This window comes from Leuresthes tenuis, unplaced genomic scaffold (assembly GCF_036924035.1).
Source record: "Leuresthes tenuis unplaced genomic scaffold, fLeuTen1.0.hap1 SCAF_20, whole genome shotgun sequence".
NCBI classification, from domain to species: Eukaryota; Metazoa; Chordata; class Actinopteri; order Atheriniformes; family Atherinopsidae; genus Leuresthes; species Leuresthes tenuis.
The window spans coordinates 2,384,703-2,445,650 of record NW_027325374.1 but is presented as its reverse complement, the minus strand read 5'-3'; the positions used below and the strand labels follow the sequence as shown (position 1 = coordinate 2,445,650).

Sequence of the window (60,948 nt, the reverse complement as noted above, 5' to 3'; positions counted from 1 at the left end):
TTTAGAAACTTATGTTCACGACCTCAGACACAGGGTCAGCTTCTTTTACAAGAGCCAGCCAGAGCGTAAACGCTTCAGTGGAGGGAAATGTTTGCTTTAAAACGGCGTGAATCTGTCAGAACGGTTAAGTGGTCAATCATTAGTGAAATAAACATGCCTAAAAGAAAAAAGAATATACAGTCTACTAACAGCCTGGGATGCAGAATGTTCCGTCTTTAAATGCACTGACCTCAGATCTACACTTTAAACTGATATAAAACTGACATTTTTCAGCTAATCTCCTGTTAAACTGACACATGTTCAGGGTAGTTACAGAATCAAACGGCTGGTTGATGTTGGACCGTTCACCTTATTTTAAATACATTTGAAACAGATTTAGTGACCCACTCTCCCCTTCTCTTCCTCATAGTCTGCCTGTTTTCAGGTCTGTAATTATTCAGAAGTCACATGTCACAGCCTGAGAGCTCTGACCACTCAACGAACTCATAAAAAAACACTAAAACGCAGTTTTACTCTCAAAATACCTTCATTTCGTGGACACCATGAAATCATAGGCAAAGTCTCCTCATGAGTCATTAGTTAAACTGGTTAAAGTTGTTAAAACAGGCCTCACCGGGCCTAACGTTCGCTGGCCGGTTAATACCATAACTGAGAACTCGTGTCGTATTTCCTGTCTCATATTGGCTCTAAAGATAGATGGAAGGATACTTTACTGCCATTCAGTATAAACCAAAGTGCACATATGAACAGGACAAATGTTTTTAGTGCCTAACATTAAGAAATGTTGCTTAAATGGCCAAAATTTCACTGATGTTTTTGGATAAAAAGGATACTGACCAGTGCTGTACTGATGGGGCATTCAAAGACAGATGGGAAATGGGAATTTACAACTTCAATCTGGGAAAACATTAAAGGAAGCCGATTAGAAGTAAGAGTTCTTTGACAAGCTATAAAACATTACTGAAAAATGTTGTTAGAGCATTATTATTATTTATTTCTTCAGTTAATTGAACTAATGTTGAGATTTGATGTTAATATCAAAGCAAAAAGCAGCATTTTATTTTGTTTACGGTGTTTTACTGCTGTTTTATGCTTTATTACTTAGTTTCAGTCTTAGTATTAGTTTTATTGGATCTGATAGTTATTTACTTTGTTATTTACTTTGGTCAACGTTGTTGCTTTAAATGTGTTTCTGAGGTACGGTGAATGCAACCTTGACTCTGTTCGGAGACACAGATACAGAAAGAGGAGGCTGGAAAACCTTGGAAAGAGATTTAAGTTTTCTCTGTAAATCTGAAAGACTCACTGAGTGTTTGAGTTGAATTCAACACCCACATAGATGCATAAAATTGTGACTTTTCCATATTACGTCCTCTTTAAAGTCTTAACGTTGTCACTGATGTTTCATCCAAAGTAACTGTTCAGGTAGAATATTTGTGTATTATTATTATCACTGAAGCAGGGACACAGACAGGCTTTTCAAGGGTTCCTGGTTCGAGCTTCGTTCTGTGTGGAGCGTGCACGTTGTCCCCGTGCACGTGTGGGTTCTCTCCGTTTACTGCAGCTTCCTCCCAACGTCCGAACCTAACATTGATGTTAGGTTCAGTGGCAGCTGGGACAGCCTCCAGCCCTCCTGGGATCCTGATCAGGATTAAGTGGGTATAGAAAATGGATGGATGATACTAAACTATTCTTAATTAATTCACTGCATGTGTATCCGTGACCTTCCTGTGGCAGTTTTAAACACGCCTCTGATACTAATAAATGCTGTGATCAGACTCAAAGAGTAAAGGCACGAGTTTCCCGGCGGTTTCCATCAGAGCGATAAGACAGAAATGCTGAAATGAATTGGAAATCATTGCTTTTTTATCATTAATCATCACAATGACAGGTTAGCTTTTAATGTTGGACATGTTGAGTCGATGCAGACGGCTTTATTTGTGCTTACATGAGGTCAAATAAGCTGATTAAATAATGTTTTCTTGTCTATTTTGCTGAGATTAATTTTTCTCTGCAGTGAAAAATAGAATCAACTCAATATTAGCCGAGTATTTTAGACACTTTTTACATTGATTCAACTTAAATTCATGAATTAATTCAACTTGTTTTATCCCAAAGTGCTCATGACTTACTTTAAATGAGTGATAATGATGAATAAACCGATCAAAATTAAGACCATATCCACAGTGCAGCTAAAACAGCTGTAAATATGTCATATTTGATGAGCAGAAAGTAAAATAACTGTGTGAATATGGCAAGGTATTAAATATCTGTAGCACCAGAGGTTCGTGTTAATGGTAAACGGTTTCATCTGATCATGATCTCAGTGTTCAAACTAATACAAATGAGCTAATCTTCTGTCAAATAGTTTTTCAATGACGAGGAACACAGCCCGATTCGGTTTGTCCACTGACATTTTATTGAAAAAGAGCAATATAATATCATATACAATAATAATTATAATAACATTAATACAAAAATCTGTACATTCTGTGGTTTTGCAGTACATTTGGAAGACTGATAACAAAATAACTGCAACAGGAAGGAGATATTTACACTTGTAGGATGCATGGAGCCACGTGGCGTCCCGTCTCTGCGTTTCTGTTTGTGATGCAGGATATAAACGCTTGGATTGACTTGTGCAGAACACCTTCACGTGCTGGGCTTACAGTACATTTGGCATCTCACATTCTCAACACAGAACGAAGACACAGGTAGTGTTGATAATGAAGTCGGCCGATCTGCAGTCTGCATGCAACACGAAGGGAAAGTGGCTTTAATTCGAGATCTGATATCGACTTCATGAGAAATCTTCAATCGTTGGAGAAGATTTCTCTGAAAACCCACTTAAACGTCTATATTTTAAAACCTTTAAAGCAGGTTTGTGTTTAGAAATCAACTGTTGACGCCCAACAGGATCATTGTTTTAGTTCAGCAAACTCTACAGAACTTAATTTATACATCTACACTTCCCCCATTTTTGACCATCCGGATTAAGGCTTGATGAAGTGGCTCAAGATGAGGATGATCCGCGTAGAAAAAGAAGGAAACTGTACACATGTTCTTCAAAAACAAACCTACTAAAACACCCTAAAAGGTCTACGTCTCTGTACCAAATCTACTTTTTAAGAAACAGAACTATGATAATACTCTTTGGCATCTTTTAAAAAACAAAACAAAAACAGAAGCAACATCATAGCAGCACTTTTAAGAACATTCAGATTCTCATATTACCCCGGGTCTTCTTTAAATTAATGACTTCTGTCAGTCTGGTGTCGTTAATACTGCTCTGACCTCCTAACAGGTATTCTTTCATGGGTCTGACCGGCTCGGAGCAGGCGCCCAGACCGATTTCTGTAAAGGATAAAGCTCAGAGGATCAGTGCTGTCATGTCCCAGGAAATGCTCCACAGGTTGTTGGACTTGTCTTTATTGCAAACAGAAACTGCATTCAGTGGCGTCAGCTTGCTCTGAGACCAGCTCATGAACAAATACTCTACTTTGTACCTTCTGTGTCGCAGACATCTGCTTTCGTTATTCTTTGGTTCTACATGAAAGCATCTCAGGGGTTTAACTTCCACTATTTTCTAGCAGCAGTAGAGATCTGAAACAAAAGCATCTTGTTCTTGCTGGACAGAGAAACTGAGACGTTTTAGTTTTCAAGTCATCGCAACAACCTTCTTCCTCTTTGGAGACACATGCTGAGCACACATTCATGGGGACTTCATGGAGAATTCATTCTACGATGAGCACGTGCTTCGTAGTGCTGTGTTTTGTCATACTGTGTGCAGTCAAAGTTCAGACAGACTCGCAGTACCGTTTAACTTGTCCTCAAGGCCCAGCTCGGCTCGTTGTGCATGTCGGAGCAGAGAGGTGATTGGAGGAAGTCTCTCGTGTGAGGTGTGATCGGTCATATCTCTGACTCTCGTCTCAGTGGCCGGGGCTCTAGCGGCACCATGGCTTGGCTGTGTTCAGTCTCTGAGATGTTGTCTGTCTGGGTGCCGTCGGGACCAACGCTGCCCCCGTTCCCCTCGTCCGTGTCCTCCTTGTTCTCCAGCGCCATCTCGTTTTCGTAGCAGAAGGAGTTGGAGTTGGAGAGGATGTATTTTTTCTCCGCCAGGTCTCTGGCGCTGCACAGCGGGGTGCTCGGCACCTCGTATGTCTTGTGGAAGCGGGAGTAGTCCACCTTGTAGTAGTTCTTCTCCTCAAAGAGCACCGGCTCAAACCGGTGACCCCAGAGGATCTCGCTGGCGACGTAGGAGCTGCGGCACTGCGTGGTCATCGCCGTCGCTTCCACCATTCCCTCCAGGATGACCACGATTTCAAACTCCGTGTTCTCCAGGTCCTGCTTGCTCATGTTATAGAAGGGGCTGTCCTCGTCGATCTCGTGCACGATGGTGATCGGAGAGACCAGGAAGATGCGGTCGACTCCGCTGTCGAAGCCCACGTCTATGTCCATCTGGTCCAGCGGGATGTACTCCCCCTCCGCCGTCGTTCTGGATTTGAGAAGCTGAGCTCGCACATGGGCCTCGACCAGGTGGCTCTTCCGTAAATTGCCCACACGCCACATCAGGCAGAGCTTGTTGTCCCTCATCGCCATCGTGGCGTTGTGGCTGAACACCAGAGTTTCATTTCTCTTCTTGGGCTTTGCCATTTTGGCCATGACCGCACCGATGATGAAGGCGTCAATAATGCAGCCAACGATGCTCTGGAAAACCACCATGAACACAGCGATGGGGCACTCTTCGGTCACGTATCTGTAGCCGTAACCGATGGTGGTTTGAGTCTCGATGGAGAACAGAAAGGCAGCGGTGAAGCTGCTCACGTTGGACACGCACTTCTGGGAGTTATTTTCCAAGTCCCCGTGAAAGATGGCCACCAGCCAGAAGACGCAGCCGAAGAACAGCCACGACAGGAGGAAGGCGAGGCAGAAGATGATGAACATCCACCTCCAGCGGATGTCCACACATGTAGTGAAGATGTCAGCCAGGTACCGCTGACTTTTCTCACTCACGTTGATGAACTGAACGTTGCAGTGACCGTCTTTCTTTACAAATCTGCTCTGAGGCTGGTGCCTCGTGTGCACCTTGCCCTTGCCGTTGCCGTAGCCGTTGGGCACTGCCATAGTGGCAAGCTTCATGCCGTCCTCCTCTGATGACACAATGCTGTAGCGGCTGGCTCGCACACTTCCCATCACCTCAGTCTGGGAGGGCTGTGCTGCTTCTGCTTTGGAAAACAGTCTGAGTTTCTGGAAAAAGCGTTGGAGAAACAGTTTTGAAACGCTTCGGGAACCAACTCAGGGAGGAAATGGTGACAAAATGAGGCGTCCCTTCAGCCTCAGTGGCCTCTAGATGCAGAGCAACGAGAGGAGGATGAATCGGTCACTCCTCTTTCATCTGGGGACTGGACCTCATCAACGTCATCTGCTAAAAGAAACAGAAACGGGAGAGGTCTGTTAGAGAAGCCGGCTTTATGTGAGCTCTGACAGTAGAAAAAGATAAGGCAGCTTATAATAACTAACAGGAATTATAAAGTCTGACGTGCAGCCTGAGAAAACCCAGTAAAAGCGTAATAACTCGGGTAGGAGACGCTCGTCTCTCTGTGCCAACAACATTTCATCCAGTTGTGACGAACATCAGTGATATTTAACCCTGATTTAACATTTCAGCCGTCACTGAAAGACGCTGCACAGTAATTGCATTTATGTCCAGATACTGGCCATTTCCAACGTGGACTTATTTTTCTTGGCTGCTCTGCACTGACCTGGTCATTTCTAGCTGGAGTGTGGGCTGCAGCGTTTCTATGGGATCTCATGGTCCACTGGTTCTGCACCACTGATGGATTATGTAAACAGTTTACACCGAGAAAGCTTAGACATGCAGATTGCTGCCATCCTCTGAATAACAGAAAAAATTTGATCATTTAAAACTAAATGCATCCACTCAGGATTTTAAGACGTGTTGCATTAATAATAATTTGGTTTTATTTCGCAGAGGCGGTGAGGGGTTTGGGACTTCTCTGCAGAAAAAGCTTCAACGCGACACTTTCGGGGTTTTGTGCACTTGCTTCGACGCTTTACAGAATCTTCAGGGCACAGCGGGAGCTTCATCTTTGGATGTGCACATAGGACGCATTAAGTTGTTGACTCTAAAAAAGATCCACAGGGGGTTTCGTCTCTCTGCTGCGCTTCTCCCAGCACGACTAAAACACCTCTCATTAGTTCTGGCTGTCCTAGCAACAAAGTCATAACCAGCCGGTCGCACTCTGACGGTGTTGTTATCTATCTGTGTTGGAGTGGATTTATTTCTGTGGTACAAAGGCTAAAGATGGGGAGGAAGCGGATAGTTAGAACCAGAAAGTTCTGCCGTATCACTTGCAGTTTGAACACAGATTATCAAACCACTGCTGATTCAGAATGAGGTTTCACACCCGGCTGATGCAACTTGCTTCAGTGCTTTCAAACACCACATTTTGCACGTGGATAAACTTCTAATGAATCATTTAAAAATGCGCTTTTGATCCTGATCGGAAAGCCGGCTGCACTTTTTAGCAATCTGTTGTCAAATATAACACCGATACAAGATGATTTCTCAGCTAATCAACAGGTTTCAGGCTTTTTTTTTTTAGTTCTCTGCATCCAAATCTGAACATTTGTTTTTAAAGTGCGCGAGTCTGTGAGATTTTCAGAATATGCAAAGAAGTGGGAAAAAAAAAAACTTAAAATTGCACAAAATAATCACGACTCGTGTCATTGTTATTCTAATCGTAAATAATTTGAAACAGCAGAGCATCTGACAGACCTAAGAGCTGCAAGAATGCAGCGCATGCCAGCGACAAATGTTAACAGGTGCGAGGGAAAGGGAGCTGATCCCTGCTGCAGTCATCCACACACACCCCTCACACCGATGCCTTTCAGTTGCCACTCTGCACATAGGAAATCAGGACTTAAACTAGAATAAGAAAACATGAAGCGAGCCGATGTGTGACCCGGGGAAAGGCAACTTTTGGCGGGCCATCTGACCGCAGCGGCGGTGCGTAAAAGCCAGGAAGCAGGGGGTCGTTTGGCAAAAGATAACAGCTGCGATCACATTCAAGTTCAAACAGAAGACATCTTTCTAAAATGCAGAGGTTAAAACTCATGATTCATCTACCTGTTGCTCATTTGTGGACCGGTTGGGATCAGCTGGGTGAAATATAATCCAGGCGCTTTATTTTGGCCTCCGCTATCCTAAAAGTGTCGTTTCCGCGCGCTTGTTATTTATTTTGGCATCTACAAGCCGAAACTTCCCTCGTGTCTCTGGAGGACCGGTCTTGATAATGTGCTCCGCAGTGAGTTCCCCCAAAGCGTTTTAAACTGCACGCACCGGCCGGCCCGCCCCCCGCTCCGCGCCGGGCCAATGGGAGGGAGCAGGGGAGCGCACACAGAAAGAGGCGCAATATTGTTGTGTTTTGTGTAATCTTGCGTTTGAACGATGTAACATGGATATAGGGGAGGGTAGTTTGACTCAAATTAGGTGACGACACGTTAAATTTAAATCTGATTAAAGAAAGAAGGAGAATTTAAACCTCGAAGAAATATCAGGAGGCACCAATCAAGGCTTCTCTCTTTTTAACTCTTAAACCTGGACAAAGTAATCCTTTTACATTTAACAAACACGTAGGAGAAATAAATAAAGTTTACATCATCTGGACGTTTTCAACCAAAGAAAACGCAAAACGGATAAAAATGTCTCTCCGTTTTCTCCGGAGAGCCGCAGGAATCAGCCGGTGCGTTAAATCAATAAGAACAGATTAAACCCGAGGCGACATCCCACCTGCAAACCGATCAGCCTGATTTGAATAGTATGTTGTTTTCACATTTTTTACATGTGGGCATGGAAAATGTGCTCCTTCGGAAACACTGACTCACTCAATAAAGTCCTACACGCCTGTATTGTGATATGACTGTCTTTCTCCACTGAGCTATCGTGTTGCTTCGGATGTTTAGACTATGCATCTGTTGCCCTGTAATTTTAGGTCAGGCTGTAACCATGTTGTCTTAAAGCCTCCGGCTAAATCATTCTTCCTGCTTACTAATTCATCATCAACATTAACCCCACAGCTTCATGGCTTTCTCAAAGGCTTTTGAACCGCTCGATTTTTGCCAGACGACCTTATTTTTAGCTCCAGTTATTTATAGCAGCACGTATATTTAGCCCAAACCACCTGTGTGCACGTTGTGTGTGTGAGCGTGTATTTGTTTTCCATGCCCAATTTCCGCCAATGCGTGCAGGGAGCCAGTGCTGCGTGTCGACCACAAGGTGGAGGGCTGGAGGCTGGAACTGGCCTCCCACACAGAGAGCCCTGCAGTGTGAGCAGGCAGCTGGCGCAGAGGAGGTGGGCTGCAGCCGCATGTCGGTGGCACGGCGGCCGTGTTGGTTTTAACATGCAGGAAGCAACATTTCACAACTTTTCGCACACATCTCCACGTTTCTAGGCTCATATTAGACGGTTGTACCTTCTCTGTTGTTATTATTCGTTATAACAGTTTACGATGACGTAAGCTGCCCCGCTCATTGACCCCTGAAAAAGTGTTTTTACCTTCCATCGAGAAGGTTTCGTGGTTGGTGTGATTTATTATTATCATCATAGTAAATGAGTTCAGTGTTCATAAAACATTTCAGTGTGCTTTTAAGTCTCGTCACAGCACTGAAACGGCTCTTTTAGGAGTTTTTATTTATCTTCTTTTAACTGCTTATTCGGGAAACCGCCGTTTCAGCACTTTTATATTTGACAGCTGCTTTTTATAGGCTCAACCAATCGATTATTTTATCTTCTATTCTTTAACAGGCATTAAGGTCTCCGTCCTTCAGTGGTTCACTCGCTGACTGGAGTCTCTCCGTGCAGCTCAGTGACTTTTCTTCTTCTGTGGTCCCTCTCCCTTGTGGGGTAACTCAAGGGTCCATTCTGGGCCTGTTGCTGTTTTCTCTGTACATGCTACCCTCAGGGTCAGTTTTTAGGAAAACACAATGTTTCCTTTCATTGTTTTGCAGATTACATCCATGTATATCTGCCTATTAACGCTCAAGGTTCTGATTCACTGCTTCTGTGAGCTCAAAAACTGGTTGGACCCGAACTTCACTTTAACTAATTCATTTGTAAGTGGCTTTGGATAAAAGCGTCTGCTAAATACATAAACATAAACATTAACTAAATTACAGAGACAGTTTATTAAAAGAAAGTATCCTAGCAAAGGAAACCAGCAGATTGCAGTGAAACTTCCCTTTGATCCAATCTCCCGTCCTGATTTGCAGGAGGCGAAGAGCCACTTTGTGTTCTGCTTTTTCTAAAATGTGACCTCTGTGTCGTTACCTGGGACTCCATGAGGTGATCTGATCAGGAATATATACGGAAAGGTGATAACTCACACAGATTTCTGGTATTACAGCTTATTAGTGCTAACATGTTATATTTAAAACATGTTCCCTATAGCTATCTAAGTCCTTCTGTCCTGTTTTAGAGGCTGATTTCATAATCGCACCTTTATGGTGAGTAATAGCTGCAGTTGGACCAGTAGTCCGCCCTGTGGCCCCCCAACATCTTCAGTTTAACTGTCTCATGGGGCGTCACATAGCATTTATTCTGAAATCAAACGTTTTCCAAAGGACAAGAACAAACTTGAGCCTCAGCTCCACTCTTTGGACGAATGGTTGGCTGGATGGAGGCTTTCAGTGGGCTGCGAACTGCTCACGGTTACATCATTATTCAGTTGGATCGTAGAGCAGGAGACGTCATACAGACAAGGTAAAGCAAAACACGGGTGTACAGGGAGCGTCTGCTGGAAGCAGCTCCTCGTCTAAAAACAAACTCCAGCTCCAGACGAGCTTCCAAAGGCGAAGTCCGGCTTTATTTACAAGCAGCTGCAGCCAAAGCCGATCGGGTTCAGCACAGAGGGATCAGGGTGAAATATAGTTTGTTTGATATGCTCAAAGTCTGTGGTATCATTTGGGTTATAGCGGTTTTATTGGCTGGCCTCTTCAGTAACACGTGGTCTTTAGAAACCACGTTTGGACCTTTGTCCAGTTGGTGAATCAAAGAATCTGTTAGCTAACGTGAAAGCTTCTTATCTGCTGCATTTTCCTCCCCTTTCCTCATTCCTCTTCATCAGAGGAAGACATACTTGCTGCATATCTTCTCCACCTTCCTTTTTAAAATGTTTCCTCCGAACACAAAGGGCTGCAACTGAATATTCGCCTTTTTGAAGAACAAAACGTGCTGCCAGGACAACCTTTATGACTAGATAACTGCTGTACATCGTGATGATAGAGGCTTGACTCGTCCCGTTGTCCACAGGTCGGAGTATCCTGTCGTACCTGACCACCAGGAAGAGGAAGCTGCTTGGCTCTCAGCTCGTAGCTTCCACCTGAATCTCTTTGCTTTGGGGTTTACTTCCTGGTCACAGATGCAGCTTTCAGCCTTACTTTTTCCACATCTCCTGAAAAAACACCAGGGATGTATAGAATAAGAGCATCGCCTTGAATCCATGCCAATATGATCCTTTAACTGACTACTTCCTGTGTAACATCAGCTCTGGACTGATCCATTTTACACGGATGATGAAAACAATGCATGTTTTAATTGTATCACACAGAGGATCAAAGTCAAAGGCAGCGTCTGGTTGTGTTGCATCAAAGCGACCTTCCCCATCAGAGCCTCTGATCCTCATCAGGTCATCAGTTAGAAAAAGATGGTCCACGCTTATATAGCAGCTTTTTAATCACACACACATTAATATCTCTTTATTGAAACTTCTGGCACCAGTTTTGACTCAGGAGATGTTTTATAAAATACAAGCAACTTAAAATGCATTTTGTTGAAGTTCTTCTTCGAGGATGAATGATTCCAGCAGCACAAACACAAAGAAAACTGAACATTTTAGTTGTGTTTTGTATAAACTGTGATGACTTCCCTCATAATAAGGGACACGGCAGCTGTCACCTTCTGCTTATTTACCATCAGCAGAGGCTAAACTTTAAACTTTACTGTAAATCTGACATCAGCTCGTGTAACACGAAGGACGTGAGGTCCAACTATTAGCTGCTCTGGAGTGGATTATGTGGTCTTAATGTTTTGATCCTGTCTGCTTTCCCTCACTCATTTGTTCCTCCTGGTCATCTCCGCATGTCGTCATCTGACTTCTGCAGGGAAGTCGTCTGCCGTTGACCTGGTTTCATGCAACAGCAACAATATTGAATGAAATGTACAATAAAATGGAGAAAATGTGGAGCTGTCTCAAAGGAAAAGTTCCCTCATTGCTCTGGCACAATCATGGATAATACGAAACACGGCAGAACTAGAGTTATATACTTATTTTCTACATTTGCATGGATTTGGACTTATTTTATTTAACCGAAACTCTTTCTTTGTTTCCATCGTTTCTGTCTGACGTGTCAGAGCGCAGCAGAGACATGGCAGGAACTTTCCTGGTTACTAGGTTGATTTCTCAGCCTACTAACCAGTCATTTCTAGTTAAACTAGTATAAACTGGTGATAAAAAGAGTTTAAAGAGATGAAAAGATATAAAAAAAAGTGTTTCACGGGCTGCAGCAAACGATCGTTTAGGTAATCAAGTATTCTATTGATTATCCCATCAGTGAATCGATTAATCAGGCAAGAAATACTTTTGCAATAATAACTATCTAATAGGGAAAATGTACATTATTAATCAGCTTTTACATACAGCCACAATCAGGGCTGACAAAAAAATATATTTATCTCCAAATGTTCCTGCTCCTGATACTGATAACAGGACAAAGAACAGCAGCTATTAGCTTTCCAGCTAACATTCAGCTGTGCTAACATCTGTTAGCTTCTCTCCTGCAGTATCTGCTTTCATAAAGTGTATTTTAATGCAGCTTAAATCCTGATAAAGCTTCTTATTTCCTGTTTTATTGTCTGTTATCAGACAACACAATGACTCAGAATAACAGCAGTTAACCTTAACCAGCAGCCTCTGATGTTACAGATACAACATGGTCTGATAAAATGAGCCGTTTTTATTCTGGTTGGACTGTGATTCAGCATATTAGTTCACATTAACAGCTTCCAGGCTGAAGCTGCTCTGATGGGCTCTGAGTTACTTCAGGAACTGTTTCAGTCCTAGAGGAAAAAAAAGAATGCAGCGCTTTTCCTCAATCAGTCTCAGTCTTTAAGTCCTCCAGTTGATGAACATCTTTACACTGAAGTGCTGCAGGAAAACAGACACACTGCTCCCCTTTAACACATCCTGAGTTCATCATAACATAGAGAAACACTACTTCCTGTTCCTGGGAGCATATATCAGGGCGTCTGACGTCATCAGCAGGTGTAAAACTCCCCAAAAACACAACCCTGGTATTTATTTAGTTCCCTTTGTTTGAAAGTTCCTCATTTAACGAGCCGTTCTGATTTTTGTTTCTAAAGTACGTTGCTCCTTAAGTTGGCTCCGCCTCCTCTGCTAAGCCCCGCCCACTCACATCCACCCTGCTGGATGGATGAAGCCAGCTTCTGGTGGAAATGTTCTGCTGTCAGCTGTACTGAGGAGCATGCATCTTCCATCCAGCAGCAGCCTCAGAGGATATAAGAGCCCAGTGGATAAACTATATCTGAGGCTAATGTTCCAGCAGAGTTAGCTAAAGACTGTGAATGTGCAGCAAACACTTTTCATCCCACTGTTTTAACAACTTGGTCCAGTTCAACGCTGGACTGAAGGAACTGAGCCACAAAGAGGATCAGTTCCAGCTCTCAGAGCCTGAACTTCAGAGCAGGGAAATGGAAGCATCTGAGAAATAACTCCTCATGGTTTATTTACTGATTTATTTCTTCCTTTAGCAGCAGCTAACGCTAACAGCTTAGCTAATGAAGATGACGTACACCAACTTCTAAGGAGTTACTGCTGTTCCTTTCTGAAAGATGAACATTATTGTTCCCACATTACTTTGTTAGCTGAAGCTTTCTAGCTGAACGGTTCTGTTCTGTAACTCAGACAACCTGCAGCTGTGTTTAAGGTGTGTTTCCAACACAACACCGGTCCTCTCCTCACTCTCGCTGTGTTAGCGTTACATTATCGGCATGTTTCTGATAAAGATGGAGGTCTCCAGGTACAATTGTTTAATGAGGTTAATATATCCAAAATGTTTAAACACAGTAATTAACGGTTCACATGCATTACTACGAGTTACGCTGTGCACATCTCCGGCTTGGTCCATTACTGTTGATGAGAAAGCATCGTTTGCTAGCATCTGCTGCTAACTTATAGCTAACTGCTAACTTACAGCTAACTGCTAACATACAGCTAACTGCTAACTTACAGCTAACTGCTAAACTATTTTCTTTCTGGGATCAATAGAGTAACTATCTATATATATATAGACCTGGACTGGAGGTTGTTTAGGTTGACGAGCTGCTGACCTCATCAAAAGGGCGGGGCAGGGGGAGGAGCTTGGTTTCAGGAGAAGTGTTAAAACAGAGCCGCTGTCCTTAAACCAACAGGTATTTAGTTCAAAGCTTGTTTCAAACATCTCAATAAGACCTCAGAGGAAAAAGTGCAGAATATGTCTACTCACCGAGAACAGTTTGGTGAAAGTCGGCGTCCTTCTGAAGATATTTAGATAACTGGAGATCCATATAACTGAGTGAACGGGGCTTAGAGGATGCAGCCTCTAAATAAGGCATTATCTGTCTTTATTTCACCAATACTTTAAGAAGAATGAATGAATGAACGTGTGCTATAGCTCTGTTAGCTCATAGCTGCTGTTATGTGGCTACTTGCAGCTATAGGAGAGCTAACGGAGGGATTTCTACACAGGCACTCTACTGGGACCACTTCATCCACACGCCCCCCTGCAGCACAGTTCATTCACTCCGGTAAGAACCTCCATCTTACTCAAAGTCGTCGTTCACGTCGTCAAAATCCGATAAATATCCTGCCATGTTGCACAAAACTATCAGCAGCAAACTCTGTGTGAAGTTAGCCGACTGTCACAGAGCACGGAGTGAATAAACTGTGCTGCAGGGGGGCGTGTGGATGAAGTGGTCCCAGTAGAGTGCCTGTGTAGAAATCCCTCCGTTAGCTCTCCTAATATATGGATTTACCCCGATCTCCAGTTATCTAAATATCTTCCGAAGGACGCCGACTTTCACCAAACTGTTCTCGGTGAGCAGATGAACGTATTTCATGCCAGAAATAAGGTTTAAAAATACCGGAGTTCCCCTTTCAGTGAGTCTTAATGGGCTGAATTCAGCTGGATTAATACAGTCACACTTTATTAAAAAGGTGGAACTTTGGAGAAGGTCTTGCTTCACTTCTGTGGCTCCCAGTGAAATTCAGACTCCATTTTTAAAATCCTGTTTTTAACACAAGCCCCTGCTCATACATCAGAGCTAGCGGGACGTATCACTTTATAAAAGCCATCCTCAGCATATCAGGCCGGCTGAATCGGTTCCCTTATCGTTCTCTCATTAATCTGCATCTTGGTTTCCATTTATTTCCGTACGATTTTGCTCAGACTTGCAGGAGTTCCCCTTTAAACTGACTTCTCCACCAAATAAATAAAGATGCAACTCAAGACATCAATAATTTATTCCATGTTAACAACTTCACTGATGACTTTAGAAGCCTACAGAAATATCAAAGTAATGATTTGTTGTAAAGGAAGATATATATATAGGGAGATTTATTCATTTAAAAACAAACAATTCCACTTAATATATAAGACACTTTAACTCTGTGACATTTTTCTTCGAATCAAAATCAAGTTTTAGTTTCTATAAATAGTTTCTGATCGAAATAATATATTTATCAGTACTGCAGTGAGCCTCTGTGGCATTAAAATGATCAAATGTCAAGCTTTTTTCTGGGTGAGCAGCTGAAATCAGTCGAGATTTGGAAATTACTGTCGTATGTTTAATGTTTCCCTTCATTCCTCAAAGGATGAGGATTTTATTGCCACAGAGCAGTGATACAACTCTAACCCTTCCCCCAGAACTACAACATCTTGCTGTTTATGTATGAAAAATGTAAAAAAATCTCTAGTTCACAACTAAAATGTTCCCTATTTTCGAGAAAAAACATCTGAAATATTTTGAAACTCACAGCTGATTTTTTGGTTGACTGACAAATTATCTTAAAAAACACAGATCAGAACTTTCAGGATTCTCGTGTCAGATGAATGTTTCCTGTTGCCCCCGGAGCCTTTGGAAGGTGTCGAACATCACGGATCTATTTCTCTTCGCCTTTGAGGTCGTTTGGCAGAGTCAAAGTGTCCTGATGTTGACTTTCTGCTCCAGGCGTTTGGTTTTCACGCACAAGCTCCACCGTCACGGATGGAGGTTTTAAATGGTTTTCTTGGTGGTTCTGCGGCTGGAACCGTCGGGGTGCACGTGGGGAACATCTGGGCGAAGGTCGCGGGGAACATCTGGGCGAAGGTCGAGCAGCGAGCCGCAGCTGCCTCTCGTGCTCGAACTTGTCCGCGCTGACCATGGGCACGTGCACTTTGGCGGTGTGGTTGAACAGGTTGTAATCCACCCTGTGGTTCCTCCGGTTGACCCTGATCATCTCCTGGAACAGCTGACCCCACAGGATCTCGTCCGGGCAGTAGGATGTTCGCGTCTGGTGCAGCATGCCGGTGGAGTCGTCGGTGTAGGTGAAGGACACCAGCAGCTCAAAATCAGCTTTCCGCAAGTCTTCCAAGTCCATTTTGTACAGCGGGCTGCTGGGTTCAATCCTGTGGGTGATGGTTGTGGGTGAGACCAGGACGATGTCGCTGTGCTGGATCACCAAGTCTTCGTATGTCACGTCAACTTTCCCTGTGGCGTGCACCGTGGAGCGGAAAATCTGAGCGGAAGCTGTGCCCTCCACCAGGTGATTCCTGCGGAAATCGCCAATTCTCCAGGAGAGACACAGGTGACCGTCTCGCAGGTTGATGACCGCACAGTTGCTGAAGCCCACAGTCTGCGCCCTCTTTCTGGCGGAGGCCATCTTGGCAACAGCAATCCCAATGACGAAGGTGTCGATGAAGCAGCTCATGACGTCCTGAATGGTGACGACGATGATGGCAACCATGCAGTTCTCAGACATCCCCCTGAAACCGTAGCCGATGGTGGTTTGAGTTTCCAGCGAGAAGAGGAAAGCAGCCGTGAAGCTGCGCACCTCGTACACGCACGGGTCGTTGTTATGGTCTCTGATGTCTCCGTGCGCCATTGCTATGACCCAGAAGAGGATGCCGAAGAAGAGCCAGGACAGGATGTAAGACAAGGCAAAGATGAGGAACATCACCCTCCACTTGATCTCCACCAAAGTGGTAAAGATGTCTGTCACAAAGAGCAGCCACTCCTCTGGAACATGGCGGAACACCACGTTACAGTTTCCCTCCTTACGCACGTAGCGCCGTTTCTTCATCCTCACACCGAGTTCATCAGTGGGGCTCACAGATTTATATTGATTATACATCTTTCAGAGTCTGTGGAGAAAGCACAAAAAAGTGTTTAGTTGATTTGTGTTAAATATTGCACTATAAAAGAAGAATGTCTTTAAATCTTTGTTTTAAAGCAGATGTGCAGAGCTAAACGTGTCGGCCTTTTTGTCCTGTTCCACCAATAATCCTCCCTTCCACTTGGATAATAAAATTGCCATATCGTAACTGCTTTTGTCAGAGGAAGTTTAATTTCAGAGCTGTTGGTGTGGACTCTCTGGGTTCTTGGTTTCCAGATACTTTTATGGACCCTGATATAAAACATCAGAAGGTCAAAGAATGATGGCAACTTGTGGGCGACGGGTAGGACTTAAGTTAAATTAGATACTGATGAGAAAGACAGGAAGTCAGACACAGAAATGAGTGAATCTGGTCAATGTTTAATGTAAAAAGCCAAGTTATTATAACGCAGCACTGCAGGGATGTAAAGGCATCAGGACGGGATTGAACTCCGTCAAAATGGAGTTCAATCCCATTCAATCCGGAGGTTTTTCTCCGTCAAAATGGACAAGGAGTGGAATTTAATCTCAGGAGTTTTGGACTCTACAACCACCGACTGGTTTGTGATGAAGTGGAGTGCAGGCTGAGTAAAAGTGGGTCACAGACCAGATGGTATGGATCCGTGCTCAGTGGGTGAGTCGGGTAGTTTGGCTGGTAACCAGAGCTGCAACATTTAGCTCATGTTAGCTCATGTATCATCAGACCATTCTTCTTTTTGTGTGTTTGTGGCCTGTTGGTTGGAATAAAGGAAAATATATTGAAAGTTAGACTCCTGGGTGGTTGTGTCAGGCTGTTCTCTGCTGATCAAACAATAAAATACCGACAGATAATCACCGGTAGCAGCAATCATTTCTCATTACCTTCTATTAAAAGTGTAAATCTGTCCCAACAGGACAGGAGTCCCAACAACATTTGTCAGCTGTGGCTCACAGTGGTGCAGCTTGTTTCATGGTTTAACTGACTCAAAGGTTTGCTTGGGTGAAGGTCGTTGGAGTAATGCAGGTCAGTGCCGCTGGAGCAGACAGGATGAGCTGCTTCTGATCTCTGACCCGAATCAGATGTGGCACAGAAATCCACTTTTCTGCTTTGTTTAGGCTCTAATCAAACATCTGCACCTGAAAGACGGCTCTCTTTTGTTCCATTAAGGCTAAACATGGTACTGACTGACAGTCGCATGCATGTGTTTCCACAGTAAGTGCATCTTTTCTGTTTGATTTCCTGTTGGTGGGATGCATAAAACAGCCATTTGCCTTAACCAGCTCTGCCTGTTTTCCAACCATTTTATTTCCAGCCGTTGTTAGAGGAAACAATTAAGAGTGCAGTCTTCCATGTATTAAAAACATCGACTGAACGCTGGAAATCTCCAGCCTCCTGCTCCCCCTCTCTGATAGAAATGCATAATGAGCAGAGCTTTGTGGACGATAAGAGCAACTTACAAGGAAAAAAGCCTTTTTCTGTTTTATTACGTGATGGGTTTTAACACGTTTTCTTTTTTATTTTGACTCAGTTTTTTCATCTGATTGATCTCGAGGTCTATTTTTAAGATGGCAATCTGGGAATGTTTACCATGTATGATTTTCTTTTTCCTGCCTTCCTACGTTAGTAAGTTTGATTTTAATGGGTTAGTTGCCTGGAGATGCAGAATCCATTGCAACAGTCTTCGTTCGGGCTGCTGCTTTTTCTCTGTGCCACTGATTTGGCTTTTTCTTACACAACAAACAAATTAAACTGAAGCTAAATATATTTACTGCCTCTACAGCTGATTCCTTTTTGGTCGAGGCTGGAGAGGAATATCTACACAAAAAGTGGAGTTTTATCAGCATTAAAGGTTAAAAACATTCTCTTCTTTGAAGAATACCTGCTACTTTTGGGATGTCTTTTGGCACATTTAACATTAAACTTTCAATGATACTTTCAGACAAAGGTTTGTTGTTGGCCAATATCTCTTTTTCTGGGTGGAGGTCGATGAGCTGTCAGAAGGCCAATAAAGAAAGTACCACAGGACTGCACTGGACTTAGTTAGCAAGGGGAAAAATGAATGTGGAAACTGGAATAGTGTCATGGTGCGATCATGGGCAGAGAAAGGATCAATCACAGCCAAACCACTGAGAGCATCCTCTACGCCCAAATCAAATGGGGTTTGAATCACCGCTATCTGACTGAGTGAACTGGGCTCCAGTGACAGACTCCACTTTCTCCTGGCCACAGCCAACGTTCCCACTGCCAGAATATGGAGCTCACACCATGAGGTCATAGAAATAACTTCCTATTAGCTTCCCATAATCCCCTTGTAAATAGTCCGATATGGACGAAGGAGAAAAACGCAGCATCCTACTGGAAAACCAAAAAAACGTTAGTCACTGTTGTATTTTTGTGCTTTCAACCCTGGAGCTGCCAGCATGTTCCAGACAGCAGACTCTGCAGAGGGTCATCGTGGTCACTTCCAGCCAAACCAGTCCACCGCTTCTGAATGGACTACCGGGTTTTATCTCATTTATTCTTTTACATCCACGACTACAGCTACGTTGGTGATCCTTTGACCTTTCTTCTCGACGCACCAGTGTTCACTAATCAAGTGGAATATCCTGAAGTTTGCGTTTCCTGTGTTCCACAGACGATGGAGTCACTCAGTGTGGCACCAGCAGGTCAAAGCTGTTAGGTTTATGGGGCTGATACAGATTTTTAGAGGGGAACAATGAGTAAGTTGTGTATTAAACTGAATAATTTGTGACAGATCTGCTCATTAACTCTCATGACAACATTTCGAGATCATTTCAAGCAACTCTTCTCGCAATATGTTCTTTAAAAAGACTTTTTTTTACATCTTTTGGTTTTGTTTTCATGACTTTGGTGGAAAGATGCATCAAATTTAGTGCAGATATTTCTTTAAATCCCAGGATGAACTACAACAACCAGAAGCTTTCGGTTCATCCGAATCAAATCAATCCCTTTCCAGCCTTCACCTGCTACCACCTTCTTTTCATCATTTACCTCATTCCTCTTGATAATACTTTCTATAAACACAATGTTATAATATATAACACAGTTTTACTGCTATGTGGATGAGACCCAGCTCTATCTATCCAGTAAACTCACCCCCCGCCCCCTACCGACTGTTTATGTTGTTTCTGTATTTATCAGACGCTTTTATCCAAAGAGACTTACAAATGAAGATATAACAGCTCTATAAAAAGCTAACAATAAGCTACATAGAAGGAACCCAGGAGTCCGACTCTGTCAGAGGGGACAGAGTAGAGATAGGGTGCAGGCATAGAAGGAAGTGCAGAAAGATAAAGTGCAGAGATAGAGGGGGTAGGGAAGTACAAGGTAAGTGCTGGGATAGGAGATGCTCTCTGAAGAGCTGGGTTTTCAGGAGCTTCTTGAAGATAGACAGGGACGCCCCTGTTCTGGTAGCGCTCGGTAGGTCATTCCACCATCGTGGGACGACACATGAACAGAGTTTGGATTGTCTTAGGCGTGGTGTAGGAGCTGCTAGACGACAATCCTGGGACCAACGGAGGGACCCAGTTGGGACAGAAGCCTTTGCAAGAGCATTCAAGTAGATGGAGCCGTTCCATTAAGCTCTTTGTAGCTAACATCAGGGACTTGGATCTGATGCGGGCGGCTAAGGGCAGCCAGAGGAGCTCAATGAACAGAGGGGGGGCGTGTTCTTTTAGGCTGATCCAAGACCAGACGCACCGCCGCGTTCTGGACCATCTGCAGAGGTTTCACAGGCTGGAGACCAGTTAGGAGACCAGTTAGGAAACCAGTTAGGAAACCAGTTAGGAGACCAGTTAGGAGAGCAGTTAGGAGAGCAGTTAGGAGACCAGTTAGGAGAGCAGTTAGGAGACCAGTTAGGAGACCAGTTAGGAAACCAGTTAGGAAACCAGTTAGGAAACCAGTTATGAAACCAGTTAGGAAACCAGTTAGGAAACCAGTTAGGAGACCAGTTAGGAAACCAGTTAGGAGACCAGTTAGGAGACCAGTTAGGAGACCAGTTAGGAAACCAGTTAGGAGACCAGTTAGGAGACCAGTTAGGAAACCAGTTAGGAGACCAGTTAGGAAACCAGTTAGGAGACCAGTTAGGAGACCAGTTAGGAGACCAGTTAGGAAACCAGTTAGGAAACCAGTTAGGAGACCAGTTAGGAGACCAGTTAGGAAACCAGTTAGGAAACCAGTTAGGAGACCAGTTAGGAGACCAGTTAGGAGACCAGTTAGGAAACCAGTTAGGAAACCAGTTAGGAGACCAGTTAGGAGACCAGTTAGGAAACCAGTTAGGAAACCAGTTAGGAGACCAGTTAGGAGACCAGTTAGGAGACCAGTTAGGAGACCAGTTAGGAGAGCGTTGCAGTAGTGAAGGTGGGAGATGACCATGGCCTAAACCAGGAGCTGGGGGGCATGTTGGGTCAGGTTAGTCTGCCTCGATGAATTAAAATCTTGGTTTTCCTTCAGGTCAAGAGTCAAGGTGTCATTTTCAGCAGTATTTTATATTTCCAGTCACACATCAACATTGATTATCTCCCTTCTTTTACGTCTCCCTCACTAATCCCTCCATAAACCTCAACTGGTTCAGAATTCTGCAGCTTGTTTAATCACCAAAACCCAGTAAAGTTACCTGTAAACTTCCATCGATAACCTCGCTCCTTCATATTTATCTGATCAGATTTTAGATAATCTGCCATTGATCTAACTTAATACGATGATGTCATAAATCATTTTCTGTCTCCAGAACAAATTCACCTGCTCATCCCGGTCAGGTTCTGCTGCTGCTTGTCCTGCACATTATCAGGTGACAGAAATCTACAGGTGCAGCAGGTGCATGTGAAAGAGGATCTTTTAAAGTTTTAGTGTCATGGAAAATACTTGGTGTTAAAGCACATAAATATTCAGTCTTTATTGTGCTGTTTTCTTCAAAGTGAACATTCATTAACATGTTTTTTATTTAAACAGGAAGCTTTCATTGCAGGTAATCCCTGATTTTCCACTTAACCTTATTGTGAAGAAGATTAATACAGAGGAGAGAACCCACTGTGAGCAGTAAGTATCTTATTTTTCTGCTAATTCAAGCTTTATATCAGGAAATAATCCCTAATTTAGATGCTGTAAATTACTTTTATCTTGCTGACCCTGCGTCCAGTTGGGAGGAGGCAGACCCAGAACTCTCTGGAGGGATTACATCTGGCCTGGGAACATTTTGGGGGGGGGTCTGGGTTTCCCTCCTGCTGCTCCCACAATCCGACCTCGGATAAGTGGAAGATGATGGATGGATGGATACGTTTACTCAATGAATCATTAATGAACATTTGAGAATTTATTTTGTGTTTTTGCACAAAAACTGAATTAAATAAACTAATGTCCACTTGTTCGTTATGTACCAGCCACATATAAGTGGGCAGGTTATTACCAGTAAGACCATTAAGCAGACTGCAAGCTTAGCCTGAAAGCTGCTCAGGACTAATGGACATGATGGTGTACAGATGTGCCAGCTGCAGGTCACACAGGAGCAAAAACACCTTGTTTAATAGCAAAATGATAAAAATACAGAACCAGCTATTACATTTCCACTCAAACAAGGCAAGCTGATACCCGGTGTGTGGAAAATAGATAGAACAGAGATGGAAAAGACCAACGAGGGAAACTTGGAATGTGCTTCATGCATGCAAAGTGCTTCCAGCTCGCTCTCAGCACCACGCCCCAGCCCATCATCACACTAAGCAAACAGAAATAAAACCGTGACGGAGAAGCTCAGTTCTGTTACAAGACCAAATCCCACCTGCTGATTTATGATTCCCTGACAGTGTCCTCCGCTCTGAATGCATAGAAGCGGCCCCCGAGTGGCTCACAGCATGTTAACATCTGAGGAACATTTCAAGGAAACGGCGCATTTAAAGCCTTTGTGCCGCCTGTTTTCACCTCATTGCTGTCTGGTAACATAACACGGTTTATGATCACTGTGAGATATTAATTTAAGACCTTCCTGAGTTATTTTCACTCATGTGAACGGTCTGTCTGACGGACAGGAACACTGGTGGTCCGTCCTGAAAGGTAAACTCTGAGATTCAGACTGTCTGACATCAAGCTCTGAATGAATCTGAGAGAAGAGGGTCTGGGGACATCCAGCCTTACACCAACTTATCTGAGGCATCGATGCTTCATAGGGAGTTTTCTGAGGCCAGGCCGTGCACTATATGGGTTTTGTGCCGTGTCTGTGGCGCGCTCCCGTGGGCTCGGTGTTTGGTGGTCATCAAACTCAGTCGGCTGTTTTAAGGCGGTATTTCTCACATCTTACGACAAAATGTTTCTGTTTCTGTTTCTGTATTTATCAGACGCTTTTATCCAAAGCGACTTACAAATGAAGATATAACAGCTTTATAAAAAGCTAACAATAAGCTACATAGAAGGAACCCAGGAGTCCATCTAGTGGAGTAAAGTCACAGGTCAAGACCTCAGGACACCTATGATTTCATTCATTTGCCATTTAGTCAATTCAACACTTGGTTGGGTTTAAACATTATGGATCTACATAGTTATAGAACCCAGAAGTACTTGGTTAGGTTAAGGAAAACTTTTTTTCGTCACTCGTAAATAGGGCTCGGTGTTGCTCCTGATTTTCTGAATCACTTCAATTAAAACTAAGGAGGTCATGATTCATTTGGTGCATCATTAAAAATGTCCTCACAGAGAGTTCAGGCTCTTATGTTTCTGTTTCTGTATTTATCAGACGCTTTTATCCAAAGAGACTTACAAATGAAGATATAACAGCTTTATAAAAAGCTAACAATAAGCTACATAGAAGGAACCCAGGAGTCCGACTCTGTCAGAGGGGACAGAGTAGAGATAGGGTGCAGGCATAGAAGGAAGAGCAGAAAGATAAAGTGCAGAGATAGAGGGGGGAGGGAAGTACAAGGTAAGTGCTGGGATAGGAGATGCTCTCTGAAGAGCTGGGTTTTCAGGAGCTTCTTGAAGATAGACAGGGACGCCCCTGTTCTGGTAGCGCTCGGTAGGTCATTCCACCATCGTGGGACGACACATGAACAGAGTTTGGATCGTCTTAGGCGTGGTGTAGGAGCTGCTAGACGACAATCCTGGGACCAACGGAGGGACCCAGTTGGGACAGAAGCCTTTGCAAGAGCCTTCAAGTAGATGGAGCCGTTCCATTAAGCTCTTTGTAGCTAACATCAGGGACTTGGATCTGATGCGGGTGGCGGGAGACAGAAAAATCAAAAGTCTTTTGTCTTCTTTTACGCAGATTGTGTCGGTCTGCGTTTTCAACCAACACTGTTATCCCTTTGAAAGAGGAAGCAGGGGAAGCTGAGGCCAAGTTACCATGGCGATGAGGCTAAAAACATACGGTTCAGTTGGAGTAACTGCATTATGGAAACAGAATGAACGTCTCTACCATGTTTCATCTGGATGGACGCAGCAGAGGTCGACCTTCTTGTTTTAAATCATGTCCACCAGGTGCATGATGGGAAATAAGATGTCTTTAGACGTGACTTTAGATGTGAGAGGATGTCAGGAGTTAGTCTGCTGATCAGTTAACTTTAGCCAGAACGTTCAGGCAGTGTTTTCTTACTCCAGCTTTTAGGAAAGTGAGGTTTTGTTGAAGCTTCTGACTCTGCAGGCATGATGCTCTGCAGCAGTCACACTTTCTGTCTGCTCCTCCACCAGGTGACAGCTGAGGTTTGTGATCTGTGGGGAAATTGAGCTGAAACTTCCAAACTGAGTTTCATGAAGTTTTGGTATTCATTGGTAAAACTGCGCTCTTCTTTTGTGTTTTTCTATTTTTCTGTCATTTCATTCCATGAAACATGAATATTTTAATCAAATGGACTGAATTTGCAGCATTTTTAGAGTTTTCTGCAGCCAGTTTATATTTTTCTCTCCTTCTGACAGCAGCAGAACAGCTTCATATATCTTTAAACCGCTCAGTTAGCGCCACGTTGCTGTGCAGCAGCTCCGGTTGATCCGTGTCTGCAGACTCAGTCGAGTTAAAGATGCTTCCGTGTCGTTTCATGTGGTCAGTGAATGAATCAACTATTCGTCTGACATTTTAACATAATGGAGTGACTTTGAACATAATTGTGAATAAACGTGCAGCACGAGAGGAGCTCATAATCAGAACTGAATGTGTTTCTAATCTGTTCAAGATACCGAGGAGGAATTTCCACCACATGCAGGGTTCTGTACACAACTGACATATGAGTTGTAACATATGAGAGCTCTCTGAGCCTCCACAATCCGAAGAGTATCCTGAACAATGGAGGCTTTTGCCTGTGTACTGCAGGGCAGCTCCCTGTGTGGTGCTGACCCACTAGGTTGAGCTGTTTTCTCTACATCCACTTCCACTTATTTATGGAGCTCCAGAACTCAAACAAGCTGCTCTGTGTACAAAACATCACACAGAACAAGCGCTTACAACCAAAACACTTCCTGACCTTTGGTATAAAGTTTCCACTGCACTGCGAGCTGTGACACATTATATTTCTGAGGTCTGCATCTTTGTTTTTCTCAACGTTCTCAGTCTCCTTTTGTACTCTAAAGTTAGACTCTGTCATCCACGGCTGACAACGGGAATTAAGGGATGAACTCTGGAAAGAACTTGGGCCGTTTGGCTTGTTTCCTCTCCTGCTCAGGGCACTTACACCCCCATTACATGCTCACTTACAGCAAATCACACTGTGCCACCCATGTGTGGTTCAGTGGGACAGAACCGACTGCACAGTTGGCCGGTCGGAGCTTCGCCCGGGGCTTTCTGCCACCTCCGCTGACCTTTAAAACCTTTCAGCCTGAACAGGTGACTTCACCTGACGCTTCCCTGTCAAATGAACTTGTCTTTGATGAGATCGCAGCACTTGACCTGAAGGTTCAGCGTCTCAGCGGTTTTGAATACAGTTGAAAGGCCAAGAGATGATATGTTTTAACTTGATTATGTTTTGGTATGTTGCTTCGAAGAGTTAATGGTTTATCCAAGCTTCAAAGTACCAAGTGAGCCAGAGAACATGTTTGCTTTTGTTTTGCTTCGTCAGAAATAGCTTAACACTGATTTTACAGATGCAGACTTTAACCTCTTAGCTGTAGATTTCTGCTTTTTGCTGGAAGTTTCTTTAGCCTTTTGCTTAAGAAAAAGAAAGTAAAATCTCTTTAAATTCCAAGATTTTAGATATAAGGAAGTCATAAAGAATCATCTGGTCCTTAAAAAATTTGGTAAAAACAACCTAAGATGAACAAAAACACGTCATTATGTCATAATTTATTCAGCAAAAACTAAACCCAAGCATGCTCTGATTAATCAGAATCAGTGTACAACGTACACAGGAATTTGACCTGATGTAACAGCGCCACAGGACATAAATAAAAGTTAACAAAGCATAACTGATCCTCAGTCAGTGTGAGCAGCTCTATAAAAGCAGAAGTTCTGTCAGTTTAACACGATGCCAAGGAGGAAAGACACCAGCAATGATCTCAGAGAAGCAGCTGTTGCTGCCCATCAGTCTGGGAAGGGTTATAAGGCCATTTCCATACTATCTGGAGTCCATCATTCTACAGAGAGAAAGATTATTCACAAGTGGAAAACATTCAGGACAGCTGTCAATCTTCCCAGGAGTGGACGTCCCAGCAAGTTCACCCCAAGGTGAAAAAGCCCAGAGCTACATCTCAGACTCTACAGGCCTCAGTTAGCATGTTAAAGGTTAAAGGTCACCCCAGGGTGAAAAAGCCAAGAGCTACATCTCAGACTCTACAGGCCTCAGTTAGCATGCTAAAGGTTAAAGGTCACCCCAGGGTGAAAAAGCCAAGAGCTACATCTCAGACTCTACAGGCCTCAGTTAGCATGTTAAAGGTTAAAGGTCATGACAGCACAGTTAGAAAAAGACTGAACAAGGATGGCTTGTTTGGAAGGGCTGCAGGAGAAAGCCTCTTCTCTCTAAAAAGAACATGGCAGCACAGCTTAGGTTTGCAAAGCTGCATCTGAACAAAGCTCAAGACTTCTGGAACAATGTCCTTTGGACAGACCAGAGCAAAGTGGAGATGTTTGGTCCTAATGCACAGCAGCACGTTTGGAGGAAACCAAACACAGCATATCAGCACAAACACCTCATACCAGCTGTCAAGCACGGTGGTGGAGGGCTGATGATCTGGGCTGGTTCTGCAGCCACAGGACCTGGGCACCTTGCAGTCATTGAGTCCACCATGAACTCCTCTGGATACCAAAGTATTCTAGAGTCAAATGTGAGGCCATCTGTCCCACAGCTAAAGCTGGGCTGAAACTGGCTCATCAACAGGACAAAGATCCCAAACACAGCAGCAGATCTACAGCAGAATGTGTGAAAAAGAAGAGGATCAAGGTGCTGCAATGGTCCAGTCAGAGTCCAGACCTCAGCCTGACTGAGATGCTGTGGTGGGACCTTAAGAGAGCTGTGCAGAAACCAAAGCTGCAAACCTCAATGAGCTGAAGCAGCGCTGGAGAGAAGAGGGCCGAGATTCCTCCAGAACCAGGAGAGAGACTGATAACGTCCCACAGGAAACCATCACTGCAGCTCACTGCTGCTGAAGCTGCTGGATCAGGGGTTCACTTAGTTTATCACACACTGCTTCTGTGTTTTTTTTTTTTTTAAATGATGTCCTTGATAAGAAACGCCTCAGAAATTAAAAGTTGTATTTGATTTTCATGTGAATGTGGAGAGTTTTCCTTCTTTTCCTGTGAGTCTGCATCATACCTCGTCACAGTCTGCGGTCATCAATGGTTCACTGTTTAAAAGATGTTTATGAAACAGATTCAGTGTTGTCATCTCAGTAGTGATGCAGCCGCACACTGCGACATTTTCTCCTCTTTTTTTAAGAGAAAACCTTTAAAAGGTGTGCTGGCTCAGATGTGTGCAACATTAACCAGAACTAACCTTTTCCAAAGATAAGATCAGATTTCCTGCTGAAACACGAAACAAGCAGCACTTATCACCTTGACCACATCTTGTGTTGTTTTGTTTTTATCACCATGAAGGCATTGTGCTGCTGCTTTAAGACTGGAGCTCAGGTTTCCAATTGTTCTGCTTACTTTCTGCTTCAAGTTTTCAGCCGAGCACTTTGCAACCACCATTTTTATAAAGTTTTATTATTCTTTGCATTGTTCCCTCTTAAAAGTCCTAGTTGTCGTTTTCTTCTGAATCTTATCTCGGTCTTTACACATTCACACCTCGTGTTCTTCTCCAGGTGTGACGTTTAGCTCAGCAGTAACACACAGCAGATCTCCCACATCAGTTCCTACCTTGTTGTGCAGGTGAAGGCTGAAGCGGCTGCAGGACCGTGTGCCCCCGGGTCGAGGAGTTCTCCGAGCAGTCACCTGCTGGAATGAGCCGGCCCACACTGCCCTGCAAAAAGTAAAGATTAACACCTCCCTTCAGCATCACATGGTGCCACACGGGCAGGTCTGCGTTGCTCGTGTCTGTGCTGGTGAATGTGTGCACGTCAGAGTGTGTGTTGTGGGTATGAAAGCATGCAGGTGTGTGACTGACAGGAGACCTTAGGAGGTTATTTAAAGTTATACTTCCAGACAGTGTCTACAGAAACAAAAGAGGTCTTCCAAATGCTGGTTCAGAACTTGTCATCCCTTCATGTCCTTGTACTGTAACACGTAAAGCTGCCAACCTTTCAGAAGATTTAATGTCACTTCCTCTCTTTATCTGTTTCCATCTTCTGCTCATATATCTTCATTCACAACAGAAAATGACAAATTGCAGAACATCGTTGCTCCTTTGTGCTTTTCTTTAATAAAAGGATCCCTTATTCCCAACCTGAAACTCCTTAGAGAGCTCCACTCACTTAATAACTGCTCTGCAACCGAACTCTACTTATTGTCCAGAGCAGAAAGCCTCACTAAGGTTTCAAACCTTGGAATCTGTTGGCTGCATATTCTGATAACAGCGGCTGTCTGTCTCAGGGATCCACAGACGGATGAGAGACTGTTGTCAGGTCAATAAGACTTTTCCATCCTGGTGGGTTGATGTTTACTCCAAAAACAGTGTGTAAAAGACAGAACCAATGACAGTGACACTCATTCAGTCCTATTTCTCAATGACATGGAGTCACTTAAAAAGAAATGAAAGGAAGAAAAGAAAAAGAAAAAGAAAAAAGAAAGAAAAGAACAATTATTAAAGAAAACTATCAAGAAATACATTAATACATCAAGCTAAAAAACTTCAATGTTACTGATTAGAGAGGATTTGTTCAATTAAATCATTACAATGTAAAGTTTGTTTGGTTGTTGTTTGTTTCTGTATCAGACGCTTTTATCCAAAGCGACTTACAAATGAAGATTTAACAAGCTATATAAAGCTAACAATAAATAGAAAAAGTAAAATAGAGTGATTTAACAAACCCCCAAATCTTAAAATAAGGGTGAATAATATGTATAATATGTATGTACATGTGTCTGCAGCTGTGACAGGTTGAAATCAGGTGGGTGAGAAGCTGAGGACCAAACAGGAGAATGTGGAACAGAGTAAACTAAAGTAAAGTAAAGTACAGAAATGAAGCAAGACAAAAACAAGAGAAACAACGAACCATAACAGGGATTATAGATAAAAAGGCAGAAGAATAAAATCCTCATTCAAACCAATAACTCAAAAAAATAAGAACTCAAAACAGAGACTAACAAAACAAAAAAGTCCCAAACAACAATATATGCATTAAAAAAGATGTGGGAATGAGGTGATTGAGTAAGATCCTAAATATAAAGAAAGCAGGAGTAACAGCAGTGATTCCCTCAGCTGGTGCTATGGGATAATATTGTGTTACACTTGGAACATTTGAGCATAATTAATTAATAGTGACACACATCAGTCTTCAAGAAAAACTCACCAGCGTTAGGCTGAATACACCAACACGGGTGTTTTAATAACTCCTGATTTCAGACACTGAAACCACACTTCCAGATGGAAGATTTCCACTGAATCTGACCATAACGTTGATGTGTAAACAAGAAAACCGAGGTTATAACATGCATCTTTCCTTTTGAGACATGGAAATGAAGGACCTAGCCAAGGTAGCCCAGGTGCTAACCATGCTAACACGCTAACATGCTAACATGCTAACAGCCTTTTGTTTTACATGTCTGCACATAAAAGTACAGTTACTAACTGACTATAGTGAAGAACAAAGGTGTCAGAACCCTTTATGGAGTCCTCTTGTACATAAAATAACACTCTGATGTCGAACTGGACCCAGTCAAACCTCAAATTGAAGAAAAGAAAAGGCAAAAAAATATGCGCTTTGTAATTTTTGCACATTTATGGTGTCGGAATAGCAAGTTTAAATGACAGAAACATGCTTGTGAGACACAGTCAGAGAAGGTTACCATGAGTGGAGTAGAAGACCACGCTGTCACCTAACCTGTAAGCTTCTGTTTTGTATACAATGACCATTTTAGCACCTGAAGCTCAGGTTTCTACAGTGTTGGCTGTATTTACTTCCACTTGTCCAATTCTGCACAATGCATTAGCTGCCCCACATGGGTGTTGTTGTAAATATAAAACTACAACAAAAATAAATCATTTACAACCACATATTTTCACGTGTGCACGGGACAGCTTCTGGTTTGACATAAATTACATTTAAGCTGTACCTCCGGCTGAGAAACACCGGCACACTAACAGCTAACACTGTTGGGAGAAGTTAGTTTTTAGTGGCCTTTTAGTTGCTCTGGAGGAATTTCAGAGGGATCACTTTAACCCCTGGGGAGAATAAATGTTAAAAATGCTGCAGTCTGTAAATGTGACACGAGCAGCCACAGATTTGTCTGATTTTTTTTGAGCCTGATGAGAATTTGTGGTTCATTCAGTTGTGAAACTTGTCCTATCAGTAATTTGCTGTGACAGCACTTATTGCTCACTGGCTCTTGCCACAGGGAAACAGTGCAATGCAAGTTATTTGGCACCTTTGCAAATTTAGCACAGTGAGAGGGTAAAGCACATGAAATGAGTCAAAGGTTTTATGTTTCCACTTGGAGCACAGTGGGGGGTCCTCACAGTACATTTTTCTGGGTGTCTCAGAGTGTGTCTGTGAAGGAATGCCAGTTTTTATGTTTATGAACCTGACTGCATTTTTGAAAAGTGAAAACATTTTTAAGCAGTAAGTGTCCGTTGTTGTTTATGTGCGTGCAAATGTTACATGTGCATGCAGTTGGTGGGTTAACGGGGGTCTCGGCAAAAATGGACCTATAACAAATCACCTCATTTCCAGGAAAAAGAAATAATTTGTTCCCAATAAAAGCAATCCACAAAAATACATGAGCGCAGTGTGCACGGTGCTCTGATCAAATGGTCGGACGCAAAGCCAAAGCACAAAATTAAAGAGGCCAGAAAGATTTCAGGGTGTGAAGTGCAGACAAAAAAAAAAGGAAAAAATTTCAAGGGAAACGTTTCAAATAAGAAAAGATCAACAGCCGATTTTTGACTTTTAATAGAAAAGTTGCATCATAGAAAAGAGCCGTTGTAGAGAACAATTTAGTCTTTATTTTCAGTTGACACACGGCTGTGTTGGCAAAAAATGTTGGAAATGGTTGCAATAAAATCACTTTTACACAATTTCACATGTAAATGTGTTATGAAAAGATCTTTTTATTTGCTCCAATGATAAAATATTTAATTCCAGGAGGCTTTAAGCTTGTTTTTTCAGAAATTTTTCATCAAATTCTTTCATGGTTCATGTTAAGACACCTGACTTTGTTATTACTGCAAAAGTATTTCTTGCCCAGTAATTCCACTTATCCATCAGTGGAATAATTGACAGAATAAATGATCATATATAATAATAATATCACCTGAATAACAACAGTAGATCTCTGCCTCTCACTGAATGACCTCACAGAACAGTTTGCTCTGTACTTTCCATTTTATATTTTCATTAGATTTCTTCTTTCACTGTTGTCCACAGTTTGAGACAGAATGGGTCGATAGCAGAGCTTAACAGTTAAACATAAGAGATGGTAATAAAAACTGGGATTTTAAGCACTAAAGACACTGACACTGGACCACTCTGAGTGCTGCACTGTGCCACTATTGGTCTGAGCCATGAAATATCTAACCAGCTTCACCAAAAAGTGTGTCAGAGAGGGTCCAAAGTGTCCTTTGAGCAGATAACATGAATGTAAATGTGAGGGTCCTTCAGGTCCAAACCCACTGGACTGAGACCTGAAGCCATCACACAATTGAGCTTTTCTGACACCTGCAGGAGAGCAACACAGATCATTTTACAGCTGCCTAACATATACTAACCTTTATGAGCTCATGAAACGAGAGGTTGAAGGTGAAGTTTTCCACACAATAACCAGAAAGTGAACATTTCTTTCATTTATTCATTTTTCCTCACGAAGCAGCAGCTAATGGGACAACAAATAAACATATTTTCTCTCTTTCCAAACAGTCTAAACAGTGTCATCTGCACATTTAGAGCCTTTAGAGAGTTTTTCTTCTTCTTCTTCTTCTTCTTCTTCTGCTGCTTCCTGGGTTTGTCAGCACTTTGCCAGGCTGGACCCCTGGGTGTCCACTCAGGAAGTCCTGGTGGTAAATCCGGCTTTGTCCCAAACACGCATTTTCTTCCTGTGTGTGCATCTTTGTGTTTGCATGTGTGTCTCCTGACCATCTGCACGGTGTGTGTGTGTGTGATTGCATGCATGTAGTGTGTATGTCTGCATTAGTCAGACTGGCATGAAAAGATTCAGTGTATGTCCTGTTAAAACCCAGAACAAGCAAACAAACAGCTTTGCAGTAGGAAGCTGGTGGGCTGTTTAACAGCTGCTGAGGTTCACTGCAGTTCAGCTGCCTGATAATGACTCTTGGATCGCTGTGCTGCACATCCTGCCGCCGGTTTCACCTTGATTACATCAACCTTCCTTTCATGTGCGTTACACGTCTGACACCCCAGTTTCTCCCTTTGACTCAGTGGACAGAAATGAGGTTAACTGAATGCAGAATTTGTCATTTAAAGCATTTTTAAACGGCTACGGATCCCTGATCTGCTTCACCTGTTGGATACACCACATGTATCCTGTTTGTTTGGTGCGTTTGGTTGAATGAAGCTACAATATGTAGGCGACCGGTTGGGGGGGTGTTGGCTAACTTTTAATGTTCTTCTTCTTCAGTGTCTCTCATTGGCAGAATGAGTGAGACATATTCACCACAGTCATGCCCTGGTGGGTTTAGGGGCCTCGCGTATCATCATAGCGGCCTTAAGGTCAACAACATGCGAGGTGACATCACAAGTATATTTCCAGCCTTGGGGCGGAGTCACACGGGTGCATTTCAGGCGTCAGCAGTCGCACCTTTCATTCACTTTACATGGAGTGTTGCCAAAGAGAACCGTAGCTTTGCTAGTGTTGCTTTCAATGGAAATTTAGTAAAGGTTAACTTTTAAAGAAGCAACGCAGGTGTCAGCCAATCAAATTGACTGCAGGTGATGCTAACCAGGAACAGATCATGTGCAGAGGGAGCTGCAGAGTCACTGAAGCTCCTGAAAACATGAAGCATGAAGGCCAAGAAAAGCAGGTTGTTAAGGTGAACGGTCCAACATCAACCAGCACCAAGGTTTGAGTTATTCAAGCACAAAGTGGAAGAGAAAGCAGGCCCTGCTGGTTTATTTATTCATTTCTATTTCTATTTTTTTTGTAAGAGATGCTCTAAATTTCGCTGAATGAGGATCAGCAGTTTGTACATTAGCGCATGTGACCCACTCTCCCCCCGTAACGCGGCTTTTAGCGGCAGGGCGATGCTCAGCATTAAAGCGCAGACGTAGCTGTCAAAAAGGGATCCGGCCTCTAAGTTTTTTCTGGTTTTGGAAGCTTCTTTGTCTCATTTTGTACCTTTGAATGTGAAAAAGATGCCAAACTGTGAGGTTGATTAAAAGAAGATTGGAAGCCATCACCTCAAAGATCCGACATATTTTCATTTGGAGGTCAAGTCAAGTCACCATTATTGATAAAGCACACAGAAGCTGACCCAAAGTGCTTTCCATCGAGGGTGATGAAGGAAATATAATCAGAAACATAAATAGAACTCATCTGCTGCTTCAGCAAAGCAGGATAACTTTCCTTTACCTCCTCCAGCCTTGCCTGCTTCTTGTTACCTTCATCCCTTTTCTTTTCAAAGAAGCTTCAGATATGCAGAGTCTTTTCTAAGTGAATTACCTAAGCAGGTACTGCATGCCAGTAATAACAAGCCCTGAAAGCAGTGTGCGTTTGTCAGATCTGTAAAACAGCGAGGCTTTAGCTTTAAACACCCGGGCCTAAAGAGCAGTGGCAGACTCCAGGTCATAGATGACAGTATTCGTCAGCTGCTGCCATAATTCACTTGTAAGTGTTTTAAATGGACCCAGTTCAAGGATAATTGATCTTTAACACCACATTTTATCCCGTTCACATTAATTTCTTTCAGGGTTTTCTTGTTGTGTGCATAGCTTTGTCTGTTTCTCTCAGATTTTAGAAATACTCATTTTGATCAGTTGATCAGGAGGGAGTTACAGGCTCTACGAACTTTCCGGGGATCCGTGAGGTTCCCGTAATTTCATTGTGTCTCCTGTTTCATTCAGAAGCAACTGTTATGTGCTGCATGTGTGAGTTTCATAAGCATTCTTATGTCATGGCTCATGAGGCTGTGATGTGATGCTAATCTAGCCCAGCACCATCAGGGAAACTGCTACTTCGCGCTGGCTTTCAACCATGCAGACTGTTTGGCAAACTTTCCATCTTTCCATCTTCAGCTCCTTCTTGTCTAATTTCTCAACTTTGCCCCATTAAACAATAGAACAAGTCATGTCATGAAAATCACAGGGTTTGAGCTATCTGTGACCCTCCTGAGAATTGAATTTAAACCCAAATGCCCCCAACTGCAAGAGACTGAATTAGTGCTGATGGCAGGCCTCTCATTTGTAGATTTCATCACCTGTATCAGCTCTAATTCTCTGAGTTAGCTCAACCACAAAAGGAAACTGGTGCCTCTTGTCTGCTGATCTTGTATGACAAACAGGTGTCTGTAGACACAGCCAGAAGAAGGAAGGAAAAAGTTTTCCTTCATCTAGAAAATAACCAACAGCTGTTAAAAAACTAACTATTGAAGGCAAGGTCACACAATAAGTAATGAAATGCATCCATGCATTTTTCTGTCTCTGCACTGGGCGGCTGACATGTCGTTTCTACATAGTTTAACTTAATAAAAAGCTTTATAGGAAGAAAGAAAAAGCTCTCAGTCTTCATAAAAGTGGTTCAGTGTGTGTAATGTGTTCATGCACCTGTGGTTTTAGTATGTACTGACACATGTGCACACACGGAAACTTTGACTTGACCTTCAAACGGTACGATTACACAAGTGCAACATAAGTAACAGTTGGAAGCTTTAAGTTGCAAACATCAAGATTTGAATCCCCTTTGAATCAGAATCCGTGCAGCATGTAGGGCCTGTGAAAATGCACCATTATTGAGCTCCCTGTTGGCTAATGGGGCATTTCACAGGCCTGACATGCCCCCATCCAAAGGGCGTTAATTAGAGGAGGTCTTTCCGAAGATAAACTGATTAGAGAGATGGAAAGCACCGAAAAATGGATGTTTTCACTAAATTTGAACTTTAAACCAGCATTGTTTTCTACATGCAGCTGAAATTTGAATTCCTAACATATTTGTCGGTGATGCAGCTTGCAGATTTCTCACCCATAGAACCAAAACTTGCTTCTCCAGAAATGCAGAACCTGAGCTGGAGCGTGGAACAATGACTTTGACTCCCCCGCAGACGGTCCTGCCTCTGCAGGTCATCGCAGAATATGCAGTTTTAAGCTATTGTTCCTTTAAGATATAAACTTGAACATGCATTCTCATAAAAGTTTCAAATCTCTATTAACCTATTTGGTTTTAATCACAGATGAAATGGTTTATAAAACCCTGTTTTATGGTGCCATTTTTAGAGTTTGGATCTATAAAATGAGGGTTTTTGAAACCGACAAAAACAATTTCCTTCATCTGTTTGTGCTGTTTACTGGCTATTATACAGGCAGTGTAAACAGCCTTTTAGCTACCTCAATAAAAACAGGCCTGTGTTCACTCAGCTCTTACAGCACCGGCTGCATTTGGAGCTACCGCCACACCGTCCTGTCTTTCCTGCTCGTTTTGCTCTGTTGTCTTTGTAATGCAACTCTCCACTTTCTTGCACAATTATGTCACTTCTTTTTAAGTTCAGGAAACACAATCTGTGATATAACATCCACTCTTCCCGTCTGCCAAACTGAGTCTTTGTCCATGCCGCACAAAATTATTCAACTTCTCAGAATCTCTTGGAAATATTTTTGTTGAAACAATCTCATTCCAACTGCACTAAAAATACACCGAGTTCAAGCGTTGTTTTGAGGTCTGGGGCAAACCGCCTTCTTTTTGAACATCAGCTCCAAAGTTTCCAATCAGATTGACAGCGTTCTGCGGGATGAGTGTTCAGATCTTAGCATGAGGTTGAAATTCAATGATATGACTGCAGCTTGCTTATTTAGCCCCTAATTCAACCACAATCTCCATCAAGAAAGTCCTGGCTCAGCTTCAGTTCAAACTCTCTGCCGAGGTAAAAATAGTCTTCAACGCAGCCAGAGAGTTTAGAGTCAGAACAGCATAATGAGACCTGAAGCTCATTCATAAACTGATGTTCAGAAAGGAAAAACAGTGAACCACAAATGTATTTTCTTATCTTTTTGATCACTTAATTGCAGAAGAAGTGTGTGAGAGTCAACTGTTGTGATGTTCAGCTGCAGACGCTGGAAAAAGAGACCCTCAGACGTTTTTATTAAGGCTTGTTTTTGATTCCAAAATTCATTTTCCACCAGAAAAGCTGTGCACACAGCCCAGAGTTCATGCTGGTGGTTGGTTAGTGACACATTTTACACATTAAACGCCTCCTCTGTAATGACTGACCTGGTGGCATTTGGGGGTAAAGTCCCAGTCTTTTTGTAATCTGTAAACTGGTTCATCTTTGCACCTTTTACTCTGTCTGAAGAGACTAGAAACCAAGCTGAGGCTAGCCCTCAGTTTGGTTTGCACCCGACCTTCTTCCTCATTAACAAACTTTTTTCCTGCAACTCGCAGGTTCACATTTCTATAAGTGCATTAACATAAACCATGTTTTTTAAATATTCTCTAAATGCCCTACAATAACATTTAGAGCTGTTTTTAGTCAAATAGACTCAAATAAATATGCATCCACAGAGGTTTGACTCACAGTCTTATTTTCTTTGAGTTTTAAGGGCTTCAAAGAGACCAGAAAAGCACAATAATCAGGAGAAATATCGTCCATCAGTTTGTGGTGTGAGGAGAACTTTTGCTTCTGCTTAATTTGGATAAAGGGGGCTGCATGGTGGTGTGGTGGTTAGCACCGTTGCCTCACCATCCTCAGCTTCCTCGCACCATTGTTTGTCTCTGTGTGGCCCTGTGATGGACTAGCGACCTGCCCAGATGAACCCTTCCTCGCCCAATTGCAGCTGGGATAGGCTCCAGCTCCCCCCCCCGCAACCCTAAATTGGATTAAGTGAGTATGGAAAATGGATGGATGGAATGTTCATGAAAATTGATCATCGCTTAAGCAAAATGTGACATCCAGCGCCTTCACTGTTTGCACCGGCGCTTACAGCGAGCTGCAGTCACTGTATTCTTCATCCTAAACAGTTATTGAGAAAATAAGACTGCAGGACTTCAGGCACGAGAAGTTGTACAGGAAGTACAACGTCAAACAATCTCAAAATTAGATCACAATTAAATTCACATCAGCATGATCCATATACAAAGGCTGCTGTGTATCCTCCACTCCACCAGTGGGCGCTTATGAGCCTCTAAGTTCAATGTTAACCACCAAGAAAACCCCAAAGCAAATAGAAATACAATGACCTCCTGCAGACTGAAGCGTAGTTTATGCTTCTCCGTCATTTCAGCCTGACGTGCACCTCCAAAAAATGCGTAGACGCAGACCGTAAAGAGCTGTGATTGGTCCGCTCAGAACATAATTTCCGGCAGTTGCTTTTTTCAGTCTTAATGGGTTAAGTCAAGTCCCTGATGTTAGCTACAAAGAGCTTAATGGAACGGCTCCCATCTCCTTGAATGCTCTTGCAAAGGCTTCTGTCCCAACTGGGTCCCTCCGTTGGTCCCAGGATTGTCGTCTAGCAGCTCCTACACCACGCCTAAGACAATCCAAACTCTGTTCATGTGTCGTCCCACGATGGTGGAATGACCTACCGAGTGCTACCAGAACAGGGGCGTCCCTGTCTATCTTCAAGAAGCTCCTGAAAACCCAGCTCTTCAGAGAGCATCTCCTATCCCAGCACTTACCTTGTACTTCCCTCCCCCCTCTATCTCTGCACTTCCTTCTATGCCTGCACCCTATCTCTACTCTGTCCCCTCTGACAGAGTCGGACTCCTGGGTTCCTTCTATGTAGCTTATTGTTAGCTTTTTATAAAGCTGTTATATCTTCATTTGTAAGTCTCTTTGGATAAAAGCGTCTGATAAATACAGAAACAGAAACATTTAAAGCATGAGTCTGCACAGCTGTAAACCCAAACAGTAAAAAGTAAAGATGATCTGTAACGTAGAGATGTCTCAGGGCTGCAGAAGGGATGGAGTCAGTTCCACCTGTCATGGACCATGCACACTCACAGTCATTTAGCATCACTAATTAACCCAACATGCATGTCCTCAGATTGACGTGACTGCAGAGTTCTTAACCCTGGATGACCCAAAACATCTGGAATATGGGTTGTTAAGCAGGTTACAAGACAGTCTGCGTATCCAAATAAGTTACAGGTGAGTTTATTATGTGCAAATAATCGATTGAACTTGAGGATAACCGGGCCAAATCATGGTCTGTGAGTAAAACAGGAAGTTATTAACTCTGTTTGGATCCTTATTGGAAGATCCAGACTCTGTTTTCGGCAATCCAACCCAATTTATTCATAAAGCACATCTAAGGCTGTAAAAAATATAAAAACAAATACAAAACAGACTCATCGAATATGATAACATAGAACAAAATACTCAGGAAACAAGAAATATGAAGCCACACGGCAGCAATTCAAACAGTGAACACGTTCCCCTCAGACCTGTTCACAGGACAACCAACAGCTGCTGGTCGGAGATACAAGCAAAAGAACTTTAAAATCAATCCTGTGGAGCTCCGGGAGTCAGTGGAAAGAAGCCAAAACTGACTAAATGTTCTGATATGAGCTGATGAAGGCCTGGTTAACCCTGACGAGTGCTGAAGCCATTTATCAGAATCTCAAGGTCAGCCAGCGTGTTTTATTTCTTTTTTTTATTTATTTTATTAACCTTTATTTATGCAGGTAAAATCTCACTGAGACCCAGGGTCTCATTTGCAAGAGAGACCTGTTTTAGGTAAGTTACAGATTAACTGAACGTCCAAGAGACAGAAACAGGAACATATGATAATTAATAATAACAAAATTAAAGAAAAAAGGAACTAGTTAAGCACAGAACATGTGCAGACCCCCACTGACTGTCTCACCAGCCTTCCTACACGTAATTTGAAGTCCTCTAGTCCTTTAACCACTCCAGAATCAAATCTAATGACAGCTTGTGGATGTAGCTGTTGAGCTCAACATTTACAGACTATTGTGGCTGTTTATTAGTAGAAAATGATGCTTTTTTAGAATGATTTATCATTGTTTGTCACCTGATCTGAAAAGATGCCTTTTGGCAGCACATTTCTGTCACGGCACGTGTTCCTGCTGCCATCCGCAGCAGCTCTGCAGTGTTTGAACATCATGAGAACATAAATGTTCATGGCATGAGAAAGACACATTAAAGGTAAGCGTTTCTTTCCCCGTCTCCTTCTTCTCTGTTCACTTCGGCACAGCTTTGGAAAGTTTTCTGGAGTTTATTTGTAGATTGAAACGGTGGTGGAGAATGGCTCGTGAGTGTTTCCAGCCATTTGGGTTTTTCCACAGATTCTACTGGCTTTCTGGTCGAGTCAGCACCTTTAAGATGTATACCTTCTCTGGTGATCAACTGCAGATCGATTCAGTGCTCTGTCCTCACATGCAGGCTATCAGATTGCGAAACAAATCATGTCTGCTTTGACTTATTGTTGCTTCCCTCTGCCAGTGACGGCGAAAAGGAGGAACAAGATTAAGAAATAGATAATGGTTATTTTCTCTGGATAATGAAACGAGCAGGGCAACATCAAAGGCACCATTAAGAATTGCACAGTGAAGAGTTGAAGCACAGTAAGATGAGAGGGACTGTGGGACTCGAAGCATTAGGCAGCTGGATAACAAGCAAGAGAAACTCTGTGAACTCACATGCTAAAGAATCTCGGTCAAGTTTTAGCAAAAATAGAAGGAATTTATCTTCTTCTGGAGGCACTGAAGTGGGTGTTGAGTCATTTGACTCTGGACATGAGGAGGAAATGTTGAGAAGCTGTGCTCGGTGAATACATGTCTCACAGGGGTGTAGTAATACAGACTCTGCTGAAAGGCCACAAGATTTATGGGCTTTGGACACAACTGATTGGCACAGAGATGCTCAGCTGAAGGAAAGAGGAAAGGAGCTTGTAGCAGCCGCTGTCCCAGAGAATGAAACAACAGCAGCTTGTCACTGAGTGTACTGCCAGTGTGTGGCGGTCTGTAAGAGGCAGCGGGGAATGACCCGGTTCAGATGACAAACAGAGGGGGTCAGAAGGCGTCAGTCAGGCCAGCACACTACAGTACACCACAGTAGAGACAAACTGTTTCACAGTCCCTTTAGGGCTGAAACAATCCTTTGACTCACTCAATTACAGAAAGTCCTCGATGCAAATTATTTGCTTCGATTACTTCAGAAAAAGTTCAGAGAAAAAGAGGAAAAATGTCTAAGGTTTGGGAGCATTCCAAAGAAAACAAAAGAGAAAATATTGAACAGTGTGTCCATTGTAAAGGCCAGTTAGCTTAGCACGATAGCACAACGTTAATGCTACAGCATCTCAGCAGAAAGCAGCCAGTTCACGGATTGAGTCCACTGAGCGGAAAAAACACGAGGGAACATTTCACGTTAGCATTTTAATGGAAATCAGTCGGCTTGTTAGCTGAGAAGTAAGCTAGCAGAGAACAGAAGGAAGCGAGGAGAGAACAGAGGGAAGCTAGCAGAGAACAGAAGGAAGCTAGGAGAGAACAGAGGGAAGCTAGCAGAGAACAGAAGGAAGCGAGGAGAGAACAGAGGGAAGCTAGCAGAGAACAAAAGGAAGCTAGCAGAGAACAGAGGGAAGCTAGCAGAGAACAGAGGGAAGCTAGCAGAGAACAGAAGGAAGCGAGGAGAGAACAGAGGGAAGCGAGGAGAGAACAGAGGGAAGCTAGCAGAGAACAGAAGGAAGCTAGCAGAGAACAGAAGGAAGCTAGCAGAGAACAGAGGGAAGCTAGTAGAGAACAGAAGGAAGCGAGGAGAGAACAGAGGGAAGCGAGGAGAGAACAGAGGGAAGCTAGCAGAGAACAGAGGGAAGCTAGCAGAGAACAGAAGGAAGCTAGCAGAGAACAGAAGGAAGCTAGCAGAGAACAGAAGGAAGCTAGCAGAGAACAGAGGGAAGCTAGCAGAGAACAGAAGGAAGCGAGGAGAGAACAGAGGGAAGCTAGCAGAGAACAGAAGGAAGCTAGCAGAGAACAGAGGGAAGCTAGCAGAGAACAGAGGGAAGCTAGCAGAGAACAGAAGGAAGCTAGCAGAGAACAGAAGGAAGCTAGCAGAGAACAGAGGGAAGCTAGCAGAGAACAGAAGGAAGCTAGCAGAGAACAGAAGGAAGCGAGGAGAGAACAGAGGGAAGCTAGCAGAGAACAGAAGGAAGCGAGGAGAGAACAGAGGGAAGCTAGCAGAGAACAGAGGGAAGCTAGCAGAGAACGGAAGGAAGTCCGCTGAGGCAACCTGTGTTTTTTCGTGCTGGACAAATAGTGGCTTATTTCTGTTGAAATATTACCATAACTACCTCGCTAGTATAAGCACACCATCATATTGTCCTTAATGTGCCTCTGCAGGTCAAACAGTTTCAGCCTTGAGGCTGTTAATGTGAACTAATATTTTGAGTCACATCAAAGTCTAACCAGAATAATGCTGGTTAAGGTGTCGTGTTAACTGCTGTTATTCTGAGTCACTGTGTTGTCTGATAACAGACAATAAAACAAGAAATAAGAGGCTTTGTTAGGATTTCAGCTGCATTAAAATACAGTTTATGAAAGCAGAGACAGTAGGAGAGAAGCTAACAGATGTTAGCGCAGCTGGATGTTAGCTAGAAAGCTAACACCTGATGTTCTACATTACTATCAATATGTATATCAAAATACATTTTTGGACATATCACCCAACCTAATTGTGGCTACATGTAAGAGCTGGTTTATAAAGTAAAGTGTTCTCAATTTAAAAGTATTTCTTATGTTAATCGATGAATACTCGAATAGCTAAATGATCGTTTGCTGCAGCCCTGATTCTCTCACACTTTATTTCACACTAACTCTGGTTCTTTGTTCTCTTTAAGTCTCAGAGCTGCTCTCTACAGCAGCAAAGCACAGATAAAAAGGTGTTTGCAGCTTTTCATTTTTAAAGCCACAGTCCTGTGACCCACATGGTCTCTGAAGCACTCCTGCCAACGGGCTGCTGATAAGTTATATCAGAACTGAGTTGTTTTTGTCCCAAAACCTGGGCTGTGAAAATATTCTCTGTGTCAATTAGAGACTTGAGTCTGAGCAGAAATCTCCAGACCTCCCTCTTCCCAGCCACCTCTTTTAGCTCCTTCAGAGCTTTAACTCGCCTACGAGAGATCGACTCTCTCCAGGAAGTTCAGGGTCTGCCCTGAGGCGTCCTCTTGTTGGGACGAGTCTGAAAGGTTCCTGACCAGGACTCAGCAGACGGGGCGTTCTCCCAGCTTCTGTCACAGCTCGTATCTATCTATCTATCTATCTATCTATCTATCTATCTATCTATCTATCTATCTATCTATCTATCTATCTATCTATCTATCTATCTATCTATCTATCTATCTATCTATCTATCTATCTATCTATCTATCTATCTATCTATCTATCTATCTATCTATCTATCTATCTATCTATCTATCTATCTATCTATCTATCTATCTATCTATCTATCTATCTATCTATCTATCTATCTATCTATCTATCTATCTATCTATCTATCTATCTATCTATCTATCTATCTATCTATCTATCTATCTATCTATCTATCTATCTATCTATCTATCTATCTATCTATCTATCTATCTATCTATCTATCTATCTATCTATCTATCTATCTATCTATCTATCTATCTATCTATCTATCTATCTATCTATCTATCTATCTATCTATCTATCTATCTATCTATCTATCTATCTATCTATCTATCTATCTATCTATCTATCTATCTATCTATCTATCTATCTATCTATCTATCTATCTATCTATCTATCTATCTATCTATCTATCTATCTATCTATCTATCTATCTATCTATCTATCTATCTATCTATCTATCTATCTATCTATCTATCTATCTATCTATCTATCTATCTATCTATCTATCTATCTATCTATCTATCTATCTATCTATCTATCTATCTATCTATCTATCTATCTATCTATCTATCTATCTATCTATCTATCTATCTATCTATCTATCTATCTATCTATCTATCTATCTATCTATCTATCTATCTATCTATCTATCTATCTATCTAATCTATCTAATCTATCTCACTGTCAATTTCCTGGGTAATTTAAAGATTAATTATTAATCAAAAACTAAAAAAAACAGCAGTTTGATGTGGTGATACTCTAATTTTTTTATTGTTACAGGTTATTTATTTAGTTTTAATGTAATTTTTTTTTTAAAATAGAATCTTTAGGCATAACAAATGTTTTACTGAGGACTTTATGGAGCTTTTTTCCCGAGGAAGTGTGGTCACGTGTCCAGTCGATCATGGAGAGGGCCCTCAGGCATGGCCCGGATGGGGCTTCATTCTGAACACTGCTGGTTCCTCCAGCTGGGCCTACAACCTCAACAGCATCGCACACTCTGCCCCACCTGTGACAATAAACAGCTTTATTACCTCCTCCCGTCCGCTGACGCCATTTAATACTTTCACAGGGATCATCCTGGGGACAGAAAACTCAGACAGTTCTCTCCCATGCATTCACTCTGACATCATACAGCTCTTTACATTTACATGAATAACTTATTCATTTATTTAGGAGATTTTTCATGGATCCTCTTCTGTGACGTGTTAGTTTCACACTATTTTCCTACCAGTTAACCAGCAGCATTCAGAGTGGAGCCTCTCAATTTGTCTCATTTATTAGATTCATTTAAACCAAATCTTAAGATTTTCTCTAACCAGTGTTGTATGAAACCTGGGATCAAGGTGAATGTTGGGTTAGAATAGTATTTAGGCAACAAAAGCTCTCTGGATTAAACATTATATACATCTAAATTAGCTTTTTATCTCCTTTTTAGACTGGATCAACATTTATATTGATGTCACATATTCATGTCAAAATGTTCAAGACACAAGACCAGTACTTTTTTTGTTTATGTGATGATCAACAGACATGAAGGTGAAGCCAATAATTCCCAATATAAACTGAAAATATAAGCTCTCGTGTCTTTCTTCAGAGGCTGAATTCAGTCGAGTCTTTTTGGCAAAAGGTAACTTAGGTCACTTGGGTTAACCACCACATTTTCTCTAAGTTTCTCACCCTAATGATGCGTTCAAATCCAGTCAAATTCATTTATAAAGCGCATTTAAAACAACAATGAACTGTGGAAAACATTCACTGATTCACAACACCGTGTGCATGTAAATAAAAAGAGAATGCAATGATTTTCAAATATCAAAAACCGATATTTAATCCATGATATTAAATATTCATGAATCAATGTATTCATTTTCATGAAACATTTGAGTCTCATCTTGAGTTTGATGAATTCTGGACATGACTTTTCTTCATTTGACTGCGGCGTTGCTGAAGTTTTATAGATAACCTTGCATTTTAAATATATTTTAGACTAAAGGATTGTCTCTCCTGGAGGTTGGAGTCGTGCACAGTAACTCAGACTCACCTTAAAGTGCACGTGGGAGCGAACGGACGGTCAGACACATTAATTGATCTCAGATGTGTGAATGGTTCCAGTCCTGGTGAGAAACTTTATTCTTGCTCTCTTTTTTACAACCTCTGGCTTATTCATGCATTTCTATATTTGTGCTTTTATTTAGTTATTTATTTATTTATATTTTTGTGTGGGGCCTCTCAATTTGTCTCATTTATTAGATTTATTTAAACCAAATCTTAAGATTTTCTCTAACCAGTGTTGTATGAAACCTGGGATCAGGGTGAATGTTGGGTTAGAATAGTATTTAGGCAACTAAAGCTCTCTGGATTAAACTTTATATACATCTAAATAAGCTTTTTATCCCCTTTTTAGACTGGATCAACATTTATATTCTTCTCTATTTAAAGTCTGATGTCACATATTCATGTCAAAATGTTCAAGACACAAGACCAGTACTTTTTTTGTTTATGTGATTATCAACAGACATGAAGGTGAAGCCAATAATTCCCAATATAAACTGAAAATATAAGCTCTCGTGTCTTTCTTCAGAGGCTGAATTCAGTCGAGTCTTTTTGGCAAAAGGTAACTTAGGTCACTTGGGTTAACCACCACATTTTCTCTAAGTTTCTCACCCTAATGATGCGTTCAAATCCAGTCAAATTCATTTATAAAGCGCATTTAAAACAACAATGAACTGTGGAAAACATTCACTGATTCACAACACCGTGTGCATGTAAATAAAAAGAGAATGCAATGATTTTCAAATATCAAAAACCGATATTTAATCCATGATATTAAATATTCATGAATCAATGTATTCATTTTCATGAAAAATTTGAGCTCATCTTGAGTTTGATGAATTCTGGACATGACTTTTCTTCATTTGACTGCGGCGTTGCTGAAGTTTTATAGATAACCTTGCATTTTAAATATATTTTAGACTAAAGGATTGTCTCTCCTGGAGGTTGGAGTCGTGCACAGTAACTCAGACTCACCTTAAAGTGCACGTGGGAGCGAACGGACGGTCAGACACATTAATTGATCTCAGATGTGTGAATGGTTCCAGTCCTGGTGAGAAACTTTATTCTTGCTCTCTTTTTTACAACCTCTGGCTTATTCATGCATTTCTATATTTGTACTTTTATTTACTTATTTATTTATTTATATTTTTGTGTGGGGCCCACAATTTGTCTCATTTATTAGATTTATTTAAACCAAATCTTAAGATTTTCTCTAAGCAGTGTTGTATGAAACCTGGGATCAGGGTGAATGTTGGGTTAGAATAGTATTTAGGCAACAAAAGCTCTCTGGATTAAACATTATATACATCTAAATGAGCTTTTTATCCCCTTTTTAGACTGGATCAACATTTATATTCTTCTCTATTTAAAGTCTGATGTCACATATTCATGTCAAAATGTTCAAGACACAAGACCAGTACTTTTTTTGTTTATGTGATGATCAACAGACATGAAGGTGAAGCCAATAATTCCCAATATAAACTGAAAATATAAGCTCTCGTGTCTTTCTTCAGAGGCTGAATTCAGTCGAGTCTTTTTGGCAAAAGGTAACTTAGGTCACTTGGGTTAACCACCACATTTTCTCTAAGTTTCTCACCCTAATGATGCGTTCAAATCCAGTCAAATTCATTTATAAAGCACATCTAAAACAACAATGAACTGTGGAAAACATTCACTGATTCACAACACCGTGTGCATGTAAATAAAAAGAGAATGCAATGATTTTCAAATATCAAAAACCGATATTTAATCCATGATATTAAATATTCATGAATCAATGTATTCATTTTCATGAAAAATTTGAGCTCATCTTGAGTTTGATGAATTCTGGACATGACTTTTCTTCATTTGACTGCGGCTTTGCTGAAGTTTTATAGATAACCTTGCATTTTAAATATATTTTAGACTAAAGGATTGTCTCTCCTGGAGGTTGGAGTCGTGCACAGTAACTCAGACTCACCTTAAAGTGCACGTGGGAGCGAACGGACGGTCAGACACATTAATTGATCTCAGATGTGTGAATGGTTCCAGTCCTGGTGAGAAACTTTATTCTTGCTCTCTTTTTTACAACCTCTGGCTTATTCATGCATTTCTATATTTGTGCTTTTATTTAGTTATTTATTTATTTATATTTTTGTGTGGGGCCCACAATTTGTCTCATTTATTAGATTTATTTAAACCAAATCTTAAGATTTTCTCTAAGCAGTGTTGTATGAAACCTGGGATCAGGGTGAATGTTGGGTTAGAATAGTATTTAGGCAACTAAAGCTCTCTGGATTAAACATTATATACATCTAAATGAGCTTTTTATCCCCTTTTTAGACTGGATCAACATTTATATTCTTCTCTATTTATAGTCTGATGTCACATGTCAAAATGTTCAAGACACAAGACCAGTACTTTTTTTGTTTATGTGATGATCAACAGACATGAAGGTGAAGCCAATAATTCCCAATATAAACTGAAAATATAAGCTCTCGTGTCTTTCTTCAGAGGCTGAATTCAGTCGAGTCTTTTTGGCAAAAGGTAACTTAGGTCACTTGGGTTAACCACCACATTTTCTCTAAGTTTCTCACCCTAATGATGCGTTCAAATCCAGTCAAATTCATTTATAAAGCGTATCTAAAACAACAATGAACTGTGGAAAACATTCACTGATTCACAACACCGTGTGCATGTAAATAAAAAGAGAATGCAATGATTTTCAAATATCAAAAACCGATATTTAATCCATTATATTAAATATTCATGAATCAATGTATTCATTTTCATGAAAAATTTGAGCTCATCTTGAGTTTGATGAATTCTGGACATGACTTTTCTTCATTTGACTGCGGCGTTGCTGAAGTTTTATAGATAACCTTGCATTTTAAATATATTTTAGACTAAAGGATTGTCTCTCCTGGAGGTTGGAGTCGTGCACAGTAACTCAGACTCACCTTAAAGTGCACGTGGGAGCGAACGGACGGTCAGACACATTAATTGATCTCAGATGTGTGAATGGTTCCAGTCCTGGTGAGAAACTTTATTCTTGCTCTCTTTTTTACAACCTCTGGCTTATTCATGCATTTCTATATTTGTGCTTTTATTTATTTCTTTATATTTTTGTGTGGGGCCCACAGACTCATTAAACTGATTGATTGGCTGCTCTGGGATCTGCTTTTCCATCACTTCGGCGCACACTCCAGTTTACGCTCTTGTGTCAACATTATTTCTGAAATGTAAACGACGTGCGTCACCCTGTTGTGTGATTGGAGTTAAACGTCCTGATTGGCCACCGGCTCTTTTCCAAAGCTCTGTAGGTTAAGGAGTGTTAAAGAGCCACACACATTGTTTTCCTAAGCTGTAAATTTTATGGATAATTTCTGATGTGGTTACAGATTTATACCCCCCCCAACTAACTGTTGCAGCTGCAGGTAATTTACTCACTCGCCGCCTTTCTCTACTTCTGCTCTGGTTCACTCTGTGTCTCTTCCACTTTGTCTCTGACTTTCAGACAAACTTTATCTACTGATGTGGAGTTATTGAGAAATAAAACAGTCGAGCTGAATTTTACCTCAGAAACAAAGAACAGTGAGTAACTTTTACTTCTTCTCTCGAGAACTCTTGTAAACCGGTTCAAACACCGACCGAGATTTATCAGACTCAAACAGCTGTTGTTGTTGAGTCAGAGTCTTGTTTAACCAAAATGTGCACTTGAAACAACTTGAAAAGCCGCAAAATTGAAAATACAAAAGGTATTTGAGTTTATTATCATTTGGTTATATAAGAGAAGTCGTGTTTAAACACACAAATGCAGACAGCTGACTCATTACCTTAAAAACAGCCTGACAGAGGCTTTTTTTCCAGATGTTTGCAAATGATCATTTTCAGCTGATCTGAAATGGTAAAAATAAACTCCATCTCATAAAATCCAAATTATGCTTAGACCTGGTGTCCCCTCTTTCCTGTCCTCTCATTTTCAAGCGTGTTGAGGCAGACTGGTTCTGGTTCTGGTTCTGGTTCTGATGGAGCACGCTCAGGACGGGGGATCGAATCCAAGTGGAGTTGCAATACAATCTGTAGGTTTCCTTACCTGTTTATTGGCATTTTTCTAATTTCCTTGGAGCAATTATAATCAAAATCACTGTTATTTTTGCACATTGGTTGCTTCTCCTTCTTCTTCTTCTTCTTCTTCTTCTTCTCCTTCTTTCAGGGGTCGCCACGGCGAGTCGATCTTGCATCATTGATTTGGCACATGTTTCACGCCGGATGCCCTTCCCGACGCAACCCTCGCCATTTATCGCCAGTGACTGGGCGCGGTCAGTGACACTTTAAGGTAAAAGTAAAATGATATATTACTTTCTTTTAGAATTAAACCAAGGTTTGTAGATGGTTTAGTCAGGCTCACTTCCTGAGTGTAGTCAGTAAGAAATTTGCTCTACCAAATGGTTCGAAAGGCTTTGAAATAAACACGTAAATGTTTTTAAAAGTATGAACATCTGATACAGAAGAACACCGTTTTCCAACGGATGCTTGAAACAAAAACCAGTGGCGTCCGTTCCAGCGACGCCATCAGCACTCACAGACCGATCCGTGCTACTTTTACCTCACAAGCGGTGAGTTAACAAGGAGGTTTGGTTTGTTTTTTCGTGTCAGCATCGAATTGTTGATGTTCAGGAGAAAATTACCTGTTGTGCAGTCGGATGTCATCAGGATCTCAGCTACAGCCACCCTGGTTTTACGCTCTCCTGCTGTGGCGTCCTGACAGTTTCTCAGCAGAGCAGCAGAAGAGATGTCTGACTGCGGCTCAGCTCGAAGTGACGGATGAGAGTATTTCCTACAAACTGCTTGTGGTCAGGTTGTGGAACGGGTGTCAGCTCTGCCTCATCAGTCGGCAGCTGCAGGCTGATAAATCAGCCGGTACAGGACCTTGGCAGCGCGGGGCGTTAGGTGCACTCAGTACACTCTCCCAGGCTGCACTGGGGTGAAGTCCCACCATGCGCTCATGCCCATTACTCAACTGCAGCCAAACCAACTCATTAGTGAAACAATCCTCACCACGCACTGGTGTGTGTGTCTGAACGAGCAAATGAGAGTGTTAGGGGTGAGATTTCATGTTGTTCTGGAAGATTTGTCATCACAAGCTCAGAATGCATTATATTGCTACAATATCTCTTGTATTCCAACTACCTGTAACTTTTTCCGATTTGCTAATATTTTCCATGATATTTTCCCACATTCACTCAATCACTTCCAACACGTTATCCACACATTATTCAGTCTTTGCTTGCAAAATATTTACTCATGTTACACAATATTCCAAACGAGTGCCCTTATTTAATGTGCTTATTAACCTTTATAAAAACAGACATGTTATGAATGTGTGTGCACAAGCAACACCTCAAAACTGACTGTGAAGACTTTAATGAGGAACGTTAGCAGCTCGGAGATCTCTTTGCCAGTGTAGTAATTCATTTATACACATTTTGCCTCGCTGTCAGACGCAGTGGTGAAATCATTAAAACATGTGGACGCTGCAGCTTCAGCGCTGTGTGACAAAGAGCTCATTAGCCCCTGCAGACCCACACAGTCGCAGGAGCTAACCATTTCCAGTCCATCAACTCAAGTTAGTCTAAAGAGGAAGTCTGACCGTTGAAGCTGAATGAAGAATATTTATTTGATGGTAAATACTAAACAAGATGTTTAAAGCTGTGTGACATAAAATATACGATGTATATGTATTCAAATCAAAGATAATTTGAGAATTAGCAACAAATTCAATATGATTAAAGTTAGTTTGAAGAAGAGAGTTAATAGAAAGGCCCGGCCCACCTTTAACGGGACCTTTTCAGAGGATCTTCTGCAGCAGTCGGGCTCAGAGAAGTTTAAGAGATGGACGACTTTGTAAAGCTTTAAAAACAAGTAGTAAAAGGTGCTGTTTTTACACCAGAAGTTGCATGTTTAATCATGTTTTTACATCGCCCACATCTATCAAGTTTTGCCTTTTTATTTACCTTTAAAGCTACCTGTAGTCGTACATTTAAACCAGAAAACTGTTGACCAGAAGCGAACAGAAATAAGAAACATGGAGTCACTCTCCACCTCTGCTGTCCAGGTTTAAGAAAAAAGATTTGAATTAGGCCTGTCAATTGATTAAGATAATTAATCGTGATTGATCCCATGATTGTCCATCGTTAACTCGTGATTCATCAGAGAATAATCACACTTTTATGATATGTTCTAAATGCAGCTTAAAGGGATATTTTTAATACTCTTTTCAGTAAGTATGCTTGATTTATTCTTGCCCAGAAATAACTCGATTCACATCAATGGCAGATGACTTTGGTCTTGTTGGGAGAACCTCTGACACGCTTTTAAAAGTTAAACTTTGCATCTCTTCTCCGTTTGAAGGGTCGCATTCACAGAAGATGCCTAAATTAATCTGTCATAATGAAAAAGAAACTTGTTTTTAACGCGTTCATTTTGACTAATCCAGTTCTGGTTTATGTATTGATCATAAGATTTATTTGTCCTGTGCTGACTTCGGGGAACTGAACTTCTTCTCAGTGATCGGCTAACCTTGACATCAAATCTTCCCTTTACGAGCTAAAAGTGCGATAATAAGTTCTATAAAACTGGTTGGAGTGAGGCATATGTTCCTGTTGCACTCATATATTATTCCCATCAGCTAAAGCAAGCTGACGGTAGGAGATTTTCAGTGCTGCTGATGTGCTTCTCCTGCATCGGTGATGAATATGTGAGTGATCTGCAGCAGATCCAGCTGTGGTCTCTGGTCAGTTTCACTACGATACGAGCAGCTTCTGCTGTTTAAAACCCTTTAGCTCACCATCAGAGACGTGTTCTCAGCAATATTTAACCAAATTCTTCCTGTTCAGACTGTAGTTTCCTCACCATGCTCTCTGTCCTGTTTGTTGTCTGACCAAATCAAACCCTGAACCTCTCAAATGACGTCTTTCTAGCATTCAAACAGAGCAACACTGGTCACCGATGAATCTCAGGTTTGTCTTTGACCCTCGGCTCTTGTCTGTAGCATTAGGAGGGAGTTAAATCTTCTACTGTGACCTACACTCCAGGGGGATAATCAGTGCACACCAGTGTCCAACAACCTCTCAGAGTGATCCAATTCACCACCTTTAATTTCTGATTATTCTTTTATGGATGTGAGGTGTAGACCAGTAAGAACCTAACCTCCAGGCTGTTCCCGTTCTTTTCTTATTAATCTGCAGCTATAAAAGCAACAGCAGAGGAAATTAAAGTCATAACATGGTTACAGTTCACTTTTCCTGTCCCATCTACATGAGGCATTTACTGCTGCAACTTTGAACTAGCAACCAAATAATAAATCTTACTAACTAGAACAAAGCAGAGGAATGTTAAAGGCAGCAGAGTGAGTGTTCGTCTCATTATGCCGGCTTTCTTCTTCGACCACAGACACATTATTGTGTTTGCAAGGGTGCATTTTAATTGAATCCTTTCCTTCTGTTGTAGCTCAATTGTAATTTCGATGATTATAGATGTTTCGGTGTATAAATCAGTTCAACTTTCTCTCTTGCACACACACACACAGGGCTGGACTCAATTATTCGGCCTAGTTGGGTTGATTTTGATTGTTGAACAAGCAAATGAGACATGACATGGAAAAACATATCCCTTTTTATATGAACCTGAAACTCCTTTAAGTGTGAGCTGTGTCTGCCCATTTAACATGATGTACTTTTTAGGGAAATTGATACAACCTTTTTATTCTTTTATAAGTCGTTTGAGCCTCTGCTCTCACCCCCTTTTTATTCATTGTTATGTATTTCTTGGCATGAACAGAGCTGAACAGCAAATACCTTGTTCATATAGTCATTAGACAAATAAAAGCACACCAACAAAACGATAAAATGATTTCTGGTTATGGTTCTGCTTTGTCTTGTTTCACTGATGTGTCGGGATACTGAGCATCACTCAGCATGTCTGAGAGGAAACACAATATCTCAACGTACAAGTGTATGTTTATTGTCTTTTGTCATTAGAGGTACTTTTCCTATAAATAAACGGTGAAAAGGCTCCCTGGGAGTTGTTCTGGGTCTCCTCATCAGCCAGTCCAAACACCGGTCAGATGTCGGGACATTTGGCTTCAGTTCAAATACTAAAAATTGTTTTCTCAGTTTGGTCAAAGGGAACCCCAACTTCCTCTGCTGTTTTTTGTATTTTAGTCCATTTATTTGTTGATTCTTGGCACAATCAAACTCTAAATTATGGTGCAATGAGCAACAACAAGCTTACTTAATGTCAACACAAAGCGTCACTCATTGTTGTGGGATAAACGGTAGCCAACACATTAAATGACGACAAGATAGTGTTAGATGCAGAAGTTGCTATGGTTACAATCGAATGTCCTTACACAATCTGTACATTTGTCGGGTTAAAGGTCAAACTGGCACATTGGTTATTACTTTAGGTGTACAGTGACTGTTTGCTTCACATTGATGGAAAAGTTCAAGTTAATAAATCAGATTTCTCTGTGAAAGGTCAACACAAAGGCCTAGTAATCCACTCCCTGATTAACTCACACTGGTCTGGGCTTCACCGGCCTAATAAAGCCCCGCCCACTATTCTCTGCCGAGCTCTTCAAGTTAAAGGTAGTCGGGCCAGAAGGTAGTCGGACCATGTTGAACAGAAGGTAGTCGGGCCAGAAGATAGTCGGGCCAGAAGGTAGTCGGACCAGAAGGTAGTCGGACCGTGTTGAACAGAAGGTAGTCGGGCCAGAAGGTAGTCGGACCAGAAGGTAATCGAACCAGAAGGTAGTCGGACTCTGCTGAACAGAAGGTAGTCGGGCCAGAAGATAGTCGGGCCAGAAGGTAGTCGGACCAGAAGGTAGTCGGACCGTGTTGAACAGAAGGTAGTTGAGCCAGAAGGTAGTCGGACCGTGTTGAACAGAATGTTGTCGGGCCAGAAGGTAGTCGGACCGTGTTGAACAGAAGGTAGTCGGGCCAGAAGATAGTCGGGCCAGAAGGTAGTCGGACCAGAAGGTAGTCAGACCGTGTTGAACAGAAGGTAGTCGAACCAGAAGGTAGTCGGACCAGAAGGTAGTCGGACCAGAAGGTAGTCGGACCAGAAGGTAGTCGGACCGTGTTGAACAGAAGCTAGTCGGGCCAGAATGTAGTCGGACCATGTTGAACGGAAGGTAGTCGGGCCAGAAGGTAGTCGGACCGTGCTGAACAGAAGGTAGTCGGACCAGAAGGTAGTTGGACCGTGCTGAACAGAAGGTATTCGGGCCAGAAGGTAGTCGGACCAGAAGGTAGTTGGACCGTGCTGAACAGAAGGTAGTCGGACCGTGTTGAACAGACGGTAGTCGGACCGTGTTGAACAGAAGGTAGTCGGGCCAGAAGGTAGTCGGACCGTGCTGAACAGAAGGTAGTCGGGCCAGAAGGTAGTCGGACCGTGTTGAACGGAAGGTAGTCGGGCCAGAAGATAGTCGGACCGTGTTGAACAGAAGGTAGTCGGACCGTGTTGAATAGAAGATAGTCGGACCAGAAGGTAGTCGGACCGTGTTGAACAGACGGTAGTCGGACCGTGCTGAACAGAAGGTAGTCGGACCGTGTTGAACAGAAGGTAGTCGGGTCAGAAGATAGTCGGACCGTGTTGAACAGAAGGTAGTCGGACCGTGTTGAACGGAAGGTAGTCGGGCCAGAAGATAGTCGGACCGTGTTGAACAGAAGGTAGTCGGACCGTGTTGAATAGAAGATAGTCGGACCAGAAGGTAGTCGGACCGTGTTGAACGGAAGGTAGTCGGGCCAGAAGATAGTCGGACCGTGTTGAACAGAAGGTAGTCGGACCGTGTTGAATAGAAGATAGTCAGACCAGAAGGTAGTCGGACCGTGTTGAACGGAAGGTAGTTGGGCCAGAAGGTAGTCGGACCGTGTTGAACAGAAGGTAGTCAGACCTGAAGGTAGTCGGACCGTACTGAACAGAAGGTAGTCGAGCCAGAAGGTAGTCGGACCATGTTGGGCAGAAGGTAGTCGGACCAGAAGGTAGTCGGACCGTGTTGAACAGAAGGTAGTCGGACCGTGCTGAACAGAAGGTAGTCGGGCCAGAAGGTAGTCGGACCGTGTTGAACAGAAGGTAGTCGGACCGTGTTGAACAGAAGGTAGTCGGACCAGAAGGTAGTCGGACCAGAAGGTAATCGGACCAGAAGGTAGTCGGACCGTGTTGAACAGAAGGTAGTCGGACCGTACTGAACAGAAGGTAGTCGGGCCAGAAGGTAGTCGGACCGTGCTGAACAGAAGGTAGTCGGACCATGTTGAACAGGAGGTAGTCGGATCAGAAGGTAGTCGGACCGTGCTGAACAGAAGGTAGTCGGATCAGAAGGTAGTCGGACCGTGTTGAACAGGAGGTAGTCGGATCAGAAGGTAGTCGGACCGTGCTGAACAGAAGGTAGTCGGACCGTGCTGAACAGAAGGTAGTCGGACCGTGTTGAACAGAAGGTAGTCGGACCGTGTTGAACGGAAGGTAGTCGGACCAGAAGGTAGTCGGACCGTGCTGACCAGAAGGTAGTCGGACCGTGTTGAACAGGAGGTAGTCGGATCAGAAGGTAGTCGGACCAGAAGGTAGTCGGACTGTGCTGAACAGAAGGTAGTCGGGCCAGAAGGTAGTCGGACTGTGCTGAACAGAAGGTAGTCGAACCAGAAGGTGTCAGTTTACCAGGGAACTCAGGACACAGACACAGGGTCGTATGGGTTCCAAGAGGGTTTATTAATAAATGCAGCACACAGAGCACAGCTAGGCAGGGCGATCTCCGGGCAGCGCAAAAGAAAAGACTATGAAAAACTTAAGCGCTCTCCTCAGTAACTAAGCGGAGGAAGAGCGCAGCTATGAAAGTTACAAACATAAAACTCTCCAAACGGAGAGGAAAACAAAAAGCTATGAACGCTAAACAAAACAAAGACACGCTCTCAAAACGAAGCAAACAGAGGCTCTATGAACTTTAACGATAAACTTAAAACTCTCCTTTAACGGAGGCGACTATGAAAAGTTACAACAAAAATCACTCCTTGAAAACGGAGGAAAAACAAAGCTATGAAACTTGTTAGAATAAATAAACTAAGGCTTTGGACCAGAATAATCTATAAAACAAGGCAGCACTGCAGGAGGATCGCTCGCTGCAGGCTCGTGGAAACTATGGCTCAAGGAACAAGACAAAGGGCTGGTAATGATGCTCATGTGTAGAGACAACATACTGGCCCAAGACAAGGGAAACGCAGACTATCTGAACATGAGGGACCAAAGGGGAACAGGTGGAAACACTTGGGAATCAGGGAAGACAATGAGACGCTTGACATGGGAGGAAGGGCAAGTTACCTGAAACGATCAATACAAACTTACTGACACCCAGAGTTTCCCCACTTTTGAACAGATGTTTGAACTTCAATGAAAAAGTCACATCAGCACCTACTTACCATTTATATCGATGCTATTTCGAAAGCTTTTGAAGGTTCCAAAATATGTGATTTCTGCCTCGTTTATATAGATTATCAGTTGTCCAGGTCAGGATTTTAAGACTTTAGAGGAGCAGAAGGGGCTATTATGTTTGTTGTAAGTCTTTGATTGACCTTAATTAAGAACTTTTCAACTAATTAATAATAAACATAATGATAAGCCATTGAGGAAAGTTTAGCACAAAAAAGTCATTGCTTGCTTTTTATAGTATTGCCAAGAGGTTTGACAATAGAATCACTTTAATGTGTTAGAAATAAGAAGCAGAAAAGGCCTTTTTTAACAGAAGGAACCATGGTAGAAGCCTAATTTTCAGAAATGTGTCCAGTTTCCCGTTCAACTTCTCAGATTCTGAATGCTGCCAGTTTTTAAGCCTCCGACAGACTAAAAACACTTAACTGTGACGTTAGGAGGTGGTCATTTCAGGCCTTTATTTTCTGACCCAGTCACAATGAACCTCAGACTCAGCTGGGATAAGGCTTTGGTCACTACTATGTTTGGGCCGGGCTTCTTGGCAAATGTTGCCGGGAAGTTCATAATGTGATGGAAGTGTGCCAACATCCTGAGAAAGCTGACAAGGAGAAAAATAAAGCAGTAAGTGAATGTTTTCATTTTCCCGTCTCTGACTCACTGACTCGTGGATGATGGATTTAAACAAAAGACATCTTCTTCTATATGTGCTTCTACCTTTGAAAAAGTAATAATCTTTTGCTTCCTCTCTTTTTGTTGTTTGATGTTCCAGTTTGTCCAAAGAGCGGAGAAACTGCTCTCGAGTCTGGGTGCTGTCCAGGCAGAACAAAACTTGTGGTTTTGTATTCGCATGAAGTGGAGCTTTTCCACATTCTGGTGGGTAAAAATAATGAGAGGCTGACCGGGACAGAGTATGCGGTGAAGATGCTGAGGTGAGGAAGGGAGGGAGGCGAGGGGAGTAGGAAACAAGACGAAGAGTTTGGAAAACGGAAGGGCAGAAAGAAAAGGACACAGGGTGACAGACGGGCCACACACTCGCTGTGATGTAAGGAGGGAAGATGTTGATGAAACAAGGAAGGAAAGATGAATGTGTCGCCTCGTCTGTTTTGCAAATTCAAAATCTGTGTTCTGGGGTTTCATGAAAAACTCAAGCTGCTGGTTCAGAAATGTTTTTCTGTGTTTCACGCTCACATTTTCTTTTGGAAAGTGGAGCCGAGTGAAAATAAACTAAAAAGAGACACAAAACAACAAAGAGATACAAAACAAAGGCCTTAAATAACTTATTAAAAAATATCACAACTGAAACTGAGAGACAAAAGTAATGCGATGGGGACACAAAAAAGGACACGCAACCGAAAAAGAAAGACTAAAGATACAAAACAACAACAACAAACACACAAAAACAAGACAAAAAACAACAGCAAAAAACACAAAACTACCACAAAAAGAGAAAAAACACAACAAAAAAACACAAAAAGACAAAAACAACAACAACAAAACAAACAAAAAAGACAACAACAAAACAAACAAAAAAGACAAAAACAACAAGAAAAAATACAAAAACACAACAACAAAACAAACAAAAAAGACAAAAACACAACAACAACAAAACAAACAAACAAAGACAAAAACACAACAAAGAAAAACAAAACAACAGCAAAACACAAAACTACCACAAAAAGACAAAAACACAACAAAAAAACACAAAAAGACAAAAACAACAACAAAACAAACAAAAAAGACAAAAAAGACAAAAACAACAAGAAAAAATACAAAAACACAACAACAACAACAAAACAAACAAAAAAGACAAAAACACAACAAAGAAAAACAAAACAACAGCAAAGTACCTTTTTGACTGTAGTTCAAACTGAATCAGAAAAGACTTTTCACTAATGGACAGATGAAGATATTTACTCATTTACTGTTTTGGAAACAAAAACCTTTCCTAACATTCAGAATCTTTCGTTTCCTTTCCTTTTGTTCTCAGAAAATACTTTATAAGCAAATGAATAAACACTTTTATCTCACTTGTATATTTATGTAGCACCTTTTTTTTTGCATTTCGTAAGCACATACTTGGTTGTAATGCCAAAAATGTCTGCTTAAAGTCTGAATGGTCTCTTTAAAAGATGTAAATTATGATTTAATGTAAAGGTGACCTACATAGAAGGGTGACAGAGTGAAGTGCACCTGCACAGTCCAGGCTGGAACTGCCTGGCTGAGGTGTTTACACTAACATGTCGGTCCAAACCTCATCCTGCTGTCATGGTCAGGCCCCTCTGATGTGTAAATGTATCCTTCCCCATCATCATGCCACAGACTAACAGCCTTGCTCCCCTGCAGAGGGAGGCTGGACTCTGCATAGTTTCCACTCACTTGTTCACTTACACTTACAAAAATAATTAAAGGGCATGTTTTTAAGGGGCTCCAAAGTGGTCCTGATGTCTTCTTGCCAGAGCCTGCTGTCTGATCTCAGCTGGGCTCTAATCAGAGGGACCACCGAGTCAGGTCACTAACTGTTAAAGGAACAAACAGTGCTGACCCTGTTGCAATAGAGGCCACTAGTTTGGATCAGACCCTTGCGAGGGAGAAGGGACTGAATTCCACGATGTTATGAGCAGGAAAACGTTGTCAGATAGTGTTTCAAGATGATGGGAAAGTCATTTTCTTTGTTTTCATTGAGAATTTTTTTCATTAGTTCTGAATTGCGATCACAGGGCCGAGTGTTTACAAACTTCTGTTGTGTGTCTGCTGTACAACATGCAGATGTCACAGCGGAGCATCAAGGCCTGCATCACTGACTCGTACAAATACCTGCACCCATTGGGAACACATTAGGAAGCAATGTGTTCATTCTTTCCGAACCAGGGTGATGCACTCGTCTGGTATCTGCTATGGCCGGTTGTGTTTAGTTGACGGCCGAAGCCAAATCCTTTAAGAGGAGGGAGAAAGACAGCTCTGCTACTAGTTAGCATACATCTGTAGCTCCGATGGACACGAGCTGGACCTCAACAGCCACCGCCCAGGCAGATAAACGCTGAAAAATGCAATGCAGCAGCCACTTACAGCAACATGCACGCAGGTCCAGGCATCCAGACGTACAATACAGAGAGGCCAGAGAGGCCAGCGAGGCGCTCAGCATCCGTTTGCGTGTCTGGTTTCCTGTACTTTCATAAACTTGTGCGAGCGAGCCAAGGTGCATTGCTGCCATGTGTTCTCCCTTCATGCCACACATTAATAAGCTGGGATATCAGTGGCTGGGAGGCCATGCGAATGCATCTGAGTCACAGAAGTGTTTAACCCAGCTAACCTGGCCCCGGCTGGTGTTCTAGTGTCTGTTTACATTTGCTCCTACTGACAGCGGTGAACTCGGTAATTCAATTTTATTCTCCAGTTCAACACATGGGAAAAACCAGCTACTTTACCCACAAATATTTTCCTGTCTCCCCTGACTGTGTCTTGTTTTGAGGACAGTTTTCAATTTAAATTTGTTTTCACTTCTCTCACATCTTCCAATTTGCCGTTTAGAACAAACACGAGAGCCATCAAACAAGCCCCGTTGCTCTTCGTCATCTTCTCACCTTCTTGCATGTCTTTACTCGAGCATGGCTTTGATGTAGCATATAATTTAAACTCCCCGGAGAGCCATACGGACGGACGGTGTGCAGATGTCCTCGTGTCAAAGCTCTTCCATTAACCATACTGACACATTAGGCTCCTCCGCTGTGCACTACCAAACACTGTGTGTGACCACACAACCAGGCAGTTCAGTGGGAAATACTGATCAAAACCAGATGCCTCTGCTTGCACAGACACACTATCTCATTCCGTCTTTCCCGCTCTCACGTATGGAAACACACTCTCTCACACATCTGCAATAACCTACAGTACTTATTTCCATTTTCATCCCTCTTGAGTACATTTTTAGTGAACTCCGGTTTGGCTTTTCTGTCATTTCCAAGTTCAGCTCAGATCCTGTATTGCTTTGAAAGCCACAAATATTCTATCAGTCAGGAATTTCACTTGAGTTGCGTGAGATTTTTTTCTAGCACGAGATATTGAAGCAGCTTGATTTCGTCCACCTGTGATGACCATTTCTGCTTCTCCACATCGGTGCGTGCACACTGGCTCACTACAGCACTGTAAACATTGCTTAATCACAAACTTTTCCCATTTTTATCCCTGCGAGTGCTTCTTTGCCTGTGAGGTGTGCAGCCACGGAAAGTGTTTAAAACTGCCTGCTGGGAACTAGTTAGCCATAGACACTAATTACATGGCAGACAGCATGTTAAAAGCCCCGAGAACTCTTGTTAAAACACACACAAACGGTTCGCAATGCTCTGAAATAGAGGGGCCAAAGTCTGTCTCAGAAGCCGGTGTCTTGTTCGCCATCCGTCTGATAACGGGAATAGTTTGAAAAACATAAAGGCCAACCCGGCCGCTCCATCAGGTTTCAAAATAGAGTCCTGACTGCGATCTATTTCGGCAGCTGGAGCTCCATTTTGATTGGCAACACTATTGTTTTCTCTGTTATTGTGAGCGGGCTTCTTTTAGTTCAAAGAATTTCTCATGGAAGAAAATTAGCCGATAACTTGCTCAGGTTTCTTTAAATAAATCGAATTTGTGGAATAAATTGAAAAACCAAAATGGAACAAGGGAAAATATTATCTCACACCAATCACAAATGCATCGCTTTTGCAGCTTATTGGTGTTGAACTTCCAAGTTTTGCTCCTTGATGTCTCACCAGAGCCCATCTTCTCCATGCTCGACCACACGAGCAGCTCTGAAGCGGTCAGTGTTTTCACAGCTGTGGCTACGTGCACTTATAACCCCACATGCACGAACACACACACTGAGCCTCCACCGGCACACACAGGAGTGCAATCAGCCCTGCAT

At 42.2% G+C, this 60,948-nt stretch overlaps 2 protein-coding genes across 3 annotated transcripts; both read right to left on the bottom strand.

Moving 5' to 3' along the window:
* Positions 1-2,396: 2,396 nt before the first annotated feature.
* Positions 2,397-7,308, bottom strand: kcnj2a (potassium inwardly rectifying channel subfamily J member 2a). 2 transcript variants are annotated; one of them, XM_072373560.1, is made up of 2 exons: positions 7,151-7,308; positions 2,397-5,425 (listed from the first exon to the last, which is right to left on the bottom strand). In XM_072373560.1, exon 2 carries the CDS (start codon positions 5,191-5,193, stop codon positions 3,910-3,912), a length of 1,284 nt encoding a protein of 427 aa, XP_072229661.1. In that variant the 5' UTR covers positions 5,194-5,425; positions 7,151-7,308; the 3' UTR covers positions 2,397-3,909. The 2 variants fall into 2 exon arrangements, with proteins under 2 accessions (XP_072229661.1, XP_072229662.1); XM_072373561.1 differs by having other exon boundaries at positions 2,397-5,422.
* A 7,786-nt stretch (positions 7,309-15,094) lies between these two features.
* On the bottom strand, positions 15,095-27,875 carry kcnj16a (potassium inwardly rectifying channel subfamily J member 16a). Its single transcript, XM_072373564.1, has 2 exons — positions 27,753-27,875; positions 15,095-16,477 (listed from the first exon to the last, which is right to left on the bottom strand). The coding sequence occupies exon 2, from the start codon at positions 16,465-16,467 to the stop codon at positions 15,238-15,240; it is 1,230 nt and encodes a 409-aa protein (XP_072229665.1). The 5' UTR covers positions 16,468-16,477; positions 27,753-27,875; the 3' UTR covers positions 15,095-15,237.
* Between the last annotated feature and the right edge of the window lie 33,073 nt (positions 27,876-60,948).

Excerpts from the sequence above, each read along its gene's own strand:
- kcnj2a (XM_072373560.1), bottom strand. The coding sequence starts at position 5,193 with ATGGGAAGTGTGCGAGCCAGCCGCTACAGCATTGTGTCATCAGAGGAG.
- kcnj16a (XM_072373564.1), bottom strand. The coding sequence starts at position 16,467 with ATGTATAATCAATATAAATCTGTGAGCCCCACTGATGAACTCGGTGTG.